Source organism: Natator depressus, chromosome 10 (assembly GCF_965152275.1).
Source record: "Natator depressus isolate rNatDep1 chromosome 10, rNatDep2.hap1, whole genome shotgun sequence".
Classification (NCBI taxonomy): domain Eukaryota; kingdom Metazoa; phylum Chordata; order Testudines; family Cheloniidae; genus Natator; species Natator depressus.
The window spans coordinates 62973671-63045759 of record NC_134243.1 but is presented as its reverse complement, the minus strand read 5'-3'; the positions used below and the strand labels follow the sequence as shown (position 1 = coordinate 63045759).

Here is a 72089-nt window from a genome sequence, read left to right as displayed (position 1 = left end):
GGCTCAGCTCCCGGCACGGCAAACTCCCGGGCCGGCTCCCTCCCAGCCCCGGGTGACTCCACCTCAAACCCCACGCCCACCCCCGCCTCCCGCCACTCCCCGCGCCTAACGCCCCTCCGCGGCCATTGCCTCAGCGCCCCACGCGCGCCTAGTACCGACCTCCCTGCCGTTGAGCGGCCCCCGCACCTCACATGGGTTCCTGCCGCAGCCTCCACTCTGGAGTGAACCCCAGAGCCTCCTACCGCCCCTCCTCTCCTTCTTCCACCCGACGCCATGCTCAGTGTCCCCTTCGCCCAGGGTCACCCCATCCTCCAGCCTGTGCCTCCTCCGACCCCGCGCCCCACCACAGAGCCTTTACTTCCTCCACCCCAGCGCCTCTGCCTGCTTCCATCCTCCTCTCTTCACTGGGTGGCTCAGTAGGGCCTTCTCCCCCTCATCCCAGTATTTCCTGAAGACCTTACAGCCCAGTCCCACACCAGCTTCTCCATGGGCCATGCATCACTTTTACACCCTCTCCCTTATCCCCAAAGCAGCCCCCATCTCACACACCCATACCCACACCCCTGTCTTGCAGCTTCTCATACCAAATGTCTCCTCCACCCATGTAGATCCCACCCCTGTGTTTTGCCTCCTACACACAGACCCCGCCAATACACCTGAGTTGCAGTCTCCCAGGTAGTGCCTCCACAACCGCCCCCCAATTCTATTTCAACCTATTCACTCTTCAGGGTGCTCCACAATGGCAGGCTGTGCCCAGTTTCACCTCTTCCTTAGCTCTTGCTTTTTCTGTACATCAGGGGCCTCCTCTCAGTGCTTGTCCTTCCTTCATCCCACTCTCTTCCTTTTTCTTCTACTTCTCCTTCCTGCATGCCACTCTTTCTTGGTTTTGGCCTCTCCATTTATTCTGCCTCTCCCCTTCCAGTTGTTTATTTTCTGTGCCCTCCCCCGTTCCCGAGTTTCTTCCCCTTCCTTGTCTTTCTTAGTCTCCTGTATCTCTACTGCCCTCCCATAAATGCAATCCAATTCAGGGGGCTTTTTTTTTTTTAATTCTTCTGAGGGTTGGGGACATCCATAATGAAGGTGCATTAACTGCTTGCATTGCCTACATCTCAGGGAATTCAACAGCCTGGCTGACTGAACCAGCTCCCCACCCCCATCCTCTGCTGACACACAAATGCTCTTCAGTAATCAATAAAGCACTGAGTTGGTTTAGCTGTGAGGAAAGATATCAAACAGAGATTTTTCTCTTCAAAATGCACTGTTTTACTTTTCTCACTTTACTTCCTAGCAAAGTTTCCTGTTTAAATTTAAACACAAAGTGCTTCTCTTAGTTTACCCTAAACAGTAAAGAATACTAGATTGGGGCCAAATAATTGATACCAGTTTGTGTGGATGTTTTCTTTTCTATCTATGCAATAGAGGTCAGGGTTTGAGCAAACTGGTGAATGTCATATAGTTGCACATTGAAAATGTATTTTCTCAGGGTTTTCACACGCATATAAGTCATTGAGGCTTCACAAACATAGGCTGAGTTCTGAATTTTTGGCCAGAGAGAAGAGGACAGGTTTTGCACCATTACCAGTTTTGTAGTAATGTTTTGTGTGTAGGCAGTTTTGCACAGTAAATAACTCAAGTTATATTTCAGAGATAGGGTAACTGGCTAAAGCAACACAAAGGTGAGCTTGTTCTTGGACCCTTTTAATTCTTTATAAAAATTATTAAAATATAGTTACATGGCTGCAGTTACTGTGTAATTAATGTCTGGTCTGAATTTCTTTGTTTTAATGTTATTTCAGAATTTTTTTTAGAAAGATATTTATATGTATGGTATGTATTTGAGTTCAGATCAATTGCTTTTGTGAATAAATGGAGGCAGAAGTATATTACTAGATAAATTATTTTGTATAGCAGCATTTATAATTTCTTTAAACAAATTACAGAATGCTTCTTAAGGATAGGTACAATAGAAATTTAGAGGTGGTAGGGACCTTGAGAAGACATCAAGACCAGCCTTCCAATCTGAGGAAGGACTAAGTATACCTAGACCATCTGTGACAGGTGTTTGTCCAGCCTGTTCTTAAAAACCTCTAATGATGGGGAATCCGCAACCTCCGTTGGAAGCCTATTCCAGTGCTTAAATACTTTATAGTTAGGGAAAAATTTCTAATATCTAACCTACATCTCTCTTGCTGCAGGTTAAATCCATTATTTCTTGTCCTACCTCCAGCAGATATGGAGAACAATTGATCGCCATTCTTTTATAAAAGCCCTTAACATCTGAAGACCATTATGGGGTCCAACTTTAGTCTTCTTTTCTCAAAACTAAACATGCCCAGTTATTTTTATCATTATAAAGATAGGAGTGGTTATGCCAAGGAGAAGTAATACTAATGTTGTAATGTCAAAATCATTCTGTGTTAAGCCATTGAGCATGTCCAGTATAAACTAAATGTTTTCCAGAAGCATAAGCAACGTCAGTCTGAGCTGGTTGCTGGTTCACTTAGTAAAAGTCTTTCTTTCTAATCAACTTGTCTCCTGCATGCTCATTATATTGTATCTGGAGTTAATGTCTTATACCTATATATAGATAAGCACCAGAGGATGGCACTCTAAAATACGTAATATAGTTCCTGAATTTTATAATATCGTCTAGCTCTTAGATAGCACTTTTCATCAGTAGATCTCAAAGCGATTTGCAATGGCATGTATCATTTATCCCTGTTTTACAGATGGAGAAACTGAAGCACAGAGAGGCTAAGTAACTTGCTTAAAGTCACTGAGCAGGCAGGGCCAGGAATACAACCTGAGTTCATGTCCAGTGCTCTGTCCTCTAGGCCACAACAATAAAAATTTGTTGTGTACTGCAAATGGTTTCTAATGTGCAGCTCTTTATATCAAATCTTACATCATCTCAAACAAATAATGAACCAGTTACTTCCTTCAAATGTACTGGGTTTGCAAAGGAAGTTGTTAGAAAAATTGCACCTGCTTAAACAACAGTTTGACATTTTTCTATATCTCATTGATGCAGCAGAGACAGACTTTTTCACATTGTATTTGGCAATGTTACAGGTACTTGTGATTTTGACATGGGAGAAGAAAGAAAACAATTACTATTAGTCAGGGATTATAGATATATTTGTTAGGTACTGTAACGCCCTAAAAATGGTACTTATGAGACATTTGTTTTATCCTTGCACTATGAGCCAGTTGATGAATATGTGACTAAAATAAACACTAAAGCTGGAACATGATTTAGGAAATTGTGTGACTCCATTTTAAAAACAAACAAAAAAACCCATTCCTTTGTGGAATACAGAATAACCAAGAGGGGCACAGACCACTGTGGAGAAGTGATTTAACTTCAGCCTGAGACATAGCCATTTGCAGAATCTGTGTCCTAAGTGTCTCAGTTCAGAGCGAACACCAAGTCATCGGGAAACCAGCGTAATCTACAGTTCTGAAATTTGCTGCAGAATTCACCCATCATTGCAGAATCATGCTTCAGAATCTCAACATTCTTTTTTTTTTAAATCAAGTTTCTAGTTCCTATGATTGCAAAGATAACCTTTAACATGTGAAGAAATTGTAAAATGATGCCCAGTTGAGTTTGTAAAAAGCTTTAAAAATTCCTTGCAAAGATACCTGTAGGCTCAATAGGCCTGATTTTTTACTGACCTTCATCTTGTTTTTTCCATTTGCCCCCTGTGCAAAGTAGATGTAAAATGCTACTATTCTGCTTTGGTAGTGTGTACATACACATGGGGTAAATGATTACACAAGCTGCAAGGATCAGGTCCAATGACTGCAGATTGGTAAATACAGCTAAACATCAGTAGCAAAACTGTATCCTTTAACATGGATAATGGCATAAAATGAAATGTCATTCCAAGAATATATACGACTTCAGACAAGAGAGGACAGAGGTGCAAAGCAGAACTTGCTTCATATTCAAGACAGAAAATAGCAGTAAAAGGGCAAGAAACTATTATCTTATTTTAAAATTCAGTACCACTTGATAACTTTCCACATAGTAAATGCTGATGTAGCACTTGTTTTAAGATTAAAAAACTGCCTAGACATGAAGTTAGTTAAAAAAAGATGTTTGCTGCAAATACCACCAGATAGCACAAAAACAGATATAATGTGACATTTTTCAGATGTTTTCCAAAGCTTAGGATGTCTGAAAAAGAGAACACTACAATAAGTTAGGCAAATCAGTAACTCTAGTGAAGCAGACACCAAGAAAAATTCAATTTTCCTTAACAGATAAAGTAAAAAATGAATTTGATAATATGGAAACCTAGGATATATTTAAAAGGTAGAACAGCTTACAGAATACTTTACTCTAGGGTTATAATTGAAAAGCCAAATAAAGTATAGATATGCATTGATCCATGTGATTTAAATAAAGCCATAAAACATTAACATTCTCTTATGAAAACCATTAAAAAAGTGGGAGCTATGATCTCAGAAGCAAAGATATTCTCAATATTAGATGCAGGAGCTGTATTTTGACAAGTAAAGTTAGATGAATCAAGCTCTAAATTAGTGACTCAATAAATGTACCATTTAGGTGTTAAAACTTTAAATTAATGTCTTTAGTTATTATACTCTCAATATATTCCTAAAGAATAATATTACCCTGAGTTTCAGAGATTGGGACATAAGGTTCAGAAATCATAATAAATGATTTAGGCCACAATTCTACAAGTTACTTTAATCAGTGCCCCTGGGCCTGGACAGAGTGCCATTAGAGTCAAGGTTTATATGTTTAACAAAGATGAGGACACAGAGAAAGGGACAGTAAATACACAGAGAACCTAGACTATTTAGAGGGATAATTTTGTACTAAATTCTGAAATGGGCAGAAAGCTACTGAAGATTTCTGAGGATGGAAACGATATATTTATATTTACATGTATGAAGAAGAAGATGAGCAACTACAATGTTGCTAACTCTTATGACTTTATCACAAGTCTCATATTTGGTGTTAAAGCCCTAGCTCCTAGAGTCATGTGATTACGGAGGATCTCAACTGTCATTTAGCCCATATTTGAAAAGAGTTTGACAACATGAACACTCCATGCTCAAAAACCAAAAAACAAATTAAAATCTCATGATTAAGCCTATCTTATGATTCACAATTTTTGAATGAATTGGGATTCACAATGCTGCAACTATATATTTGACAAAACAAAACAAAAATCAGAGTGTAGCCTTAGAGAGAACGTAGAGTAATTGGAGAAAAGAGATGGAAGCAAGAGTAAGACCGCTAAAGATGCTTTAGAAATGTTTTGGAGGAATTGGTAGGCAGTCTTACACACATGGGAGAAGTGGCAGGCAAAATAAAATGTAAGCCCTTCAAATATATAAAAGTTTAATTAGGTCATTTAAAAATCATTCACATTTTTCATTGAGATGACTCAGTTACACCAAAAATGTTTGTGTCACAGATTCACAGGGTCTGGTCTATGCCCCAGCCGTTAACCAGTGTCTTGTGAGTATCCCTCTAGTGTGCTGGACTCTAGGAATCCTCACTGTTTCACAGAGGCAGGCCCATGGCCTCCACAACTCCAAAACTGGGCCTTCAGGTTCCAGCAATCCCTGTCTCTTGCAGTGGCTCACTGCAGTGAGTTCAGCCAAGCTAGACTTTCCCGTCCTCCTCACTTCAGGACTCAATGCTCTGATTAAGTATCTGCAACGACACCAGGCAGCCTTTTCATAACAGAGGTGCCACTAGTACTCCTTTTCTTTTTCTTTTTGCGAATACAGACTAACACGGCTGCTACTCTGAAACCAGTAAAAAAAAGTATTAATCACCAGCACCACAGCATCTGAAAGTCTTTGGGTTAGCATGAAAGATGCAGACTTAGGACAGAGTTAATGTTGGTGGGAGACAGGCATCTCCACTCTGTGTCATTTGTCTTCCAGTCCCAAGAGAGCTGCCACCTCTCTGTGAACCCTACCCTTTTTTAAAACAGGCACCTGCAAACCAGAAACTCTGGAGAGCTTTCATTTCAAAAACACTGTTGCATGGTGTTTCTGAAACAAAGTATGCTCCCGAGGACCTGGCAGCCTGAAATTGACAAGATTTTTGTCATTTTTACAGCTCCTCACCACTGACTAGCCCTTTCACCATTGCTATTCAGTGGTCGGCAGCCATGAAACTGACAAGAATCATGTCAATTTCAGGCAGCAGCTGATGGGTCTTCCAGCATCTACAGCTCTGGGGCATGTGGACTGCCCCAGGGCTTCCAGACTCCCAGGCCAGCTGGCTCACTGTGCTGCCTGACTTTCAAAGTATCTGCCTCACCAGGCTACAGGTATCTGGCAGCCCAGGGAGCTAGGCTGCCTGGGAGTCTGGAAGCCCTGGGATCCTTAGTTGGGGGGAGAGGGGGAACTGCCTTGATACTATGCACCTTAGAAGCCTAGAGTCCACAGCAGCCCACCAGAGGAGCTGACAGGAAACTGGGCAGAATCTTACCTGGCAGGAAGGTTTCTGTTGGAACCCTGCCTGTGGTTCATCAGATGTTCATTGGACTGGATGGGTTTCCAAAAAAACCTTTTGGGTTTCACTAATCAGCATTTCCCATTAAAAAATTCCCTTCCAGCTCTAATTGATACTTGTCCAACCTCCATGCACTTGAAGCAACAAAATGAGACCCACATTCTTCTTCTTCTTATCAGGTGAAGCACCTGCCAAGCCAATTTGCAACAGCCTCAACAGTGAAGTGCAGAGCCTTCAGACCACCATCAAATCTGGCCAGAGGGTAGTTGTGTGACTTTGTCGGTCTTTGGCCACAACCACATGTGGGATCCTCTTGTTGGCCCTAGTTGTGAAGGCAAATTGATCCTGGCCTGTTTGAATTAGTTCAGAAGGGCCCATGAGTACCATAGCAAATCAAAGCTGAGTACTTGCATGATTGGGCCAGTTATAAGAGACTGGTTTATGAGAGACACAGTAGATTATATAGATGTTCATAATATGATCCTCCCTCTTCTCTCTTATATGCTTTGATCAGCAGTGAGTAGTTAGTAACACTGACAAACGTATCATCATTGGGCATCTGAGTTTTCACCTCTTAGATGAATGGCACTGTTCATTCCTTTCTGAGGTACTATTTCAGGCTCTCTGCAAACTCAGGCTAACATCACTACATCAGTTACACTTGCTTCACATTTTCAGAATTTTCTTCACAACCACAATAGTGAGAAACACTTAAAAAATGAAAGTTAGAATCTGGAGCACAGGATAGCACCGTAGGAGCAGTACAGTGTGTCTTATTAACATGTACCACCCCAATTTGAACCCTGTTTCCTTTTGAGTACAGTGTTTAGACTTGTAAAGTTGTTTCTTTTCTAAGAGCTATAACAGCAATATGCCTCATTTCAAGTATAGGATATATCTTTCAAACTGACAGAATCATTCAAAACTTAAGTTTGAGTACTGTATGTGCTTCAACTACTTTTAATATGTGCATCACGAGGATGTGCACTTTCAAAAAGGAGGCAAAGTCAATCAAGGTGGCGCATTCTGATTTCAAACAAAAAATGTGTGTATAATAAGTAAGAATAAAGATGGAAAATAAAGTTTTTGGGAAAAAAAGCATGCAGCCCCACGGATAGCAGTAACCTACTTGCAGGGATTTGAATGTGTGCTAGTTCTCTATGTTCTCTGTTAGAAAAATGTGTGTAAACAATAGCAACAGGCACATTTCATAATACTTATATGTTAATCATTAAGCTAATGATCATTTGCTTCCTCTGAACTGGTGAAGAGCATTTTTCCTGTTCTCTTAAGTGTTAGTTAATAAAATATTAATAAAATAACTCATAAATGGTTAAACATATTGAACCGTGGAACTTTACGTTTCCTTTTTACATTTTCTAATACATGGAGTAGAAAGATTGATTTAAAGTAAAACCTACGACACACTCATTATATCCCTTTTGCTCTTAAGAATGGGATCCACAATAGCAAATGCAATTATGCCAAGAGTTATATTGCTTAGCCTGCTTTATATTCCCACTTCACACCTTTAACCCCACTAAGTGGACAGTAAGGTTTTCACTTTGGTTACATGAATTATTGTGTAATAATAATACTCCATCACTTGTGGACATTTATATTGGCTTATATGTAAGGCTATGTTTTCAAACTCTGAAACAATGTTATGACTTTATTATTTTCTCACCCTTCTTTCCCATTGAAATGTAAAGTGATTAACAGCAGAATTCAAATCATTTACAGATTTTCAAGATGTGAAATTTTGTTAGAGTCAAATTCTGCACCTCTCTGTACATGTAAAGTATAAATATGCATACTTTAATCTTACCTAGAATAACCCCATGTCAAACTCAAAAAACTTGCCAAACCATCGCAGAAATTCAACTCATCCCAAACACCAATTGAGGCTAAGGCTTGAGTGAATAAATAGATCTCGTAACATGTCCTTAAGGTCAGGAACTCAGGGTCTGTCAGACCAGTTATGGAAGCAAATCTCAGAGTCAAAGGACCTCCACTCTCAACTCCCTATCTCCGTCCCTAGAGGTACTAATATAGGGACAGTGTGCAAGAATACCCCAGATGAGCTCAGCTTCTGGAGTAGAGCAAGAAGATAAGGCAGTGTCTAACAATCAGGACTCAAACCCTATAGGACTTTACAGGTTCAAAGCAAAAAATTGAATACGCTCGGATACTAAATGGAAGTAACTGGCATCCATAGAATACTGAGTTTCGATGAGAAACCACAAGCAACACGTTGCAAAACCTTTTGCATATACACAGTAATCACTGTAGGGTTCACTAACACATTAATGGATGACAGTAAGTGATTTATCCTATTAGGTTATTTTTATTCTTGATATGTTAAAAGTAGTAGGTTTTAACTAATTTTACTTACTATATAGAGTTATGTGTAGCCCATTTAAGGGCACAGTTTTGCAGTAGTTCCATTGGGCAAAATCAGCCATCCTTCTTTCTTTGGGTATATCTACATTGCAGCTGGAAGCAAGCTTCCCAGCCTGGGTAGACAGACACACAAACTTTGTTTGAGTTAGTGTGCTAAAAATCACAGCGTAGCACAGGTGGCTGCTTGGGCTACCTACCCCAGCACATACCCAGGGGATCCAGGTGGGTTTCTCATCAGGTGGCTAGCCTGAACTACCACCCATTCTACCTCTGACTATTCTGCTATTTTTAGCATGCTAGCTTAAACAGAGCAGGCATGTTGCGTCTATCTACCCAAGCTGGGAAGCACGCTTCCAGCTGCAGTACAGATGTACCCTTTGTCTATTGTATACTCTTTAAAGGATAGCTCCAGAAGCTATATAATGATTTTCTAGCACCTCATTTACTGTATCCCCCTCTACCGTATCCATACTGGATCTCTATGTTCAGTTTTCTGTTCTTGTTTAAATAGCTCAACTCCAGGCAGGGCCAAGGCCTTCTTGATTATCTTCAGACTCCAGCCTGTCCTTTGAAGAGGTAGTAGTACACTCTTTCACAGTGACCAATCACAGAGCTTGAATACTGAATCAAGAATATTTAAAGGAATAGTTACAGTAGCAGCAAACAATTTATGATCATTCAATAGGCTGAAATTTGTTCACCAAAATATTTGGCGAACAAATGCTAATAGCAAGCAAATAAATGGATCTCACAATCTATTCAACCAATTTGCAAATAGAAAAAAGGCCTAAATTTGCTGAACAAGTTGTTCACTTCAAATACTTTCCCCAGCTGTTCACAGGATTAACAATGGCCTACTTAGTTTTTCCTAACAGTGCGCAGAAATGCTGTATAGATAAAGCCGTTGAACTCAAAGCTAAAACTTTGCAATTGATAAATGAGTATCACTACAGACCATGGATTAGTTACTTACTTGCTTTTGAATTCATTGTACTAGCAATCAACTGTCCACAGGATTGTGTTCGTGTGTGTGTGGAGGGTGATACTTTTGGACTAAAAACAAAAAACAAAAGACATAAAAATGAAGTTTAACAAATTAATATCCAGTTGCTATAATGAGTTGCCATTGGTAAGGATAATAGCAATCAACCCAGCATGAGCCTGGTACAGTAGTTCTAGGCTGCAAACAGGCTGAGACCTGCAAATCAAGATTTAATGTGGAGAGTCTTTTGCTTTTCCCAAGAGAACTGTAGCTGCATTTCAGATCTTAAGGTCTTGCCCTCAGTTATTTTGCCTGAGAAATTATCCTTGGATCATTGATTCTACTAATATATGTGTCGTACATAATATCTGCTGTAGGATATAAGAACTGACTTATCAGTTACAAGTAGGCACCTGTCATGCAAATAGTAGTAAAACAGAAATTCCTTAATGAGCAGCTCGTATTTGTGTTAAGCAGCAGAAATTGATCTTTTTCTTCAAAGATAGACTATTTGTATTTCCTTTCTGAGAGAGAATTTAGAGATACCCCTTTCTTTTTGAAGAGCAGCAGAGGTAAAAGAATGATCTTAATCAGTTGTTCAGTTTTCAAAATATGGGTAAGAAATAATGCCCATAAAAGTTAGGTTTCTTCTTAACATCTTTTGAACTCTAGGGTAAGTTGTTAAAGCACACTCTGAAACTTAAAAAGTGCAAATCCTACCACTTGTTCAGCTTTGACTAGGACTCCACTGTAGCAGAATGAATTAAGAATGATTGCATCATTTACATTCTAAGTTTAGTTTTCAAGTATAGTTGATTTTGCTTAAATGAGAATCCTGTAGCTATTTTGTAATTAAGACTAATAATTCTCTGCAGTTCATAATTGGTCCAAAACAGGTGTTTACTTTTCTCTCTCCTCCCTCCCCTGCAAATTATATACATTTTCAGCCTGTGCTTAAAGTATGAGATTCTAAAGAATTCTGCTAAGCATAACACACAAATGAGGATACAGTATTTATAACAATTTTATGTTATAAAGCCTAAAACTCGCTCAACATGCTGACATGTTGACTTCAAGGTCCATTTAGGCCTGATTTTTAGATATATCCATAATTCCAAGTGAAGTCAGTGAGAAATGGAGGTGCTCAGCACATGTGAAAATCTTCTAACATGGTTTGATAACTTTTGGTGAACCTCAGTAAAGACAATGCAGTGAATTCAAATAACCAGCAGAGCTAAAGTAGGGGAATTGTATTGCTTTTCTATGTAGATTGTGCCCACTGTAGGTAGATAGATTCTGACTATACTGTTGAGACCCATAGCTGAGAACATACCCGGTTTTATCCCTGAAGATGAGGTTCCCTTTTACATTGCCTAATTGCCAGGAATCACACAATACTTCAAGTTAAAGTTTCTGTCTGATTTGTCTTACCTCCATTATTATAGATTTGTGTCTGGGCTTTGAAAGTGGTAGCACCTGGCAATCATTTATCATATCTGATTGTTCTTCAATGATTTGAGCTCAGACAACTTACCTTATCATCCGTGCAGCCAATTTTTATGTAAAGTACTCGTATTGACTATAAGAGATCTGATGGCAGTTTTAAAACCTTTCTGCATTAATAGCCTTTCCGCTGCATTTAAGCATCCTGTCTCTTAGATGCTGTGACAAATGTGACACTGCTATTATATGTCCTAACTACCCACTTTGAATGGTGACAACATCTATTCTTCAAAATGGTAATTGCCTAATGCAATCTATCATTCAAATTTATGTCCACCTAGGGAAAACTACACCTTTACAATTACGTGAGTATTTAGTTAGAAATACATAATTAACCAGTTACCCTATTGGAATTACTTTAGGGGAGTTCCATATCACATAACTCTCAGATAGAATACTTGGCATCCACTTGTTGGGAAATTGGGGCATCAATTGTTCAAGGTCCTTTTCAGTTCCCACTTATCAATTCTAGAAGGGAGACAGTATGGTTTAGTGGTTAGAATACTGGACTGAGACTCAGGAAACTGCAGTTCTTGTGGTGACTCTACTGCTAACCTGCTGTGTGACTTTAGACCAGTCACTTCATTGCTCTGTGCCTTAGTTTCCCCTCCCACCCTTCATTTGGCTTGTTTATTTAGACTGTAAGCTATTTGGGGCAAGGATTTTCTGTGTCTATCAAATAAGGCCCTATTCTTAGCTGGGGCCCATAGGGCTACCATTGCATTAAACAAAAAAAACATTCATTCATTCACTCCCATGGATGCTGAATGCACTTGGCATCTCAGAGGAGATTAGCTGAATCCTCACACAACTGGGCCATTGGGGTTCAAACTGAAAAATTACAAGTCATTTGAATAGGTAAAGATGAATGAAAACAGAAGAAAATTGCCACTGTAAGCAAGCTGTCCTTATTTCCTCCTTGCAAAGCAGCCATTAGACTCAGTAGTTTTCATCTACCCTTCAATCACAACTTAATACCTCAAAACTTGAAATAAAAAGAATCATCAGAATAATTACATTATAGACAGTCACTAGGGCGAATTAATTTTTTTAAATTGAACTCTTTCAACAGAAAATTGTGTTTGACCACACGATAATTTTTGCAGAAGATATCAGCTCTCTTGGAATTTTTAATTTTTTTTGTTGGGGGTGGGGGGTGCGGGGGGACAAAAACAAAAAATCAACCAACCAACAACCACCACCTTGAAACTTTCCAGGTTTTTGCAGTTTTAAATCTGAGAATATTTAAGTGTTTGGCAGGTTTGGGTTAAATAAATAAATAAATAAATTCAGTTCTCTCTTTCTCAACAAAAAGGTCAAAATTTTTTTTCCAGCCAGTTCTAGCAGTCACACAGGGCCTCATCCAAAGTCCATTATAATCAATGGAAAGATTCCCACTGGCTTTGGATAAGGCCTACAGCCAGTACACAGCCAATAATACAAAATAGTGAATAAATGTATGCTTAGCCTTAAAACATAAAAGTGACTTTACATAATCTCCTTCCTCCCATTTTTTCTGTAACATACTAATTGTGGGCCAAATTATGGACATTCCAGTGCAAACGGTCCTAAGGGTTTAGCCCTGGAAGGTGCGGAGCACCTCAGTTTATATGGAAGTCAACAGAAGCTGAAAGCAGTCAGCACTGTTCAGGAGATTCTCAGTACCTTGCAGTATCAGGCCCTAAGCGAGAAAGCAGAGGCGGATTTACCATGAAACAAACAGTGCGGTAGCACGGGGTCCCCAATGACAGGGTGGGCCCCAAAATGTAGGACAAATCTCATCTGACAACCTGCCCCCAAGTCCTGGCCGGCAGCGCAGCAGGGCTCAGGCAGGCAGGCTGCCTGCATTCCGTGGCCGGTGGCCCCACATGGCTCCCGAAAGCGGCCGGCTGCTGGCATGTCTCTGTGTAGGGGGAGGTGGATCTGCGCGCTGCCCCCACCCCAAGGGGTGCACAGAGACATGCCAGCAGCAGCGCAGCAGGGCTAAGCCGGCTCCCTGCCCATGCTGCCACTCTCACTCCGTGCCGTGCCACTCCTGGAAGCAGCTGGCATGTCCCTGCGGCCCCTGCGGGGTGGTGTCTCCGTGCTTTGCCCCCGCCCCGAGTGCCGACTCTGCAGCTCCCATTGATCTGCCTGGCCCTCCCTCCGCCTAGGAGCCACTGCCAGAGGGGTGTGCTAGTCGCTTTGGGAGCCGCACTGCCCAAGGTTAGCACCGCCCCCCTGACTCCTCTGATACCCCAACCCCCTGCCCTACCCCACACCCAAACTTCCACCCAGAGCCTGCACCCCAACCCCCTGCCCCAATCAAAGTACCTCACTTTATTTTCATTTACTTCCTATTACTTATAATATAGGAGGATGAAGAAAAAAAAAGAATGAAAAACGGGGTGGAGGGGGGGAGATAATGTTCTTTTTCTTGGCTGGCTCCCAAGAGGGGGCCCCCAAAAATGAAGCCACGCACAGGGCCTCACTAACTCTAAATCCGCCACTGTGAGAGAGGGTGCAAATGGCTCTCCCCTCTCATCATAATTTTGCTTGCACTGCTGGCAGTATTAGAAACTGCTGAGGTTTTTCTGGGCAATCCATAGCTTTGTGCCTTCTGAACCCAAGCAGGGCTGCTTCTGGGAGATTGTGCCTACAGCTGTACAATAATATCTTGCTTTTCAGGATGTTTCTTCAGTCAATGCTGTTTGGCCAGTATACCTAGTCCACATCCCCAGCATGCTACTCCCTCAGGAGAGGTACAGTTGTGCTCCATGCGCTATACAATAATCATTTATTCTAGCCTTAAATATTCCAGGAGGAACTGCTGTTATCACAAAATGTAAAAAGTATATTCCACATCCAATAAAGATTTTTTTTAAAAGAGAAAGTCACCTCTATTCTACAGTGCCTTTACAATTCTATTATTTTAGCTACAAGTTTTTTCTTCTTGAAATTGAAATGACTGCATTAAATGACAAATATTTAACATGTAACTAAACAGGACGTTAAGAATGATATATTCATCTGAATTCGTAAATGTGCAAGGGTTTATTTAAAACCTCCTCAAGGCAGATTCATGACTGTGCATTTTATTAGCATAAATGACACTATACTGGGCAACATAATGCACCTGATGAAGCACTGAAAGAAAGACTGAAAGGCAAAACCCATCATCTAACATAGATGAGAAAAAGGTCTGAAATTTGTAAATGTCATTGTAATGAACTAAAATAAATATACTGAAGGCTCAATCTTGCAAAGTGCTGGATTGAGTCCTAGAAGCACTACGCAAATTTAGCTGATCTTCCTCTGCATTGAGCATAATAGATTTGTTACAATCCTATCCATCTGATGGAAGGATATAGATCTAAGATTGCTCAAAATGCTAGGGAAGAACCTCAGCTGGTGCAAATTGTCACAGCTCCCTTTACTTCAATGGTCCTATGATAATTTACACCATTTGGAGGATCTGTCTAACTACATTCAAAGCTGACTTTAGAATGTCTGGCAATGTTTTACTGCAGCTCCCTCTGTTCAGCATTCACAAGTCCATCAGATGTCTTACTTAAGGTTCCCACAATCTCAATTTAATTCTTGCACATATTCTTTGCCAACTAATGCAGCCTATGTTCCTTGACATTTTTAGAGCGACTTATGATTTTCTATTGGATTATATATATATATATATATATAATGTTTGATTGTAGGATTTTTTTTAAAACATACTTGGGGCAAAATCCATCCCTCTTGTTGTTCTATTCAACTTAATGGAGCAACACTAGGAATGCATTTATCTTGACACTCATATGGGGAAGAATCAGAGCAGTAAAAATGGTGTCTGTGGCACAGGTCACTTACATATCTGCAGGCTGCTCTCACAACCATAAATCATTCCTTGAAACATTGCACAAAGTGATTGTAACATTTGGGGGCTGGGGGAGGAAGGGAGAGGCAAGTTTCTTCTTTGACATTTTGTGCCCCACTGGGAAGGAGAAGAATAAACACTCCAAGGTTTGAAAAATTATCCACAGGCCTTCAACTACAGTACAAATTATTCCACGGATATCTGCAGAGGCAGAAATAGAGGGCATTCCATGAGTGGTGCTACGGCAGCATATGTCAAGCTCTGAATTCTGTGGAGCACATGTACATAAGACCCTAAGCATTCCTGCCCAGTAGTGCTGCACACATGGACGATAGGAACAGAAACACACTCATCACTTAGCAAACATACCAAAACAACTCAACACATGAGATGGCAAGGAGATATTTCAGAAGTAAGAGACGAATTTAAGGCCACTTGTACATAATGATGAAACAGTAGTATCACTTGAACAGTGATTATATTTGGCAGGACTTCTCCACTGCAGTGTCATATGACCCTCAGAATTAACCACACAATGGGCCAAATAATGAAGGCATTACTAATTTCATACACAGGCAAACGCCTAATGACTTCAGTGAGAGTTTTGACTGAGTGACGGCTTCAGGATTTGTCCCTACAATAACTGATTATATAAACAGTGATATAAGCAAAATTAATACACAGTGAACTGTTTCCATGCATTTTCTTAGAAAGATTTATTTCTTGGGTTTTATGTAATTAAAAGTACAACTAAAGAGAAGAAATGAGAAGCAATTTTATAAAAAGAACTTTTGAAAATGGGAATAAATCTTAAGCCATTTAGGGCCAGATTTTTAAAAGGTATTTAGGGCCCTAAAGATCCACATAGGTGCTTAGTAGGATTTTCAAGAATGCTTAGGTCCCAATATCCCATTGACAGTCAAGGGGACTTGGGCTCCAAAATGTCTAAATTTGTTTTGAAAATGGGACTTAATTTCTGATGTCACTTAGATGCTTTTGAAAATTTTACTCACTCGGACTCACTACTAGAGCTGATTGGAACTTTTTTGACAAAATATGTTTCTGTTGAAATATGCTGTCTTTTGGAAGCTAAACATTTCACAGAATTATCCTGATTTCACCAAAGTACGGGGGGGATGTTTTCTGAGGTCCAAGGCTCTACGGCCATTTGGGTTGAATTAAAAACCATGACCTTTTGGATCCAAAAATGGATGTTTTGATACAATTTTGTTTCACAAAAATATTTGAAAGGCTCTGCTTTTGTTCCAATGCCAAATGAAAACCAATTTCAAACCCATAAAAGTTTTAAGAATGGAATTGCCATCCTCCAGGCAGCTCCATTCACTAGTACTACCAACCTTTTCCTCGAAAGAGAGGGAAATAATAAGTACAAAGGAGGCCATTAGGGAGATTTTGTTGCTTATCACAAGAAAAAGATCTATGACTTGCAGGAATTATCTTTAGGGTTTGTGTGTAATATGCCTACAGTTTAAGACGGTGTACATGAGATTTATGTAAATAATTATTAGGATGAACTTTGAGGACATCTGTACATATAGACCACAAATCCTTTGTGCAAAGTATAAGTCACCAGGTTTCATACTGAACTTACAAATCCTGCCCTCTCCTTCCAACCTGGGACCAGGAAGAAAACAACCCCGTAGCTGCTCCGTGGCTTCTACATACAGTTCAAAGACCTGCAGACTACAATCTTGCTCCTACTTCAACACTGGCCCAACCAGCCTCACGAAAGCGGCTGCACTGCTGTGAAGAAAGCCACTTAACAGCAGTGGTTTGCAGCTTGGAGAGGGTTTACAGTCTCTGCATGGCCTCTGTAATTTCTCTTTCCCCATGCAGCAGAACCATGGCTCTGCTGTTCCATGGTTTTCAATCAGTGCAAGAGAAAGTGAGGTGTAAGGGACTAGGGTTCATATTAGGAACACTGGAATTTGAAACAGATCACCAGGGTGCAAGGTCCCTTCAGTGTTGGAAGCAGGAGTGTCATTTCACAATACGTGTGTGTGTGTGTGTGTGTGAGAGAGAGTGTGTGAGTGAGTGAGAGCGCGCGCGCAAGCGCAGCCACAAGTTCATAGTATACAGCGAATTTTTGACCTTTTTCTGCTCTTCTCCTGTAAACTATGAAAACACCTACTGATCTGCAATAGCCATGGTTTCTATAGAAAGTAATTATGCAAATAATGTAGTCTTTATTAGATTTGTTTGAGTGGCTGTGTGTGTCAAAGACTTCAAAGCCTTGGCAAAAGACTCCATTCTAATACGCTGGTACTTCAATTAATAGAAACACTCGCCCACTATTTTGGACCACATTTGGTCACTTTTAATAATGGTATAATTTGCCCAAGAGTATGCTAGGGTTTTTCTTTTTAAATAATACCTTGATTAGCAAACCTAAAATCAAGGACACACAGTTTGGTTTCAAAGACATCATCTGTAGTATCTTACTGTGTGCAGACCAGTGTGAAGCTAAACCCTTCATTAGGAACAGGAACTGTGTACAGAAATGAGGGATCAAAACTGCCTAATACTCTGTGTAGCTGCAGCCTGCAACTGACTTTCTGCGGGCTTCTTCGTTTCTGCTCCAGCAGAAAGTGTCGTGAGCTACCAAAGTCTACATAAAGACATAAAGGAAGTTTGGCATCTCTGCACTACCTGGATGACTTACCCGATAGCACAGCTTCCCCTTTTTTAAAGATCCCTTTACTGAACTAAAACACTATTAAATTAAACAAACTATACCAGATACAATAGTTGACTTAACAGCCCTTCAGGCTGCCTAAACACAACATATTTCGATCAGCCTATTCAGCAATCTTCCTGATCTGCTGTATGGCAAACCCCCAAGGCAAGTCCTTGTCTGCAACAGACCGTTCTGTCTCATGATCAATAACAGGGTCAGATTGTGACTTGTTTCACCTTGTGTGCCTACTCTCATTTCATTTGTCTCAGCCAATTGCTCAGGTATCTTAAGCAGATGCCTACTGTTGTTTTGTAAGATTTTGCCTTCATCTGTGAACACTGAGTTTGAGCGAGGTGACTTCTCTAATCACTGTAGCTTTCCCTGGGCAGTGCCCACCCTGCCATATTCTTAGTTTTTTCATATTTTTGCCTTATTCATATTTTTTTAACCTGTGGAAGAGGTCTTGCTCCTTCAGTGTAATATTTTGACTGACTTTGCTTTCCTAGACTTTTCCTCACTATTACAGACTCCTTAGTCATCCTGTTATTGTTGTCGTCATCAAGTATTTATAGGTATTTCTTGTAGAGGAATTCAGCAGGTGATATTCCATATTGCAGCAGTGTAGCTCTGTAGTTCAGTAATACTAAATATGGATCTTCTCTTGCATCCATGGCTTTTTTGAGCAAATTTGTCACCGTACGTAGTCCACATTCCACAAATTCATTGGTTTGAGGATATTTGGGACCGAATGTCTCGTGGTAAAAATCATACATTTTAGAAAAAGTCCAGGAATTCCCTATTCTTGAACTATAGTCCCCTGTCAGATATTCCTGTTGGAATTTCATGACATGCAAATACAGATTTAATGTACCTGACAACTGTTGCTGCTGTGGTATCTTCAAGTGTGACTGCTTCTGGGAGAGGGGTAAAGTAGATCATTGTAACCAGGTGGTGATATCTCCCCAGGCTGAATATGTCATTCTAATTCGGTCTCACGGAACTGCACAGTATCATTGGTTCCTTCTGCTGGGAGTTGCTGTACTTCTGATATGTCTTCACCATTTCTTTGATGTCACTGTTCATCTGTGGCCAAAATATAACTCTGAACACTCCTTTTTGCTTTGGTCATTCCCAGGTGCCCTGTGTGTATTCATTCCAATAGTTCCTCTCATCACTGTGGTAATCACAGTCTGTCTCCTTGAAGAGCATGCTTGAGATCACTGACAGCTCATTTTATAGTGGGACTAAGAAGGTGGGAAATCTTGATTTTTTTTCTCCTGCTTTACACATTGCTTGTATCACTGCTTAAAGAATTCCATCTTTAGCTGTTTCTGCTTCCATTATCCCATATATCTGGAGATCAGGACCAGCTCTAGGCACCAGCAAAGCAAACACGTGCTTGGGGTGGCACATTTCCAGGGGTGGCATTCCGGCCATCCTTTTTTTCCCCCGGCCCCGCTCAGTCAACCAATGAACCTGTGTGGGGCGGGGCGGTGGGCTCAGCGTGGAAGTCCCGGCCCTGGCCCCCTGCCACCTCGGGAGTGGGGCGATGCAGCTCCTCCCCACCTGCCCGCCCCTGCCACGTGTGTCACAAGTGGTGGAGGAGCCAGAGCCGAGCCCAGGATCAGGGCAGGACCTGCGGCCAGTAAGGGACCTGCTGCCCTGGGCGGCTTGGCGCTGGGCAGGCGACCCTGGTCTGTCCCCCTCCCCACGGCTGACCCGCCCCCCCAGCTGCTCTGTCGGTTATTGTCCCCTCTGCAGGGGTGGAGCCGGGTCTGAGATTGGGCTGGGGGCCCACGGGCAGGATGTACAGCCCCGAGCACCTCACTACAAACACTGCTATAGCATTATGCATTCTTTTAACATTACCAGTATCAGTGGCTTCTGGTGAGCTCAGTTTCTCAAAACTGAAAATTACTAAAAAATTATTTGAGGTCCATCATGTCTCAAAATCGTTTGTCAGGACTTGCATTAATTTCAATTGAAAGTACCATTGCACAAAATTTAGATTTCACTGAATTATTAAGAGACTACGCAAGTATAAAAACCAGAAACATTCAGTTAATATAAATTCTTTTAATTTATGAGAAACTGGGCGCACCGGAAGACACTAACTTTTTAATTACAGTGTATAGTTGAACCCAAATTGTTTGTAATTGTGATTTTGTTAAAATTAATGAGTACACTAGTAGGAAATTGTTTTATTTCACTAACTACAAATTCTCTGTTTTCATTTTTTAAAAAATTTTAAACAGTCAAAAAAACCCAAAACAACAACAAAAAAAATTGCAAAGTGCAAACATGTGTAAAAGCCAAAAAAACAAAAGGAGGGGTGTATGGGGGGGCAGGCCAACATTTGTTTTTGCTTGGGGTGGCAAAAAACCTAGAGCCGACCCTGCTGGAGATACAGCACATGACACTTACACGTTCATATGTACGTTTACTGCTTGTTCCACATTACCAGGCTGAATACTGTCCGATGGAGCATATGCTTTTGGGAATGTGTCTGTCTTTGCTAAGTGGTGTCCCAGCTGGAACTCTCAGGTCACAACATAATTCTGTATTTTCAAAAGTAGTCACTGCATTCTTGGGTACTCTATCCCTTTGTGTGTCCTGCAGTCAGTGGTTTGTACTCTGTTTTGAAGCTATGACCATATAGAAAGTCATGAAATATTTACATCTGGTGTAATGATGTACATGTCTCTTATTCAGTTCATAGTTACATCTTCTCTGCGTCTACTATAGCCCTAGATTTATGTGAGGCTGGGAACCAATCAGCTCCATGACACTAATAGTATTGCTCCCAACCCTCCTTTCGAGATGTCTGTGGAGAGTTTGGTGTTTTTAAAGAGGTCAAAAAATTGCAGCACTGAAGCGGATGTCAGACTGTGCTTTAAATCACTGAACTCCTTTTCATGCTCTGGTATCCATTCCCCATTGTGACCTTGTGGAGGAGATGTCTTAGGTGAGTTGCATGAGCGGTATAGTTAAGTATGAATTTGCTGATATAATTCAACATGCCTACCAGCCTTTGAATTTGTTTTTTATCTTCAGGTCTTGGCATGTTCATAGAAATGTAGGGCTGGAAGATACCTCCAGAGGGCATCTAGTTCATCCCTCTGCACAGAGGCAGGACCAAGTGCACCTAGACCTTATCAGATAGATATTTGTCTAACCGGTTCTTAAAAACCTCCAGTGACAGGGATTCTACAACCTCCTTTAGAAGCCTGTTCCAGTATTTAAACTATCCTTATTGTTCAAAAGCTTTTTCTATATCCCTTGCTGGAGAGTTAGCCAATTACTTCTTGTTCTACCTTCAATGGACATGCAGAACAGTCAATCACCATCCTCTTTACAAGAGCCCTTAATATATTAGAAGATGTATCAGGTTGCACCACTCTCAATCTTCTTTTTTCAAAAATAAAGATGCCCAGTTGTGGGTTCCCTCTACTGCCTAGTATTCAGTATTGCCTGAATCTTTGATACATCAGGCAAGATACCTTTTGAGGTCAGTCTCTCTCTCTCAAGTGTGTTATTTCCGTGGTTTGAAATTGGCCTTATTCAGTTTACGGTTATTAGCTCTCTCAAATTCCAGTATGCTCCTCAATGGCAGTGCTGCCCCAAATTATATCATCAATGTACAAGGTCATGCCTGCTCATCCCTCTAGCATCTGGATTACTGTACAGTGAAATACTTCTGGAGCCAAACATACTCCTAAATGCTGTCTTATCTGCCAAATGGTGTATTGAGGGTGCTGATCTTGTAGCTCCCAGTGTCTAAGGGGATCTGCCAAAATCCTGCTGCTGCATCTAATTTGCTGAAGAATTTCACTCCTGCCATTTCAGGCAATAGTTCACTTCTTGTGGACAAGTGGGAGTGTTCTCTTCATGTTCCATACACAGCTGCATAACAGCCATAGTGGCTTTTAGATACAGTTCAAATTGCTGTCTGAACCTCTGTCTGAGCCAGGCATAGTCAGAATTTCCCCTGAATCTCAGGGCTAGTGGGAGGATTTACTTGCAGTAGCACAGGGGATGTAGCAGCCATTTCAATTGTTACCCCTCCCACTGGGTCTCTCAGAACACTGTGCCTTCCACTCCGGTACCACAGAGTATCTTACTGATGACGATTAGACCCTTTATTATGAACAGGAGCTATGTACAGAAATGAGGCAACTAAACTCCCCATTACTCTGTGTAGCTGCAGCTGGTGATGGCCCTGTCCTGAACTTCTTTGTTTTCGCTCCAGAAAGGAAGTATAACAGGCTACCAAAAGCTATATCTAGAGTATAGAGGAAGTGTGGCATCTCTACACTTCCTGGAGCACTTTATCTATATCATATCATCCTTGCTATAGGGTGGTGATAATGGACTTAATCCCGTGAGATGGTGAGAACCCTGTGCTTCCATTAGTGAATGGGGGTAGAGAGCAGCCAGCACCTCCCATGGGTGGATTCACTGCTTCTAGGATTACTGCTTATCAGAAAACGGATAGGAAGAATATTGGTCTTTAATCTTAAGAGTGAAGTGGAACTTAACTAGTTACGCCACTGCCCACTTTGGGTGGGAGGTGCTTGAGGATGGACTGCATGGGTGGGCCTTCACCTCAGGGATAGCTCACACAGTACAGGCATCTGTATCATGGTTATAGGGCTAACTACACTTCATTCTCCTTTCTGGGATCACTGAGCACACTTCTTTAGGTGTCAAACCTCATGAATTTACCTCTCTTAGGGTAGAATTTCACAATTCTTCCACTCTGAGATCAGTCCCTGGGCTACAGTACCTTGAGTATCCACCCTGCTTACCCACCTGCTGTTCTTCCCTTTGGGAGTCTGTGACCAGTGGTCTACACTGATCAGGCAGCTTCTTAAGCCACAGCCTTTAGCAGTAGGAATAAACCATAAGAGAAAAAAGTTTTTAAAACAATGGTTTACATGTGTATTTTACCTAAAGTCTTCCAATGGTAATTAAGCAAGCCTAACTTCTTCAGACTCCCCCAAATTCCTGTGTCTCAGTCTTATTCTCCTTAACATCTACTGCCCATCTCTGGAGATGGCCCCCCTCTCTAAACCTGGATCCTGTGCACAGCAAAGGGAAGCTCCTTGCACCTTCTCCCCATGCATAGCCATGCAGCACCAAAGGCTAGTTTGTGAATCTGCCACATGTACTTGTAGCCTCAATTTCAATAATTACCTCAATATAGAAATCAATATAATTTTATTTTAAAAAGTGGTGTAGGAAATAAAGCCAAAAATAAATAAACTAGAAGAAGAGAAAAAGATAGTTACAAATCAAGTCTTCAAACCTAATAGGATTCTTTTTTCTTCCTTAATTGTAATCACATTTGAGAACTGGCGATGGATTTTTTTCTCAGTTGACATGACACATGATGTGGTAGATGCTGCAATGTTTTCTCCTGTGAACTACATGTATCTGAGATCTTTCCAACAGTTATGCTACAAAGCCTGCTTCAGTCTACTTATCCTTTCTTAGTGCTGTCACCATCCTCCTTAGAGAAAGAAGGAGAGATGTAAGGGGACTGTTTCATGTTCACTTTATGAATGAATTTAGTTATGCAATATCTCATAAAATGAGAATACCTTCTTGTGAAGTGTGCTGTGAGCATTTCTGGTGCCGATAAAATGAATGAGACTTTTCTGACAATGACACTATGTTTTCTATTAATTTATTATAAATCACTGTGCTAATCTTTGTAGATTTTAATCAGCAATGAGTTGTGTGAATGAATACGGAGCTTAGCTTCTTTTATATGTGAATACTACTACAAAATCCTATAGATTTTTTTTTTTTAATAAGTGGAAGTAAGAACGGTTTGGGACTTTCATTTTGGTAAGTGTGGCAGATTCTGATCTCAGTTACACCAACATAAACTTGGAGTGATTCCACTGACTGTAATAGACTTACTTCACACTTACATTGGTGTCAATGATTGTCTCTACTTGGCTGAAAGAAATGTTACAAATATGAATATTCAACATTTCAACATCACGGTTGAAAATCAGTCCTTATAAAAACTTCATGCTCTTTTTTACATTATTTTCAAAGACTTCATTTTAGTTTCCTCCATAAATCTTTGTAGACCACTGATTTGTCAGTTTTTTTGGCTCCACTGTATCCCATGGGTATTTAAACAAAGAAAATGGTAAGTAAATGGGATACTAGTTTGTAGTAGGTGGAAGTCAGTACAACTGTTTTTCCTATCAACATATGTACAGATATATAGAGCTTCTTCATATTCCAGATGTTTAAGCATATGGAGAGAAGAGATTCAATGAGTTGGAACCGCTTGATACAATTATTCTGGTGACAAACTCTCTAGCTATATAGTTCATTGAAAATTTTCTAGCATTGCCAAAGTAGCTGCAGTTGCCATTCACAGATGTGCCCACACCTGCATTTCCACCCATACCATTTATTACACTAGAAAAGAATAATAAGTTTAAGAAATGAGCCATGTGCCATATGTGGTCTATCCTCCCACTGATGAGCAAATGATTTATGTGGGTAACTCCCACTAAGAGAACAGATTCATTGGAAAATTACTTGTGAATCAACTGGCTTCCAGACCTTTATGTATGGATAACAGCCACCAGTTTTTATGACACATCCTATTTTGTAAATTCAAAATAATATTTCATCCAAGAGTCATTTTTGTATCCTAGCAAAATTCTAGGATTTTTGGTGTCACATAAAGATATCGGGCACATTATTCACTGCAAAGTTGCTATCAAATATTTGGCCCATCTGTGTATCAGTGTAACTTCAAGACACTACAGGATGTCTATGTACTTATAACAATCTCATAAGCTAAGCAATACCAGTCTTATTATTTGACTAGGAGAAGTCAATGACAATCTAGGTTCGGTAGGTAGAAAGTATATTGTTCCAAATGCAGGAGGTAGCACTGCACTCTTTGAGTAGGTACTGATTGAACCAATACCCTATTATAATGCTAAAGGGTCAATACTATACTTTAAGTTCCAACTTTTAGCAGAGACATCTATTTTTGTGTCTCTGCTAACATGATCATTAAAGCTCCCATGGAATTTTTCATAAGAGTTGTTGTGTCTTAGCCAAATTCCAACATTCTGCCTACCTAAAATGATCCTATATTTTCAGCTAGATAAAGTAAATGCTTTCTATTTACTATTGTGTAGTATTGTTACATGGTATTGAAGAGCTGCCCTGTTTCATTTCAAAGCTGGCTGCATTTCAATAATGGGTTAAAACATAGAACATTACCTTGTCACCATTGTGGCAAAAATAATTATATAAAATATAAGTGGTTATTATTGTCTTTTAGTACTCTGCCTTTTTCCTAATCCGAATTTTGCCTAAATCAAAAATTTGAGACTTATGAACATGCACAATAAATACGGTAATGGTCACTCCTGACAAGTTTTAATAAGCCAATATAGGTGCTAGGCAATCGTAATAATTATCCTTGAGAGGTAATTACTCGTTTAGTGATTTTTTTCTGATAATGGAAGTTCCTCAAGCAGCTCACGATTTCTATTAATTTCTTTGTTAATCAAAATTACTCAATTGTTTTTGCAACTTTTAAAATAAATTACACTGTGCATTGATCACAAACTGTTCCCCAAAAATGTTTTAAACTTCATATTCAAAATTTGAGTGGTGTGTGTTAGGTGTTGTTGATCTGTAAGTCACCTTGTACTGTTTCTGTTCTCTGAGTGTATGAAAATAAATCAGGAGCATGCTTTGAAGAAGCTACTGGGCTCTGTATGTGTTTGGGAAAGGTAGAAAATAAGCAGGATTAGGGAATATTAAAACTTTTTCCATTCTGAGCCACAGTACTGTCTCTAAACCTTATTCCTGGGGGTGGGGGTGGGGTGGAAATGGGCAATTAAACCAAAAAAGGATCTGACCACAAACTTCACAACTATGACCATATTTACACAGACTTAAATTTTGTGACTGTGATATGAGAAAATTAAGTTTAAATTGTACCCCAAGCAAATAAATCTACTATGAGTCTGGCAAGGGGTTTTGCGAACCCCATCCCTTTTGCTCATCTACTATATACTTTTGATTCAAATAGTCAAGCTTATGAGCTAGAAATGAACTTCCCATTATCATTTGTGTAAGGATATCCAATGTAAATTCTTTTTTAAATTCAAGCAACTGCTTATGGAAAATATTTTATGATATTCATCTGGCTCTGCAGTCCAGAAAGGAGGACTACAAAACCTACATATCTATTCTAAAAGTGTAACGTTAGCTAAGAGCTTTTGAGCTTATGATTAATATTGCTGTTTGTTACCTTCTCTGGGAAGACCATGTACAACCACAGTGAAGATTTTGCTGTCTTTCAAGTAGAGAGAGAAGCCAGTTCAGGGAGAAACAGTGAAAAGTTTCAGAGTTAAATTTGCCTACATGCTGTACAGAAGTCTCCTTACCAGTCTTGCATTTTCCCTATAGTCTGTCGAAGGCAGGTAGCCTAACCTACAAATCCATGATGTCCACTAAATCTGATGACAACAGTCCTATTAAATTACCTCAACAATTGTAAAACATCATAGCATTTCACCAGAACTTAGACATGTAAGCAAGTAATGAAATCAGAATCTGCTCCTTTTGGCAGGTTCTCCTCAGCACGTTATTCTACTTATTAAAATGTTGACTGATTTCCTGAGGTTTGAGAGTGGGGATGGGGGGACAGGATAAAAATATGCTGTTCTAGCAGTCTCTTCCCCACTCCCCAAAATACCGGTTCTCTTTCTGGACCCATTTCCACACTTGATTACCTCCTAATTCCAACTGCACAGGAGTTTCACGGCCTTTGCAGCTTCCTAGCTAGTCTCTCCCTGCAACTACATCACAGAACTGCTATAAAGAAAGAACAGGAAATTCTCTCCATCCCTTCTTTGCACACCATTTGACTTCCTCTCCAGAGACAGCAGAAACAAGTAAATAACCCTTCCTCTTTTTCAATGGAGAAGACAGAGGAAAAATAAGGTAATTTTTCCATTTCCTTAGGATCACTATTATGAAATGGCTGATAATAGTGTATGGGAAGCTGCATTTATGAACTGTTATCTATTCAATTTCCTACTGTAATGGTGCATTGTATAAATATTACATTTCTATACTTACTGTAGTTAATTAAACCCTTTAAAATGTGACAGAAAATAAATAGGAGATTATATCAAATAAAAGGCTTTGGAAATCTGAAATGCAGTTTTTGGGTAAGGGGGGAAACATCCTACTGATAACACATTTGACCTTTTTTGTGTTTCATTCTATGCTGTTTGCTCCAACTTAGATCTCTGCCATTGTATGTTGTTGGTTACTAATACTGGATTTTTTCACTGAATAGTTTAAAAGGTCCACACACATTAGAATTTTTGTCTTGTATTACTCAAACTGAATATTAATATATAACATAATAAAAATATTATGGCTTCAAAGTAATACAACAACATTTTCATATCTTTTCTATTACAGACATACCACTCTTCTGTTCTACCCCACTACAAAACATTCTGAGTAGAAAGGGATGGCATACATTTCTGTTTGTAAAAGGAGCTCCATTCACATTTCCATGGTGACATACACAGCTCTTTTCTTTGTTACTCCGGAGTAAAATGTGCAGGATCTCTGCCACATACTAGAAATGCCAGTACTTGCCATTTTAATTGCAAAAAGTCCTTCCCCCCTTCTAATTCTATTATTTTTGTCATGCTTGCTTGCCAACTTCCTTGGAATAACTGGCTCCTTCACAATACCCAAGTTCTAGCTGAGAGGGCAGGAAGCATAGCCTTCTCCAAAGCAACTGCACTGGCTCAAATCCTGCAGCCCTCAGTTTTTACTAAATCCTTACTCACACAAAACTCCCTTGATTGCAATGTTTGCAGTGTTGGTCCCAGACTAGGAGAGAGACAAGGTAGGTTACAGTGGGAATTTTGACGGAGTAAAAACTGTGTCATGACTAAGATCTGGCCCACTACAAAGGCATACAAAGGTTATAAAGGCATCAATGGGACTATTTATGTGAGTAAGTATTATTCCACCTAAATAAGGACTGCAGAATCAGGATTATAGTGTTCAATTAGCATGGTCCTGGAGACCAAATTTTCCATCCCTAATAATATGTTAGTTTACTACTGGCCTATGGAGGGATGTCTTAGGAAGACTTCAGCTTGGGAGTCTGTTGTTGCATCTCAGTTATAATAATCATCATTTTTATCCATATAGGCATTCAGTTGAAAAGGAAACAAACAGTTGTTGGTTTGTCTTTATACTGCTCACTCCCCAGGTTACAGACCGCAGTAAAAATACTGGAACAGATTTTCAGTTGGCATAAATCAGCATCGCTCCAGCTGAGAATCTGGCCCATTTTTTTCTTTTAATGTTTCATTGTGTTCTCCTTTTTAATGGAATGCTAATTCTTCCTGCACTGCAAATGCAGTCAACCTTAAACCTGTTGTGTCAACCTGTTGTGTCAACCTTAAAAAATCAAATCAACCATATGCACATTTCAACAGCACGTTTTGTACACGTTTTGTTTTACATCTTTGTACAAATGCCCTAGGGCAAATGCACAAAGATGTAAAATACAATAAAATAAATATTTAAAAAGCTAAATAAGACAAATGGATTTTTCATTTTGACCTAAAAATAGACAGCATTTTGGAGTTATAAAACATAAAGGAATCACATTTCATTGCTGTGGAGTACAGTGAGTAAATGGATATGATCCATTAGATTGTCTGTACAAGTAGAATAGATAAAAGCTATTTAAGAAGCGGAACAAAGCCCCTTGATTAAGTCTCCAAAAGACAGAACCAAGACATGCAAAGCCTTGTAAGTTGGTATCAGGATTTTAAAATCTAACGTATTATTACTGTAGACCAATTAGGTTCTTTTCAAATAGGGGTAATACAATGGAAAGACTCACCTAGTCTGGGAAGCTATTTTCAGCACCTGATGAATTCTGTACTTAAAAGCAACATTCAAGGGAAGTTGCTAGAATACTCACAAATAAAAAAACAGAAGCAGTCAAGTTAAGATGAAGTGAAGAATATATATAAATTCTCTGTTTTTTTAAAATACAGGGCTTAATTGCCTTTTAGAAGTTTCAAAATAGAAAGCATAGTTGGTAGGGAAATGCATTTCCATCAGATAATCACTTTTTCAACTGACTTGTGTGCATTCTGCAGAGCTCACATTTGCTTGCATAAATTAGGTAGCGAGGCATAGAGCTATCGGACGTTCATGTACTAGTTTGAGTGTGTGCATGAAGAAACATGGGCAAACAAAAATGTTGCAAGCCATCTACTGGAGGCCAGTTGTAGATTTGGCTCTGATTTTGTTCCTATGTTTAAAAGGGAGGTGATATTAAAATGGCTATTTTTTGTTTTCACCTTTGCTTTATGCACCAGTATTACTGATGTAAACCCAACCCAGAGGCTATTGCTAACCTGGTAAGTGATGTTGCAGAATCAGCAGAGAGAGCACAATATAAAAGCAACTGGCTAAAATTTGTTTGAATTTTTTTTTAAAAAAAGGATGGTCTTTTTGTCAGAATGGAAACTTCTGCAGGAAGTGTCAACAAAAATGTTTTGGGAGGGTTGTTAAGAAACTGAACCCCACCCCCTAAAATGATTTTTTTTTATTACAACTATTTTCAATGACTGATCCCCCAGACAGAATTTTTTGGTTTTTTCAATTTTATGACAAAAACCTTAACTTTTGAAGAAAAACATCAATGCAAAATGATCATTTTTGTTTTTGTTGAAGGTTTGCAGGGGAACAAACACACCAAAAACCAAAAAAACCCAAACATTTTTTAACCAGCTCTTCAAGTAATCCTTGTTGTGAGTCTCTAAAAAGGAAGCCAAATTTGTGAGTGTCAAATATTGTTTTAATTTCTTGATGACAAGCAGGTGGATATAAATTTAAACACACATCTGGATGATTTTCCAGTTCAGAACATAATATTTTTGGCCCAGATAACATATGTAGGGAAAGAGAATGGTCTCTTTAAAAGATGGTATTTAATGATTTCTTTTGAGTTGCACCAGACATGATATCCCTTTTAGACTTTTGGCAGCCTTTGATACTGCTGATTACAATGTTATTTTAGTTTACTTCCTGTCTATTATGGTACTGTCTGGAATAAGGACAGGCTCACTTCCTCTTAGTGATCAATAGTGACATCATTAGAGGCCTTTACTTCTGAGTCTCTTTAGGGTGTACCACATGTTTTAATATTAGGATTTTGGGCCAAAAGTAAGTAGTGATTCTTTGGTGCCCTAGTTGAAAGACTTAAAAGGGTCTGATTTTTGTTTTTTTTTTTAAAGTGCTGAAAACCCAGCCTCTAAAATTCAGGTCTCTTTAATGCGTCAAATTGGACCAAACAAACAAAAAAAAGGCACCCACAATTACTAATCACATTTGAAATTTTTGGCCCTTGATCTTTAGCATATACAATAAAGTGCAGGCTGCTGTCTGTGCATTTAAGATTTCAAGTTTATATGGATAATACAAAGATTTCATGCTTCCTTCTACCTTAGATAGAGCTGTTACAGCTATGATTGATCTGTTTGCATGAGGCTTGGACTGAATGGAGTTTTAAGATAACTCTTAGCAATATTGTTTATTGATTGACATGGGAGATTGGTTGGATCTGCATTCGTGCTTCTTTATAAAATGATTACCCCCCCCCCTCAAATTTAAAACCTCTGGATGCTGTATTGTCTTTAGAGGCACATTTGATAAGGATTTTGCATGTTAGAAAAGCCTCTATTTATTGTCCTCATAATGTCAGTTTATTGAGACCCACACTCAAGAAGAATGCTATTGAAATGTTGATCAATATCATTGCTATTTCAAGAAAAGGCTGGTACTCTAATTCACAGTTTTAGGTTTAGCTGTAGAATTTTTTTTTTAATTCTGTCATATGAGAGATAATATTAATGTAACTGGAGGAAAATTGGAATAAGTATTTTTTGTGGTTCACCAAATCTGTTTCTCTCTTTGGTGGTTAATGAACTGCAGAAGACATAGAATGCCACATATGGTTCAGTGCCACAAATATGTTTCTGCAGTAATGTAAATAATGGGATCCTATGCTTTAAATCACCTTTTCTCATGCCTTTTCTCATGCATTGATAGGGCTGGTAGGTCTAGAGTAGAGCTGAAGTAGAACTAGATGGAAGGGGGAAACGATAACAGTTTTCAAGTACATAAAAGGTTGTTAACAAGGAGGAAGGAGAAAAATTGTTTTCTTTAACCTCTGAGGACAGGACAAGAAGCAATGGATATAAATGCAGCATGGGTGGTTTAGGATGGACTTTAGGAAAAAAAATCCTATTTGTCAGGATAGTTAAGCACTGGAATAAATTGCCTATGGAGGTTGTGGAATCCCTGTCACTGGAGATTTTTACCTGTCAGGGATGGTCTAGACCAGTGGTTCCCAAACTTGTTCCACCGCTTGTACAGTGAAAGCCCCTGGCGGGGCAGGACAGGCCGGTTTGTTTACCTGCCGTGTCCGTAGGTTTGGCCGATCGAGGCTCCCAGTGGCCGGGGTTCACTGGTCCAGGCCAATGGGAACTGCTGGAAATGGGGCGGGCCGAGGGATGTATTGGCCGCCACTTCCAGCAGCTCCCATTGGCCTGGAGCAGCAAACCGCAGCCACTGGGAGCCGTGATCGGCCGAACCTGCAGACGCGGCAGGTAAACAAACCGGCGCAGTCCGCCAGGGGCTTTCCCTGCACAAGCGGCGGAACAAGTTTGGGAACCACTGATCTAGAGGATACTTAGCCCTGCTTTGAATGAAGGGGACTGTAGTAGAAGGCCTCTCGAGGTCCCTTCCAGTCCTAAGATTCTATGATTAACCATGCTTTTGTCACTTCTAGGCTGGACCACTGCTGTGCACTGTACTTGGGGCTACCCCGAAGATCTGAGGCTACAAGCCGTGTTGAATGTGGTGGCTGCCCAGCCGTAAAGTGGAACAGGCTGATATAATCATCATTGTATTACCTTCCTATTTTCTCCTGGATGTGGTTCTGGATGCTGATGGTAGAATGTTCCTGAGCATTAGAGGTTGTCTCCAAAATTGCCTCCCAATAATTTGGTTGATTTTATGGCTGCCTTGTTTGTTTTAATTTTTGTGCCCAAACCTAGACATTGCATGATTAGCATTATATACCATTTATTTTATATATATAAAAATACATATGTATGTAATGAGCCAGATTCTTGGCCCTTGTTAAATCTCCTTTGCACTGTACCGCATGGAATTGCTCTGATGTAAGGAAATCACCTGGTGGCTTTTAACTTGATTTATGTCACCTGATTCCTCTGCTCTTTGCTTAGCGGTATACTTGGAAGACTGGGTTGTGGCGAGGGTCAGAGAGTCCTGCCCTCCAGCAGTCTGGGCTACTGGATTATTTCTGTTGCCATAAATTGGAGTAAACACAGAGTTGCTCTAGCTTATGCCAGGGGCTAATTCAGACCCCAGGAAGTCCAGGATCTGGGGAGGCATACAAATTATTTAGAGCCATCTTTCCCGTCATGCTCCATTACACCAACTGTGAACCGAGCACAGATGAGGATCCAATCCCATTAGTTTTTATTTAAAAAAAAAAGCAAAGAAAAAAAAGCCCTGTATGTAGGCGATTAAGTAAAAGACTGCAACATTTTCATTCTTGAAATTGTGCAATTTCATATATTTTTGTTAGCACCCCCAACAAAGTTTCCAAGGCCAATTTCCAGCACTTGTTTGATGGCTGCACTTGGTATCAGAAAATGAGAAAATGTGATGCCACTTTTAGCAAACTAGTAGCAGTGATTGTTCAAACAGTTTAACACTCACAGCTAGTTTAAATTAGATTACAAACATTATTTAAACAACAATGCCTGAGAGGGAGCACCTAGCACCACGTAATGGAAGGTATCAAAGTGAACAGAAGGCAAGATCTGAAAGGCATAACTGCTATTGTAAACTTCAGTTTTCAACAGGAATTATACAGGACTAAAGATTCTATTTTCTTGTGGACGTTTACTATAGTGTAATTCCTGCTAGATAATGATTCAGTCTTTCCAAGGGAAAAGTCAATATTTAATATCCAATGTGTTGTGGTTTATAGGACATATTTCAGTCAAATAATAGCAACTTAGACCAAATTAGGGCATTTCTCCCCCTCCCCCGCAAAAAAGACTGGATACGTGCCATGAATACAAAAAAATCCCCACAGTTTACTGTAATAGATTCATAGCAGCACTCGAAACTGCAGACTTAATATCAATAAATTCATGGTCCTTATAGATTCAATAAAATGTTTGTTTCTGTTATAAATGCAAGCATAAGACTCTACAGTTTTATCCCACAAAGGCCTGTGTTTTCGTAACTGACAAACATTCTGAAGTTTATCTTCTAAGGTTTCTAGATCATTCAAATGTTTTGTTATTATTAAGGAAAGTTTCCACTTGTAAGTTGACAATGGCTCAGTAACTGCACAGTTTTACATTTCTGCACTCCTACATATTTGCATATTTGTAGTTTCATGCCCTCTGAGACTATCTCACAGAAATCTCAATTTTTGTAAATTAAAACCTATACATTAAACTGATTTATGATTATTATGGCTAATAATAAATAATAATAATACTTGGTATGTAGAGAGCCTGCTCTCCTTTCCAAAAGTAAGTCCCTGATTCTGGATTTACACCAGTGGAACAACACCAAATTTGGTTCATCCAGCCCTTTACATTTGAGGCCATCAAAGCATATTAAATAAGACTTGCAGTACACTGAGTGGAAGTGAAATATTATCCCCATTTCACGGATGAGGAAACTGAGGCACATAAAGAACCTATGTCAGAAATAAAATCCAGATCTCCTAGCTCCCAGTTATGTCTCAGTATTTTTAAAATCAGGAACACCAAGCAGGGGTACTTTCAGATAATAAGTTTGGTTTTGGCCAATATCACAGCTTTCTGATGTACATTTATTTTGTTCGTTCTTCCTTCTGTTCTCATTAGATGTATTTTATTGAAGGTTAAGCCCATGCCATTTTTAACTCCATCCTTCCCTCCCCCAGCTGCTCAGTTCCAACTCGGAGATGACAATTTATAGAGAAAATCGTTTTGTAAAGCAAAATGAAGTAATTGTTCAGTACTTGACCAAAACAGAGATTGCGCCTTTGGATATAACATGAACAATAGAAGCAAGCAGCAGATAGGATGGTGATAAGGTTAACAATGGTGGGTTGTTACACAAGGTTTTTAACAACACTCATATTAATATTAAATGAAATATATAAAATAAGGACCTGGGTGTAGCATCAAATAACTGGGGGGAGGAGGGAAGAAACAGACATTATGGAGAGGGGCTGGTGAGATAGGCAGCAGATTTTCTTTAAAAAAAGATTTAAAATAAGTAGTAAATTAACTATGGCATCATACATTATCCTTGCTAATGTTTCAGTGCTATTACTCTGACCAATGTAAATCATTCACTGTCCTTACACATACTTCAACCATGAATGCAATTATCTAGCAGCTTTCTAAAAATAATTAAAATGTAAGGGCTTGGCTAATTTGAGATACTCCCATATGGCTCCCTGCATAGCCTGAAAAACCTCTTACAATGTATGAGCACACACGCACAAAAGCAGATTTTACAAGATACCTGGCAGTGTACCTATAGATTTTGGATTAAGAGGTACCTCCTTACATGTAATTACAGTATTTGGAGCTGTTAGGAAGAATCTTTGCTTCTGAAAGTGTTAAAGTCAGTTACATATTTTACTGAGCACACATTTCATACTTGCATTACAAGAGTCATATTCCAGCTCTGCATTAGTTTACCCCAAAACTATTGGGAGATCAGATCCCAGCTGTGAAGGTCCCCACAAAAAGACCAGCAAGGAGGTGACTACTAAGATAGGTCAGTTAATATGCGTGCTAAAATATATTGGCAATGACCCTTGACACCAGATCATTCTCATTCTGTGCATCTGGCTCCGGGTGATCAATGGAGAGTGGAGTGTTTGAGAAGGGCTAGAAATGGGGTGCAACAGGAACAGGGGAAAGTAGTTGAATCTCCGAGGATCTTCCCCCCCCCCATCTCCACCACCCCAACTTTGCTGCTTATAACAATATAAATGAGGCTGTCTTCATCCTTATAAAGTTAGGGACATATAGGGCTTGATTCTCCTCTTACACTAGTGTAACTGGAGTAACCCTGATTAGTCAGTGGAATCCTGGTATACAAGCAGTTCAAGTGGGACGAGAATCATGCATTAACAAAAATTGAGATGATTTGCACATAACCTGCAACAGGCCTTTGCCATGAGGCAAACTTGAGGTGGCCGCTTCAGGTGCCAGATTGTGGGGGTGTGCCACTAGGACCCAAAGTGTAGAAAATTGTGTCTACTGCTGATGCATACGTATTCTCTCTGTTCTAGGTGCACAGAGATGGTGGAGTGCTGTGCTGGAGGAAGGAGGGCACAAGAGACATAACAAGCAGGCAGGAGAAAAGGTGAGAAGGAATAACAGAAAGCAACAGGAGCTGCAGGGAGAGAGAGGAGGAGGAGCCTCTTATGTACCTCTCTAGCACCCCCAGGAACCTGGATTGATTAACACCAGCTTCTCAGGGAGCTTCCTGTTTTCTGCTGCTTTCCTGAACCCACTTGAGGAGAACAGGCAGTCAACTGAAGTAGTTGGAGCCAGTTAGGCCTTTAAGACGCTGATATCTTCCCTCACTCAGGCCCAGCTACCAGCCTGCTTATTTGTTCCCTTCAACTGAGTGTTGAGAATCACTACAGCTGGCACAGAACAGCAGTCATGAGTGAAAGAAGAAAATGCCCCTCTGGGGCAGCATTCAGAAAAAGAAAGAAAGCAAAGGAAGCGTTTCTATCTAAGCAGGAAGGAGCTCTCGAGAGATACATAGACACAAATGTTCATAGTGAGCCTTCCGGCCCCAGCGAGGATGTGAGTGGTGAGGAGATGCCTGATCTTCCAGTTAGTCAGAGTGCAGGTGACCTGGCAGCTACTGCAGCATCCATATCTCCATCTCAAACGGATGTAATCATGCACATTCCTGAAGAAAAAAGTGTAGATCAGAGAAGAGTGTGGTGGAGGCACAAGAAACAGCTGCTGCTGACCTCAGTTCCTTAAATCTAGATGATCCAGGACTGTGGACCCACTTGAGCAGTAGCCTGAGGGACTTCCGTGTACTGCATGGGCCACAGCAAGTGAAAAACTTCATGTTCCCCAAAGACAATGAAAACAGAAGTTTCCATCCAACACATTACTGGCGTGAAATTCCCAATGGTGACAGAGTGGAGACGCCATGGCTTATGTACTCAAAAATCCAGAATGGTGCATATTGTTTTTGTTGCAAACTCTTCCAGTCGAACGTTCCAGCCACATTGGGTTCCACAGAAACAAAGGACTGGAAAAATCTGGCTAGAAATCTGGCATGCCATGAGAAGGCAGCAAATCACCAGAGAGCATTCCACAGGCAGAAAGAGCTTGAGATAAGACTAAGGTTAACAGCCACCATAGATGATCAGCATCAAGAGAAGATTGCATCAGAGTCCCTTTACTGGAAAAATGTTCTGAAAAGGCTCATTGCCATTGCGAGAATGCTTACTACCCAAAACCTAGCACTGCGTGGCACTTCAGATCAGCTGTATGTTCCAAACAATGGAAACTTCCTTAAAATTGTGTACCTGATGGCCGAGTTTGATGCTGTACTCCAGGAGCATCTAAAAAGAGTCGCCACCCAAGAAATGTACACACACCACTACCTTGGAAAAACAATTCAAAATGAGACCATACAGTTACTGGCAACAAAAGTCAAAACAGAAGATTGCGGCAGATCTGAAGTCAGCGAGATATTACTCTGTTATTCTGGATTGCCGACATCAGCCATACGGAACAAATTACTTTAATGGTGCATTTTGTAACAACAACAGAACCTAGTGAAAATGTCCCTGCAGTGGTGACTGTCAGAGAGCATCTTCTAGAATTTATTGACATTGATGATACTACGGGAGCTGGTATGACAAATGTGCTTCTTAAAAAGCTGGAAGATACGGGAATTGCGATAGTTGACACAAGAGGTCAGGGCTACGATAATGGTGCCAACATGAGAGGAAAGAACAGAGGAGTGCAGACACGGATCCGAGAGGTAAACCCTTGAGCTTTTTTTGTCCCATGCAGCTCTCATTCATTGAACTTGGTGGTCAGTGATGCAGTATCAGCTTCTAGTAAGGCTGCTGAATTTTTTTTAAATGTAATTCAAAGCATCTATGTATTTTTCTCTGCATCAACTCATCGATGGCAAATTTTGAAGCAACATTTGGGAACATCCTCTCTGACACTGAAACCACTGAGTGCCACACGATGGGAAAGTCAAATGGAGGCGATAAAGCCTATGAAACACAAGACTGGGAAGATAGATGATGCCATAGTTGCCATTATGGAGGATAATGCTATGACAGGAACTGTTCGTGAGAGAACAGTGGCAGAGGGAAATGGAATCACCAGAAACATACATAATTTCACATTTCTGTGTGGCTTAGTGTTGTGGCATGACATACTGTTTGAAATAAATGTTGTAAGCAAGAGACTCCAAGGTGTTGACCTTGATATATCTGGAGCAATGGAACAACTGGACAAAACAAAGTCATATCTACAGCCTTGCCAGTCAGATGAGGGATTTCAAAACGTTCTGAAGAGTGCACAGAAGTTGGCAGAGAAACTTCACACTGAAGCTGTTTTCCCACCCACTCAAGAATACAAGAGTCACCGAAGAAGACGACATTTTGATTACAAGGCACGGGATAATCCCATAAGAGACCCCAAACAACAATTCAAAGTTGAATTCTTTAACCAGGTGCTAGATTGTGCAATACAGTCAGTTGAAGGACATTTCATGCCGCTCAAGGAACACAGCAGTATATTTGGGATGTTGTATGATATTCCAAAACTCCTCACTACACCTGAAGAAGACCTACACCAGCAATGCAGGGCACTAGAGACAGTGTTGACACTTGATGACATGCGCAATATTGATGCGAGTGATTTAGGTGATGAACTGAAAGCTTTTCAAGATACATTTCAGCAGGGTCAACTCCAACGGCTGTCTGGAATATATGTGCTCAAATAAGATGACCGCCCTCTTTCCAAATGCTTTTGTTGCTCTGCGCATACTTCTAACAATCCTTGTCACAGTTGCCAGTGGAGAATGCAGCTTCTCCAAGCTGAAGTTAATAAAAACACATCTACGCTCCACAATGACCCAGGAGAGGCTGGTTGGCCTTGCAACCATCTCAACAGAGCATGAGCTGGCCCAGACTGTGGACCTCAGGAAGCAGTTCAAATCTTTGCAACCAAGAAGGCAGGGAAAGCACCACTTTGATTATTCAAAGAGATAAAAATACCAGTGTTTACTATGCAGACAAGAAAAGTTAACTTTCAAACGCCTGAACAGCAAATGTAAGTGTTACTTAAAATTTTTGAACAAGGCATTTTAAGTTGTTAGTTCTCCTTTATTGGGGTAGGTAGCAGAGCAGTATCATGAGAGGAGTAAAACAGGAAGAAGGGAGAATTGAGACCTTTTAAAGTTTTGGCCTAAGCAAGGGGAAATGGGGGTGTCATTTGAGCTCCCCGCCTCAGGTGCCAAAATGTTGTGGGCCGGCCCTGACGTGCAAACTGTACACAGCTAAACCTGGGTGGTACAGAAGAGACTGCACTGATCATACAAGAAGGCCATTTTCCTTGTTGATGAAGGTTAAAACCATGAGCTTTTTTTGGCAAAAAGATCAGACAATTTAAAAAAAAAAAAAAAAAAAGATTCTTTCATGGTCAAACGTAAGGCTAAAAAGCCAAAATAAACCAAAGATAACCACAGTGCCAAAACAGTTAAGCAAAATCTTTAACAACAAAAAAGCAAAAAGCTGATATTTCTTTCCTGGATGGTCCGCTTCCAAGGTGCAACACTAGAAATCTTTGAATAGAAACCTAGGCATTCAATAAGAGCCTGATTATATTTTACCTACTAGGTTTAAGGGAATTTGAAGACATCTATGATTGAATATCACACAGAAAATTATGCAAAACATCAACTGCTTCACAAGATCTGTAAGGATTGGAAAGTATATTTGAGTATTTTCTGCATACCAATGACACCGCAAACAATGATTTTACTCAAGGGAAGACTGTAAATGAAAAATAAAAAGGGACCACAAATGTCAGTCGGTAGTTTGCAATAATAATTCCCCAGATAAATGGCATGAGACAAACAACAACAGAAAACAGATAGACGAAGCTTGATGAACCAGACCAAAATCCCAGGTGAAAAAGAAAGGACTGATTAGTAGCATTATAAGCTACAAAAAGTTTATGAACAGGTAAATGGCATCATAACTCTGTGGTAACCAGAGGCAGGAAGGGCATGTCTGCATATTTGCAACTGAGTAGTTTCAACTCTACGAGCTGGTGCAAAGCCAGACTAAAGGCCTAATTCACCTCCCATTGCAGACTTACACCATTGCAACACCCATGACTTCAATGGAATTATCCAAAATTTACACCTGTGTATGTGAGGTCATAACTAAATCAGCCCACCCAGCCGCTGCACGGCCCCTCCCGGGACAGGAATGTATGCACAGCTGGACAGAGAGACAGGTACAGCCCGCTCCTCACGACATGTTACTCTTATTTAATGTCCTCTCCCTTGGATACAGCCGCTCGCCTGCTAGGCCTGGAAAAAGACTCTGGGAAGGGGGGTGGCTGCTGTCTGCACGTACCCGCTGGGGGGCCAGAAATAAACCTTCAATCTTCAAAACACACTGGCTTTACATCAGTATAAATTTGTGCTGGCTTTAGTGATATGGTGGAACCATCAAGCTGGCTCTTTCCACCAACACAGGGGACATCCCTGTCTGTTGTAGAGCCAGTTTAGCTGACTCTATGACTTCCTCCACAGGAGACCCTGGTGCAGGAGGTCTATCCAGATTGCTGTTGCATACTAGCTCTTCCTGGCTGCTGCAATAGTTTCTATGAGCCGTTGGCAGCCACATAAAAGTTAGAGTGGTGCTCATCTGCATCAGGCCTCCAAGCCCTGCACTGAACTCACTTATGACACAGGGATAAATTGGCCCCACTACTTGATTGGAGTTACTCCTGAGTTTCACCAATATGAGATGAGATCTGAAAACTAAGACTTAATGATAAAATCAAATATATGCCACTGCTGCAAAAGCTGTTTCACTACCCCCTTCTTACCTGCCACTGAAATAAACAGGAGGTTTATTTCCAAGAGACTGGATGAAAACTAACTGAATCTAGTTCAATTAATTGAGCTCTTTAATTATAATAGTAATTGCAGCCATGTTCTAATGAGGTGAAAGCTGACCCTGAGTAAGCAGGAATATAAACTAGACTGGTGAAGAGCCCTAGGAATGGATATGACTTATTTAAAGCAAGGCAAACAAGGATCAATTAATCAGCTGATTTGAGGTATTTTTCTGAATAATAAGTGTAGTCTCATCATTAATGAAGTGGATAAATTTAGGGAAACAAGTTGATAATGGCAACAAAGAAAAACTAAACATCAAAACTATGGCGTGTCATAAGGCAACCCCCACCTGGGGTGACCTGTGGCAGGCTGTATCTGCCTCAGTTTCCCTTTATCTGCCCATGAAAGGAACATAGTCACTCAGTGTGTGATACAAAGTCCACCTCTGGTCATAATTTATTCATAGTTCCCCAGAAATCTTGTAATAAAACCACTCTCCAATTCCCACAGTAAACATATAAAGATATTAGGGGTTTTCCATTACCCTCTCTGGGAACATCACTTCCAAGTCACCCACCAAAAAAGTCAATCGCAGCACTATGTTTTCAGTTCCTTTATAGCTCCTGATCCAGGTCTCCACCTTTCAGGTCCCCCAACTTGAGAGTGACCAGTCTTCGTACAACACTTCACTTTTACCCCAAGTGCTCCCCATCCTGCAGTGCTCCACTTCTCCAAGCTTCCCTATCTGGAGTTCTATCCCTACATAGGGGACCTACCCTCCTGCAACAACCTTCTGGCTTCTGAGCTTGGCTTCCTTGACCAAGTTGGATCTTCCCCTTTTCCTTGGGCCACTGCCCAAGCCTCCCACTTATCAGGGGTCCACAGATTTAGTCAGTGCTCACCAACAGCTTCCTCCAAGCTCCTCACTGGCGGTTCATAGTTACTGCTCTCCTTCAGCCCTTTGCTTCAGGCAACATTCATCTGCCCTCCCTGACTCTCCAAGGCTCTGTCTCACCAGGTCTGCTTCATTCTAGGGCTCAGGTGCCCTCTCTTAAACCTAATTGGGCATCAAATGACCAGTCACAGATGCACAAGCCTCTTTCCTCTTCAGGTAAATCTACACAGTCAGCGGCAATGAGCTACTAAGCCTGGGCCTCACACTACTGTACTAAAATAGCTGTGAAGACAGCATTTTAAGTTGCAGCAAGGCCAGCTCCCCTCCCTAGGCTTCAAAGCCCAAGTTCCAGCCTGAACTTCAATGTCTACACAGCAATTTTTAGCTAGGTAACATGAGCCTGTGAGCCCAAGTCTGTTGACCTCTGCTGAGAGGCTCACTGCCATGGGCTGGATAGATGTACCCTTAAAAGGCCAGTGCCACCCTGTGACAGGGAGTTTGTCTGATCTTACTTATTTTCTTCACAAAAAACCCAGAGTTTTGTGAAAATGGGATGTTCATCAACACTGGTGCTAGGGACTAGGAAGTGTATTGAACCAGATGAATTAGGGGATGTGAATTATAACCAGGAAGGAGACAGTTAGGGAAGGGGAGAGAGCAGAGATAGAAAGTAAGCGGCTGAAAGGAGAGGAGGGTGGGGAAGAGGAACATTAAGATGGGAGGGGAAAGCAATAGAGGAAGGGTAGTAGGTGAAAGGAAAAAAGAGTAAGATAAAATGAATAGCAGGAAGAGGAGAGGTTGCAGGGGAGGAAGAGGATACGGATGTTGAGAAGTGTGTGTATATATACATAATCAGAGGTACGTAGCTGGAGACTGGTAGCTTCCCACCTGTACAGCTATGTGAAATTTTTCACACAAGACCTTTTTTGGGGGGCCAAAAAATGCAGATTTGGGTTGATCAAACCTATTTGTGACTTCAGCTTGAATCTGCCAATTGTTTCAGCCAGGGGAAGGAAAAATAAAAAGAAGAAAGTTTCAAAAAAATTGAAAGGTTTATCAGGACAAACTGTTTTGATTTTACAGTTCAAAACATCTTTTTGCTTTGAATTTTACTGCAATTTATATTATATATAAAAAGGTTAAAAAACCCAAAAACGAAACAAAAAGTTTCATTTCCGATTGAATGAAATGTTTTGTTTGACTCAAAACTATTTTTTTCTAATTTTTTGTTTCACTGGATAATTTGAAATCCCTCCCCCAACAGTCCATTTTTCGGTTTAGCCACCGAATAAAAAACACAAACAAACTTCTGTTCTCACAGCTCTACTCACAGGGCAGGAATGGGAAGCAAACTAATGCATAAGGATTGGGCGGTCTGTATCAGACATGAAGTTTTTTGAATTTTGGAGGCTCATTGCCCTGAATTTCTAAAGCTTATTGTGTTTAGAAATAGGAAATTTGGCAAAAATGTGCTTTTTGGGTTGCCAAAAGGAGGAAGGATGATCTTGTGGTCAAAATATTGGTCTGGAATTCAGGAGAGCTGGGTTCAGTTCCTGGTTCTGCCACAGACTTTCAGCGTGACCTTTGGCAAGTCACCCTCTCTTAAATGTGGGCACAGCAACACTTCCATGCCTCAGTGGGGTGTTGCCAAGGTACATTCATTGGTACTGGTATGTGAAGCTCACATGCTATGGTGGAATTAGGGTAGGGCATAAGAAATCTAAATAGATATAACTTTGAAAATTACTGACACTTTTCAGAAAAAAAATCAGTAAAAACCACCAAACTGTGGATTTCTTAAATATTATATCACTTTTGAGACTTGGGGATTCTCTATAGCCTCAGTCATGCCAGCATCTCTCCACGTGCTTAATATGAGTGCTCCCAGTTAAGTCAAAAGCTAAGTACACATTTACATGTTGGCAGGATCAGGAACCATAGACCAAATTTTCAAAAGAGCTCAGGACCAAATTTGCACTGGAGCTGGCTGAAACCCCTCTCCCCCCAATAGTTTCCTTTAATTTCCCACAAAACAAAATTTTCTTTGAAAAAATTCATTTTGGGTTAATCAAAACATTTTTCTTCATACAAATTGCAGTTATAATTTTGACTTTTCTTATATTACAAATTATGATGTAACAAAATAAAAAATGAAATGAAAAGTCATTTCAAAGAGAAAAATTAAAATCTTTTACTTGTATAAGGTCAAAATTGAAGATTTTTCTGTGGTTTTTTTTTTAATTATTATTAAATTTCACGCCAAGTGACATGTTCCTGCAGAAACTTTTAATGTGGCAAAACAACATTTTCTTACAGAGAGGCTTTCCGTCAGAATGGGGTGCTATGAGTGGACAGCTGAGATCCCTCCTGCCACCTCTGCCTTTCTTTTGCAGGGTCTTTGAACTCTTCACCAGCTGCAAATCTACCTGTGAGTATTTCCTACCCCAGCCTCTGGTCTTTTGGGCTTGGGTGTGAATGCTAAATCCCCTCCACTAGAAGAGACCAGAGATGGTCAGTCATACTCCCCTTTCCCTCCTAGGCCAGCTTTCTACTTATCAGAAGTGGACCCGTCTCTCTGTACCCCATTGGTTACCAGATTTCTAGGAGGGGACTTTTCTCTGGCTGTCAGATTCCTTGCAGAGGGCATGCTAGGGGGTTCTCACAACAAGTTTTTTGGTGGCCACTCTGATAATTTTTCCTAAAATACTTAATTAACTTTCGGAAAAACAAAAATATGCACAGATACATGTCCAAATCATAGTAATTTATTTGTGTAGGTTTTTTTTGCAGACTCAATAATAAAAATAGTGTACAGTTGTCTCTATTCTTCACTGGACCTATATAGAATAGAAACATAAATAAGGTGCTTTGCATGTTATCTTTTGTTGTTGTTTCTTTTGTTTTTTTGATTGCTTTTTTCTTTAGACTTGCTAGCTAGTAAGTCTGCTTCTGTGAAAAGTGATATTTGTATATTTGTTAATATCACTTTTCACAGCAGCAGACTTGCTAGCTAGCTGGGAGGCAGTGAAAAGTGATATTAGCAAGCATACAAATATCACTTTTCACAGCAGATTTATTCAGCCCTGGCAAGCCAGGGGACAAATTAAGCTGTAGATGGGGAGGTAAGTAGGGAGGCAGCAGGGGCCAGGGGTGATGAGGGAGGTGCAGAACCCGCAGCCGGGGGACAGAGCCTGCTGCCATGCAGCTGGAGCCTGCTGCCCACCACCCCAGGGCTGAAGCCAGAGCCCCTGCCCCCAGGAAGGTGGGGAACTGACAGCTGCTGCCTGCTCCTCCGACATTTCTGGCTCCAGAGAGGGACAGGGCCCAACCCCTGCTGGCAGCCCCAGGGGAGGGGCTGCTGCTTGTTTCCTCCCCTGCCCCCCCCCCCCCATTACTGCCCAGGAGGCTGTGACCACAAGAAAAGCCACTGGTAGCCGCACTTGAGAAACGCTCCCACCATAGGCAGCCAGGCCCATGTGGTGTCCTGTCTTCAGGCAGCCTGTGCTGCCCTCACTGGTGCTCATCATGGCTGTTGCCAGTGATACAAACAGACTAAGAAGAGGTGGGGCCTTGTGGAATCCCCAAAAATTTAGACACACTCTGATTCAGATCTAAAAATGAGAATCCCACACAAATAAATTTATCCTACCATACGATATAGACAAGTATTGTATTTATTTTATCTGTGACTTGCCCAAGGCTAAACAGCGAATCAATAGCAGAGCTGAGAATCTAATATACAAGTCTCTGATCTTGCCCTGTGCTCCCACAAGCAGATCAATATCCACCCTTGTTTTCATTGTGGGCAGCCCTAATCATCCGACATAAGTAACACACACTCAACAATCAGTGACAGGTATCACTTGTTGGCCTTCAAAGAGCAATGCCATCAGCTAAACTGGCACAGGATAAACTATAATAGCTCATCAGTTATGCAAAATAAAGAGGAAGAAAAATGATGAAGCCATATAAGCCCATAAAGAGTTTTGCCTGTGTGGCGGTACATTGACTTCAACAGGACTGTGCTTGGGTATAAGGAACCACTTGTCTGGTCCCAAGACAGGATTGGACGCAGAATGGCTAGCAAATATCACAGGAGAAGAAAGGAAAGGGAAAGAAACCTTTAGTCAGTCAATGGGAAAATGAATGAGAAGGATAAAGTGTGTTATATGGCTGAGATAAAGATTAAGTAACATATCCAAATCTAATATATGGCCCATTTTACAAGAAAGAAAATTAACATAATTTGATAAACTAAGGAGATTCGACAAATCATTAATCCTTTGTAAAAGTGGATGTTCTGAAGCATCAGTATAAATTTCAAAATCACCCAAAATAAAAAGTCTGAGAGAGTGAACAATCAAACCAGAAGCAAGCTTAGACAATTAGTTAACAAATCAAAATGAATGTTTGGTTGGTGATAGAGACCCAAAATTGTACCAAATAAACAATAAGCAGAATTACGGACCATTTAAAAGTAAATAGATCAGGTAAAGGAAAAGGAACTAAATACACACAGACACACACAGATTTCCACAAATGGCACAAATAACCTTTAGCAACATTCTTAATATTTGGAGAAGGGAGAGCTGGCTGAAGTTTGGACATTACTTTAGTGGCTCTTTTAGCATGTCAGTGTTACCTTGTGCCTCTTAGCCCCCTGCTGATAACAATACAGACATGGTCAGAAAAAAGCCTCTTTTCAAAATAGTCCCTGCTTACATAGGGGTTTGGACTTATTTTAAAATCAAGTGATTCACCCAGGGTCTGTGCCAGCTAAAGCTGGCCAGAAAACAATTTTCTGTTGGAAAATGCCTCATCAAAAACAGATTTTTTTCATGAAAATGTCTCAATTTCAATGAAATGGCCCATGGAAAAATATTTTTGAAGTGAAATTTTTTGGAATTTCAGTTTCACAGGAAATTTAAAATATCTGGTTTTGTTCCGATTCGTAACAAAAACAAACTTCAAAATGTTGATGTTTCCCATGCAATGGAAATTCCAAGTTTCATGCAGCTCTAGTGCCCCCTTCTAGCAACAGAGGACCCTCTGTGGCAGAAAGCCTATCTGGTGAGGGACTGCAGTACTGCATAGCACATGCAATTTCCCCTATGCTGAAGGACCCAACCTAGTCAGTGCAGACCCAAAAATGGGCTGTGATGTCTGGTTAATGAGTGTCACCAGGACAGATGAAATCTTGCCCTCAGAGGATTTAGCAGTCATTATTCTGGAGGAACCCACTGGGAAGGGGATCAGTGGAAACAGGCTACCTACTGTCCCAGTCAGGTGAGAAGATGAACACCCCTCTAAGCCAGGCACTGTGCCTCTCCCTGCATCAGCAGAGACTAATCTGGTCCGAAAACTGTGACAGATGCATTATTTAATTGCAATGCAACCCTCTACATTATTTTATTAGTTATTCCAAATCCAAAAACCTCTGTTGCAGAGGTTGGCAAGAACGGATCTTTTGTTTCTGGGATTCCTCAGGGTTTTGGGGGTTTTTTTTGTACTTTCTCCCCCTTTTGCTTTTCCATAGCTAAATGAAGACAATATTTAAAAAATTAAATAATTGGGATGGGGCATACCACCAGTTTACTACCCTGGGGTGGTAACACCAGTATAGAGTAAGGTTGAGTCACATTAAAGAGGTGAGGGATGCTGGCCAACCTGGTAATAACTGCTACAGAGCCTGCCTACCCCAAAGAGCACCAGAAAAGATATGCTTATTCTCTACATAGTTATTTTAGCCAGGCACAGCCAAATGTTGGGAAAAAGGTCCTAGAAATTCTTAGCAAAGTGTCATACCCCAAACTAGAACTCACATTGCTGGGTTCCACAACAGATGATACACTCTCATAAACCATAGTGTGTCTCAGCCAGGGTTAGTTACCTCATCTAAATTATGGCTAATAGTATGCTTTGCACATAGCTACTGCTTTTCATCTGTTCATCTCAAAGCAAAAATCCAGTTGCAACTTATAGTCCTGATCTTACAAAGACTTATGCAGGTGCAAACTTTACTCATATAAATAATTCCATTTAATTGAATGGGACGTGCTTTAGGATCATGGCTTTAGTATGGGGAAGCCCATGCCCTACTATAGTGAGTTCATGAGGATCTCTCTCCATTAACAAGGGCTCTGTACAATGACTGATTTGTTGAACGCCACAACTATAGGAGTTTGGGCATAATGAACAGTTTTGTCTAGGACAGCGTTTTGTGGTTTGCCAATGGAAGATGAAGAAAACTTGGATTCTGCAGTACAGATGATCAGTTAACAGTCATTTACATTTATGCAAGTGTATCTAAGTTATTGCTTCTGTACAATGCAGTTCTTGTTGTAACTGCATGTTTCGGGTTCAAATACATTGATGAATATACCTTCAGATATGTTCAAATACGCCAATCAATGGTATAGATGACAACATTTTATAGATTAGAAACAAAATATTTTCATCTGTTCATGGAATAGACTGCAGAAAAGTACACTAGAAATGTGGCTGAGCCACTAAATCCTCTAGTGTCAATGTTTCTCCAGTTTTTAATGTGATCTATCTGAAAAAAAAAATAGCTTTTTACAGCATGATCTAAATATCTTATCCAACTGAACCTAGAAGGGAAATATGAGCAGAAGCGGCAAGAAAAGACTATAGACCCTATCAGAAGTAGTTTCAAAAGCCAAGTGCAGCTGGAAACAGTCATTTCTTGTAATAACTGTTGGTCTTTGGTAACAAAGCTTTGCTCCAGTGATAAAAGGCTTGCTAATAGTACTTTAATTGAAACTTTTTATCCGAATGTTGGCTGATCCTCTGTTAAATGTTACTTTCTTGCTTCAGTTCAAATTTTCTTAATCTTCATTTTCACGTTGAATATTGGTACACTGTCTGCCTCATTATGCTAAAGAAAGATGAAGTGAGCTATTAACATGCTGAACAGCCTACGAGATGTTATGATATAGAATGTCATTCATTTTTATGAGTTGGCTGTCAGTGTGTGCTGCAATAAAGTTATAATTTCTCACTGACAGTATGTGATGTCTGGAGTCGCTGCACAATCCTTATTAAAATTTCAATAATTGTAAATCAAAGGAAAGCAAATATGACTTTTATGAAATGGTTGCTTCTGAAAGTCAAGGAGTACAAAGAGATGAAATACAAAATCAGAGTATTAGTCTTGTGCTGTTCCAGGTCATCACTCTATAGTTATTCCTATGCTCTGCATGAGACCTGGTCTTCGTACTGTATATTGTAATATTCTGAGGAATGTCGCACACAGTTTGCTGTTGATATAACAGTGCATTAACAAAACACAGATGATACTTTACTGACGCTATCTTCAAATTGCTCAGATAAATGGAATCTATCAGAAAACTTTTTTTGTGACCATTTAATATCGCAGCCCTACATCTGCAAAGCCAGGTACCTTTGTAACCAGATATGAGTCTTGGACAGAGAGGAAAGTTAGACAAGATTATTTAAAATAGCATCTCCTTATACCAGTGAGTCATGATTTCAAAGTCTGACTTATCACAACCTGCCACATGTGCGTAAAGAAAGGCACATGTTTGTGGCACACTCTTTAAAACTCTTTCAAAGCAGCTTTAGAGGTTTGGGGTCTTAGTGGACAGAGTGCAGGGGAGCAAGTCACAAGTTCAAAGTAAATACAGCTCATGTGGGTATTTATTATTAATTATTATTATATGGTAGCAAAAAAAGGGTTTTACCACATGGATATTACCATTTCATATGGTATAAATAAATGTCAATATATTCATCCAGCAGCTCTTAAATAGAGAGATATAATCAAACACCTACCATTTGATATCACATTCAGTTAAGTTACAAAACAGAACATCCTCCATTCCCTGCCTCACACAAGCCTCCCAGTTTGGAGAAACTCATTGTTAGAGCAGAATTAATACCCATAATTGTTCTCCCTATGGGTGAGAAGAATTATCCCTCCTCCCCCAAACTTTCCAGGTTCAGCAGTGTCTGTCCCTAACCCCAGGGCAGCCATCCAGCAAGCTCTGAAACTCTGTATATCAATCACTACTTCCATGGCAGGCAAGGTGGTTCAGGATGGGTTGGCAGAGTGAAGGGGACATGCCAATGGATTCATCAGTTGCCTGAGTTCACTGGTCTCAAACCCCATTTACAATAGGGACAGTAGACTGGAGCCAGTACACAACTGATGGATTATGTTACTCTGGGCCCTGTCCTAAAATTGGGGTGATAAATTCCATCCCCCTCATCCCAAAATGCCCTTTACTCCAGCTTTGCACAGGTGTTAGGAATTTCACACTAAAAGAATGGACTACTGTGATTCAGAATCAGAGCTGTGAAGCTTATTACCACCTGCGTCCAACTTCTGAATTCAATAGTGGCACTACAGGTACATTTTAGCAATAGTTCATATGCAGAACCACATGGTATGATTTATATCCCTCAGAGTCAAATTTCCAAGCATGTAGGCAACCCAAGCGTATAATTGCATCAAGGTACAAAAACAAATTGGCATTTGTATATTCACAGACACAAACACACACAATTGCTCAGCATAAATGCAATATTCAACTTATGTACATGCATCAGTGTACTTGTATGTATAATTTAAGCACATGTATTTGAAAAGCTGGCCCTCAGCATCAGAAACACACAGAAATACTAGAAACAATATGTGCAAGACCTCCAGAGACCTCCAGACCTGATTGAGACATCACAAGTCAGTTATCATTACTGGAAAATATCTACAGCCAGTGGCCTAACTTGAAAGATGCTACAGTTTATTAGATATCAACATTTTCCCAAAGGGAAAAATGTCATGGCTGAACAACTGTCTGAAGGAAATACTTTCTGGGTATATTTTCTTAAAACAATGTCTCCTTTATAGACTCAAACCGTCATACACCATGGTGAAGTGTACGGGAGTTGGATTCCATACCTCTTCAGCTCCTTTGAAAAATCTCAGCTGAAGATGAGAATTGCATGGAAATATAAAACAACACTACAGCAAATGGAACTCTTTGCATGTAACACAGAACACCATGTAATTTCCACTCTAGGGATATATGGGGTTTCATATGTTGTGAATGGCTAAGGTTAGAAACACATGTTTTGCTGGTGTTAGTCAGGATATCAGATCTAAAAACGGTCACAATTCTAGGATTGAAAAAATATGTCAGTCTTGGATTTGAGACCAGTATAAGTTGGTGGGGAAATTCCCTATTTGTGGAAGGAAGAAAACAAAGTTTTGGTAGATTCTACTTCATAACTATTTCACCAGTTCAGAAGTTTGGAATATTAGCAGTAGTTCCAGCTTAGAGTAGAAGGCAGAGTGCAGTTGAGAGGGTGAAGGGTACAGAATAAATGTTGTTTACTCCATGAGTCCATAGTTTATTCCATGTCACGGCTGTAGAAAAAGAAAGGAAAATTATACTATGGATACCCTAACTTGATAAAGACAATTCTCCTGCTGCTATTCAATTGAATGACAAAACTGCTACTGACTTCAGTGGGTGCAAGACTACCCTTTAGTGACTATGCTACTTTTGAGTAATGCTGTCATTTTACATTCATGTCAATAAAACTTTTATACTATGACAGATGTACTCAGATGTGCACATGCCTAAACCATGTAACCTCAGATTCACATATCTGTAACACTCATCCTTCCTCATCTCTTTGCCACCCTCACTTGCTGTGTTTCAGCTATAATTGTAGATCTTTGGGACAGAAAGCATGTCTTTCCATGTCTTCTGAGAAGTGCCTGGCACACATCTGGGCTCTATAAAATAATTCTAAACAACAACAAAAAGCACTCTATTGTGCAAACTCTCTCTCCCCCCCCACATATACCCACACCTTTCTAAGCATTTATTTGGCTGCAAATTTCTCATGTTATAAGGCTTAATTTTTAATGAAGTTCTGCTATGAATGGAATACATTCTGATTAATCTAATATATTACGACTTATAAGGATATATGTCTTTTATGGCTCCCCAGTTCAACAACAACGAGTTTTTAATGGGATACACTAGCCTCATTAAGTTTGGTCTCTTAACAGAGAACACCAAATTCTTGTGTTGTCCTCAGCATTTAAACTATCAAAGAGAATTTGTGTGAGCAGCCAAATTATCTAAGATTGAAGTACTTAGTGTTCTTCAATTTAGCAACAAGTTATGAAACTTCCTTTAAAAAGGGTGATTCTACTAATTAGCTCATTCTCCTCAAATGAACTTACTGCTTGGAAGTCTAAAATATGGTTTATTAAATCAAAAGATATGACTGCACTTTAGCACACACATGGACATTAGAAATCAAATAGTCCCCATAGATTAATCCTCATGGCATCAGAGACTGATTTGGCTTGCCTACATCACATTAGTAAACCATCTAATTCAATTTAGGTCAGGCCAGGAACGCTCCATCCATTACAGTATTTCTAGTGTCATTAGAAGCAGCTTGATTGAATCAGCATCCTCAATCAGTCTAGTAAACCATTGTGGCTGTGCACACTGAGATTTTTTTTTGAATAAACAGTTTAATTTTTTTTTTTTTTTTAAGAAAGGAAGGTAATAATGCTGGTAGCTTTCCACGGGCAAGGCTTCTGTTTCTGGACCCATGTGGTCAGCGAAGATCTCTTTGTATTCTCACATGCAAAAGAGTTTCTATACATGAGGTGGCTATTACTGATATTAAAGTTTCTTTAGTTTTAGGCAGGTGTGTTTTTAAGGAACTCATTGGGAAAAAAAGAAAAGAATAAAGGGTAATAAACAAAGTAGATTGAATGATGGGACAGCCTAATTCTTTTATGACTAATGAAGTAAATGGTGTGAAACCAGGGAGCGTATGTAATAAAATCTATCAAACACAATAAAGTTTACAATAGAAAAGAGAAAAAGGAAGCTCAGTTACAGTACATACACTAAATGAAAACCACTCAAGTGCATTACAAAAACCCCTCATATTTCCATTCCAAATAGGTATACCTGGAAAGAAGACAATAAAAGGTGTAAGTAATTGAATGAAACGTTGGAAATAAATTGGTGGAGACCACTGTGTGATTGACAGCACAGATTTCAGAAGGGTTTTGGGAAGGGATTAAGTTTCAACTTGAACACTTCAGCTAGAGATCGCATACAGAATGAAGTAATCCAAATGGCACATGGCTTTTGCTGTTCCTGTGAGACCTACCATGTTCCGCCACCAGGCCCCACAACTCTCAGCTGCATGCACCATTTAAGCAATCATCCATAAAAAAAACCCATTGTGCTAATGCACAGCCAACGAATAGCTCTCCTCTTCAAGAGGGTTCGCTACACTTGTCCCATGGTACTGCCGCTGTACTACTAGTCAGACAGTTCATACCAGTATCTGAAACCCCTGGATCTGGGTTACAGAGGAAGCCCCATTGCTTCTCATTATAGCAGGTGCAGAAACAGTAAGGATTACTTGTAATGACAAATCTAGACCTGGTTGGAAAATTATTTTTTTTCCCCACAACATTTTAGTTTTTAATTGAAAACCTGAAAACCCCCAAACAGGTCTTTTTTTTGTTTGTTTGTTTGGCAACCAAAACCCAAACACATTTTTCAGCCAAAAACTGATTTTTCTGAAACAAAACAAAAAACGTATTTTGACAAAAGCTGATACTTCTGTGAAAGTTGTTTCACTGAACCCACAATTTTCCACTGGAAAAAAATTTCAATGGGAAACTTTCCACCAGGCCTAGACAGAATCCTGCTCATATTGCTCCTTCTCCCACCTCAAAAATTAAATCCCTCCACACAATTGTGTTAAATGGCTCAAAGTCTTATATAATGAATCCCACTTGAGTGAAGTAAAGTAGGAGAAATCCAGTCATGACCAGTATTCCATTCTTAAACATAAATTACAAGCTTGGATACAACAGTGCCAAACATTATTATTGTTATTGATAGGACACCCCTAGACTGCTGCAGTAAATCATTTTCCTTCCAGAGATGGATTACTTGTCAAATGTTTAGCATAATAGTAAATGAGGAATGTACTCTGACTAACAAAGCCTAAAGGTTTACCGGGGCAGGAGGGGCGGGAGACACAGGGGGCAGGAGAGACGCTATCCTTGTATATTCTTAGATATGAAGAAAAATGCAAATACTCCCTACAGCTAATGACTGAGGGCTAGATTGTAACATTATGAGGGGACTACAGGAACAGAGCAGGACTTTGAGAACCACATTCTGGTTTCTGATTTCCCCCTTTGCTCAAGAGAAGAAATATTCTGCCACTTACTTTCCCTAGATTGAGTACTTCCCCTCTGCACATGTTTAGCTTTGATGGAACCATGTTGGGTGAGGAGTATAGAATAAAGCTGCTACCCATGTCTGTTCTCCTCCCCCCAAGCTGTGATCCACGTAGTCCAGAAGATCAAAGGGTTGCCTTATGCCTCCGTACTCCCTTGGGTGGCCATGTTGCACTCATAACTGTCTTACTATGAATGAATTCTCTGTGCCAGAATTTGGCACTGACCGCTCAAGTTTTAAATTCTTAAAGTATTAGAATAATACAGGACACTAGAGGCTAGCTACCAGTTTGACCATCTCAAGGACATGTTAAGGTCCAAATTTTCTTGGCCACTGATATTTTTGGTTCCTTCATTTTTGTATGCTTAACGTGAGTCCTGTATTCAGAAGTGTCGAGTACTCCCACCTCTAATCCAAGTCAGTAGGAGCTGCTGGTGCTCATTGCTCAGTCATTTTAAAAATCAGGTGCAAGGTGGTTCAGGTTGGGAACCCAAAAATGAAGACACTCAAAATCATCAATTGCTTTGGAAACTGTTGGGCTTACTGCTTAAAAGCAAACACTGCTCCAGCCAACCATGCATAAATTGATGCTGACATTCTGTTTTAGCAAAGGAGAGAGTATGGAGAAAAAACTGTGGGTTAAATTCTCTGCTGGTTTAATCCCACTGAAGTCAATGGAGTTATGCCAGCAAAGAATTTTGTCTTAAGACTGCAGTACCAATAAAGTTGTCCATAAAGTTGTCCCCATACTCAGGATTTATATATAGCAATATTTTTAAATAGATCTATTAAAAAGGTACCTCCAATATCCAAGTCCTTATGCCCGATTTTCCAAATGCATGTGTTTACTCAGGGATGATGTTATGCAGAGGAACTGGTATGCATCCTTAGAGACATCCTCAATGTAATACTTTACCTCTAACTAGGGGAGTCACCACATAGAATAATTACAGTCTCTCTTCTGAGGAAAGATTGGTATTTTGAAACTGCTCTTCTATTGCATCTACTGGCTTCTATTAGTGCCAAGCTAATAATTGCCATGGAAAGGGTGCGCTAGGTATGAACCAGAGGAGTGCACAGTTGCTTCGCTGATCAGCAAGGCAATTCCCTGGGGCAATGTGCTGATCAGCACACTGAGCTGAAACATCTGCAGAATGAAGGATTGTGAAAACCCTTTGTCTGATGTCCATAATTGTGACAAAGTCATTGCATACTCTATACAGAGAAGCTCTTACATGGAGTGGGTAACTCTAAGTACATTTGGGAAATCTGCCAGAGAGAAGCACGTCTGCATTTTCTGTTGTCTTTTCTATGATGTGTCAGAAGAAATAAAGATACATATTTGCAAGGTTTCCGCATTAAAAAAGAAATCATTCAGCCACAAATTATAGTTTTTTAGCATGCGTATTATTTATACTTGAGAGATCTGTGTGGCTTATCGGTACCTCATAAAGCCTGTCAAATATCTATCTATGCAGGCAGTTTTTACCTATTAAACAAATAGCAATTTAAGGTAGTTACATTCTATTGTATCATGAAAATTCACCATGAAGAGCTGTCAACAATGCCTTTTCAGTATACTAAACATGTTCTTGAAAAAAAAAATTTACCAAGCCAAAGTATTTTTTGCTTATAAAGTCCCAGCACTGGGCTAGATATTTTGCACACAGTAAAGTCCTGCCCAAGGAAGCTTACAATCCAAACTGATGATGTATAGTCAACAGGTGGCTCCATGGGTGGAGAGATTCTACTCACCTGGCAAGGTCACTTAGCATAGGAATCTTGCTGGTTCCCCAAGTTCTGATAGGATTTTGCCAATTTTAATTTTTTAATATAGATATTGACTTTTTACTGTCTAGTTAACACATTTCAAAATGGAAAAAGCTGAACTGTTAGACACAGCACTGTCCTGAACATTGTGTCTGACCTATGGGAGCTTAGGGAAAAATGCCTCCCTGAACTCATCACTGTGCAGTGCGCAGTACCCAAAATAGTGTAGCATACTACCCCAGCACACTGCACCACGTCTGCTGGTTGCTTTGGAGGAACTGGCAGGAAAATGGCCCAATTATCCCTCCCTACCCCACACTTCTCAGCTACCAGATGAAGAAATCCCCATGCAACCCTGAATGCAACAACTTGTGTCTATCATTGGCCTTTACATCAGGAGTCAGAGGTAAAATCTCATTGTGCCAAGCTCCATTTATTTGTGCAAGGGCCAGGGACCCTAAACATCCTGTCAAGTTTCATTTTGAAAACAGCCATTTTAAAATGTAAATGATGGGAGCCCAAATATCTGTAAAATCATCACTTCTGCTGACCATCTGAGGCTTTACTCATGTATGATTTCTTTATACATGGCTACAGGATTTTAAACAGCAAAATAAGATAAAACTTTTGGGGCCTCATCCAGAGCCTATGAAATTCATTAAAAAGACTCATCGACCTCAACAGGCATCGACCTCAACAGACTCCATAGGAGAAGATGCTGCCTAGAACAAGTTGTTCAGCTAAGTTAGAAAACGCTGAAGCACAAGATTTTATTATGGAAACTTGGACAGGTACTTCATAAGGGGAGAGCTAAAGATCTGCTGCTATAAACACATTGATCTCTTTATCTTTCCAAGCAACAGGTGTTAACGGTAGGGAAAATTGCAAGGGTGCCATGCCAGTGCCAACAGCATGCAGATTTCCCTTGTGCGGGGGCTTGTGTCATAGGCCTGTTTGTCTTGGTTGCAGCTGTAGAAGAATTCTTCTGAAACAAGGCACTCTAGGGATTTATCAAGCACCTTTCAATCCTCAACAAGATTTAGCAAGCAAAGCAGTTTCAAAGACTGTAGATTAATACTACACAATCAATCTCACATAAATGAGCATGACAAGGCACAGCATCAGGGAACTCATGGGTAGGATCCGCTGGGGGAATAACATGAGGGGGAAAGGAGTCCAGGAGAGCTGGCTGTATTTCAAAGAATCCCTATTGAGGTTACAGGGACAAACCATCCCGATGTGTCGAAAGAATAGTAAATATGGCAGGCGACCAGCTTGGCTTAACAGTGAAATCCTTGCGGATCTTAAACATAAAAAAGAAGCTTACAAGAAGTGGAAGATTGGACAAATGACCAGGGAAGAGTATAAAAATGTTGCTCGGGCATGTAGGAATGAAATCAGGAGGGCCAAATCGCACCTGGAGCTGCAGCTAGCAAGAGATGTTAAGATTAACAAGAAGGGTTTCTTCAGGTATGTTGGCAACAAGAAGAAAGCCAGGGAAAGCGTAGGCCCCTTACTGAATGAGGGAGGCAACCTAGTGACAGAGGATGTGGAAAAAGCTAATGGACTCAATGCTTTTTTTGCCTCTGTCTTCACAAACAAGGTCAGCTCCCAGACTGCTGCGCTGGGCAACACAGCATGGGGAGTAGGTGGCCAGCCCTCTGTGGAGAAAGAAGTGGTTAGGGACTATTTAGAAAAGCTGGACGTGCACAAGTCCACGGGGCCGGATGCGTTGCATCCGAGAGTGCTAAAGGAGTTGACGGATGTGATTGCAGAGCCATTGGCCATTATCTTTGAAAACTCGTGGCGAATGGGGGAAGTCCCGGACGACTGGAAAAAGGCTAATGTAGTGCCCATCTTTAAAAAAGGGAAGAAGGAGGATCCTGGGAACTACAGGCCAGTCAGCCTCACCTCAGTCCCCAGAAAAATCATGGAGCAGGTCCTCAAGGAATCAATCCTGAAGCACTTACACAAGAGGAAAGTGATCAGGAACAGTAAGGATGGATTCACCAAGGGAAGGTCATGCCTGACTAATCTAATCGCCTTCTATGATGAAATTACTGGTTCTGTGGATGAAGGGAAAGCAGTGGATGTATTGTTTCTTGACTTTAGCAAAGCTTTTGACACGGTCTCCCACAGTATTCTTGTCAGCAAGTTAAAGAAGTATGGGCTGGATGAATGCACTATAAGGTGGGTAGAAAGTTGGCTAGATTGTCAGGCTCAATGGGTAGTGATCAATGGCTCCATGTCTAGATGGCAGCCGGTATCAAGTGGAGTGCCCCAAGGGTCAGTCCTGGGGCCGGTTTTGTTCAATATCTTCATAAATGATCTGGAGGATGGTGTGGATTGCACTCTCAGCAAATTTGCAGATGATACTAAACTAGGAGGAGTGGTAGATACGGTGGCAGGTAGGGATAGGATACAGAGAGACCTAGACAAATTGGAGGATTGGGCCAAAAGAAATCTGATGAGGTTCAACAAGGATAAGTGCAGCATCCTGCATTTAGGACGGAAGAATCCAATGCACTGCTACAGACTAGGGACCGAATGGCTAGGCAGCAGTTCTGCGGAAAAGGACCTACGGGTGACAGTGGATGAGAAGCTGGATATGAGTCAGCAGTGTGCCCTTGTTGCCAAGAAGGCCAATGGCATTTTGGGATGTGTAAGTAGGGGCATAGCCAGCAGTTCGAGGGACGTGATCGTTCCCCTCTATTCGACATTGGTGAGGCCTCATCTGGAGTACTGTGTCCAGTTTTGGGCCCCACACTACAAGAAGGATGTGGAAAAATTGGAGAGAGTAACAAAGGGCAACAAAAATGATTAGGGGTCTGGAACACATGACTTATGAGCAGAGGCTGAGGGAACTGGGATTGTTTAGTCTGCAGAAGAGAAGAATGAGGGGGGATTTGATAGCTGCTTTCAACTACGTGAGAGGTGGTTCCAAAGTGGATGGTTCTAGACTATTCTCAGTGGTAGAAGATGACAGGTCAAGGAGTAATGGTCTCAAGTTGCAGTGGGGGAGGTTTAGGTTGGATATTAGGAAAAACTTTTTCACTAGGAGGGTGGTGAAACACTGGAATGCGTTACCTAGGGAGGTGGTAGGGAGGGGGGAGGGATAGCTCAGTGGTTTGAGCATTGGCCTGCTAAAGCCAGGGTTGTGAGTTCAATCCTTGAGGGGGCCATTTAGGGATCTGGGCCAAAAATTGGGGATTGGTCCTGCTTTGAGCAGGGGGTTGGACTAGATGACCTCCTGAGGTCCCTTCCAACCCTGATATTCTATGATTCTATGATTCCTTCCTTAGAGGTTTTTAAGGTGAGGCTTAATTTAATTTAATTGGGGATTGGTCCTGCTTTGAGCAGGGGGTTGGACTAGATGACCTCCTGAGGTCCCTTCCAACCCTGATATTCTATGATTCTATGATTCCTTCCTTAGAGGTTTTTAAGGTGAGGCTTAATTTAATTTAATTGGGGATTGGTCCTGCTTTGAGCAGGGGGTTGGACTAGATGACCTCCTGAGGTCCCTTCCAACCCTGATATTCTATGATTCTGTGTCATCTAGCAAGTGACATTTTACATGTTTTTGAAGAGAAAGGGTTTCGTTGCACTTGAAAAGCAAGAACGAGGAGACTGTTCTACATTTTTGTGGGTAGAATTACTTATGAAAACCAGTGCGTTCCTCTCCCTATCAGCTGATTCTGACACTTCTAGTGTTCATCAGATCAACTTTAGCAGGATTGATAATGTTGTCAATAGTTTCTTTAACACAGACACCATGATGATGGATAGATTAAATTAGAACCCCGCTAAAAAAAATAAAACCACAAAGACATAATGGTAGGGCATATATAGGCTAAAAACAGTGGGGTGAAATCCTGTTAATAGGAGTTTTGCCATTTACTTAATTGGGGCCAGGATTTCACTTTGTATATTTCAGTATGGTTTTTGAATTCCAAAGATTTGCCTTAGTAGGGAGCTGAAAGCGGCTGCTGAATCCAGGAGAACCGACATTATAGTCTGCAAACACTTACTACGGAGCCTTGCATTCTTGTGCCTGGGACAATGAGAATAAATAAGGGTAGCAAGCACAAAGTTCAATTTTAGAGTTTGGAGAGAAAAACCAAAACCAAACCAAAACAAAAACCAGGGAGCGGGAAAACTGTGAAATGATGTTTTCCTGTTTTCTTCTTTCAAGTTTTCAAATTGAAAAATTTCAGTGCCAGCTCTGTAACTGGTAGAACTATGCCGGGAAAATATTAACAAAAATATTTTAATTTTTCTTCTCTTTTTTCTGTTAAATTTGGAAAAAAGAAAGCATTTCATCCAGCTTTGCTGCTTCTGTATTAAGTGTTAACAGGGTTGAACCCTTAGTCTGAAGGAAGAATATTGACTTCTGTGGCCTTGTGACAGGTTTTGAACAGCAGACCACAACACTATCTTTCAATGAACCAGAATCTTGAATGGGGGATGTTTGGAACTTCTGGATCAAATTTTGCCCTTAGTTATACAAATCTAAATGTGGAGTAAGTCTATTGACTTCAATGGAGTTACTCTGGAATAAAATTGGTATACAAGAGAGTAGAATTTCACTATCCAAACAAAAAACAAAGTTAGTTTTTAAAGGGTCTCTTTAAAATGTTCCCTTTAACTTAGTGAGTGATTAATCATCTTCCAGCGATACCCAGCACAGAACAGTGAAGCATAATGTTGCTGAGTATTATGATTATTAGCAGTATTTATTATTTGTATTGCATTAGTGCCTACTACCCCCATTGTGGTAGGTGCTGTAAAAACACAGAACAAAAACTGGCCTCCTCCCCAAAGAACTTAAAATCTAACTCTTTTGACTTTACATTACCATTTCTATCTAGGAGCAAAATATTTTAGTGTTAGAACAGAGCATGGTTTATTAGCCATCACAGTTCTCTGGCTCGAAATCTATCTAGCTTTTGTGGTGAATTTCCATAAGGAAATGCCCACATTTGATCTATGCTTCAATTTTAGTACTTACAATAGCAATGACGGTGAGGCAGGCCATATGACTAAAGGTATAGTGGCACCATACAGTAGTTACTAATTCAGTTCATTAGTAATATTAGGACATATCAATTATTTAACTGGAAAGTTAAGAAATTGTCAGAACTTTCAATTGGTCAGGAAGATTTGGCATTCATGGGAAGGAAATTAGCTGAAACAGACACTGAATTAATAAATTATTAGCACCCCAGAAACTTTACATTTTTAAAACTGCTAAAATATTCCCTGTTAATTACAAATGTAAAGGCTTGTTACAGTTCAAACTGTGTGAAACTTGGCAGCTTAGGTTCATATGGGATTTGTAGAAACCTTTCTTTTGTTTTGGGTCACAATGGTTTGTACCCTCAATTTCTGTTCAAGTTTCAGGATCAAATGAACGAAGTGAGCTGTAGCTCACGAAAGCTTATGCTCAAATAAATTGGTTAGTCTCTAAGGTGCCACAAGTACTCCTTTTCTTTTTGCGAATACAGACTAACACGGCTGCTACTCTGAAACCTTAAAAAAAATCAGTGAAACTTGTAAAATTCAGCCAAAATTCATCCATAGTTCCCACTGTTGCTATGGAACAATCAAAGCCTAGGCTCATCCAGCCCTCAGTAAAGTTTTTGGCAACTCTGGCATGAATTTGGGTTTTGTAATGAGACACAAAGCTAAGAAGGTTGAGTTCGGGTTTAGAATGTGATGAGAGCTATGAAACCTCCATTACAACTGTGCAACCCAGTGGGCCAAATTTGGCCACCTTGTAAATAAAGCAGACTACTATTATTAATCCATACTCACAGCTTTATCAATCAGAATGCAAATTCTACTCTCGGTTACACTCATGCAATCATATAAACTTCAGTGGGGTTGCATAGGTGTAATTGAGGACAGAATTTTGCACATTACATATAGTTCCTGCAGAGATGGTTTTGAACAATGGTGGACACTGGATAGTTACAATTAGTGCAGCCTGTTTATATTTACTCACAATACCACTGCAAGTCCTTGAAGTGGGAAGATTACTCCAGCTGTTCCAGTTAGCTGAAGGCTCAGTAACAACAGCAGTATATAGTTAAACAGAACACAACATATTTGCCATAAAGGCATTTTACATGTGATCAGAGACATTTGGATATCCCTCTTTCATTTGAATGAAAGGCATGACGTGCAACCACTTTTGCCAGCAATTTCAGATTCAGGCTATGGTTTCAGGTAACATGATAAACTTGCAGTGAACTAGGATAACATAATATGGAGTGTCAAATTTATTTGTAGCTGCAGGCAAAGAAAAGAGAAGGAAGAAGAGCTTCACTGTAGCATTGCAACATAATAAAAATTTTCCCATTAAGTTTAATAAATTCCATTATGAAGTTTAAGGCATATGTTTACATCCCTAATACAGACTAAAGCCTGTGTTGCTAGGCATTTAGCAGGAAATTGCTTCACTTCACTAATTTTCATCTAAAACCCTTTAAACCATTATTCTGAAATAAAGGCACTGAATATAAGCATTTCCATCATCCTCACATCTTCACAGACATGTCTGTATTATTAGGACTATACTTGGTGAAGCAGCATCAGAAATCAGGTTGCCATAGAGAGATAAAGGCCGGGATTTGCAACAGAACCTAAGGGAATTAGGCACTCACCTATTGAATTTCAATGAGATTTAGGCATATAATTCCCTTAGGCTTTTTGAAAATCCCAGCCACTCTCTCTCTGACAACTTGTCATATCTAATTTTTAACACCTATTTGGTCAAAGGCTTCAATTACCACATTTGTGGCCATTGGCTACAATCTTTTCCCACAGGAGCCATCCAACCCCATGCAACTTTGTTGCGGCTGCTTGTGTGTGTAAAATATGAAGGATTTATGAATTTATCTAACCCTTGAGAACCAGGAGGAATTTACAGATGTTAGTCAATGCTAAGATCTCAAACGCAATCTTCTGTATTTCTCTGATATTCTGGATTACAAAATGCAGATTCAGACCAAAAACCAAACACAAGTCACAGTATAGTCTGGTAAACATTAGTCAGATAACTAGACAAACATGGTAAATAAAAGTCACCTTACAGAAAAAAACAGAAATATAAATATTTCTAATTGGTTTGCCACAGCATATTTGTTCTTTGTAAAGTTTAATGTTGCCCCTGACAAAAACATTTAAATGATTTCCAGTTTAATTTTAATTAGTCGTGGAGCTGCAGCTTCTGATACCTCACATTTTTAATTGCTGTATTACTGCTAAGCCTTAACATCTTGAAATGCATTGGATTCCACACAGTGTAGTATACTGAAACTTACCGACTTTTATTAAAAGCCTTCACAGCTGATGTGCCAGGCTAATAACTTGTAAGAAACTCTGTGTGCATGTGTGTATGCATGTGCAAAGATGTATCCAGGTTGGCACGCTGTTATGGCATATTAAGCATAATAGAAATTACAGTCACTTTTTTATTTATATGCCTGCCTAACAACATTTGTAAAGTTGCCTCAATCCCCCTTCTATATGCAAAGGATCATTAAAGCCTCGTTACGTAACAAGCAAGGCCCTTTGTGGATAGGTCTACAGAGCTGGAGGTGTAATTTACAGCACATATCACGTTAGCTTGATCAGAGCTAGTGCAGTAAACAGAATGTAGCCTTGGCAGTATGAGGGGCTAGCTGCCTCAAGTATAATCTCATATAAGACCGTAAGTGTATATTTGGGTGCCTAGCCCCTCTTGGTGTTCACACCACCATCACTACACTGCTATTTTTAGTGCACTAGCTTGATCAGAGCTAGAGCAAGTATGTTTCCTCGATCTTGGAATTATACCTTCCAGCGCCGGCATACACATACCCTGTGTGCAGTCAGCTCCATAGGCTGGTATGAAGACACTGGCACCCAGAACACGAGAGCTGTATCATAAAGTGCAGTATCAGGCCCCTACTGAGTAAGGGGTAATTCTGACTTTACTTCCCTCTTATTTGTTGGTTGCAAGGATTTGCTCCAGCTAAAGTCTACCTTTACTGATTGATGCTGCCTTTTTGGTACCTAGTCACCCTCCAGGGTATAGACTAACAGAAATGTAGGGCTAAAGGGACTTTGAAAATTTGTCAAGTTCAGCACCTCTGCTAAGGCAGGACCAAGTAAACCTAGACCATTCACTTGACAGGTGTTTGTCCAACCTGTTCTTAAAAACCTCCAGTGATGGGAATTCCATGACCTTCCTTGGAAGCCTGTTCCAGTGCTGAACTACCCCTTATACTTGGAATTTTTTCTAATATCTTACCTAAATCTCCCTTGGTGCAGCTTATTCCCTTTAGTTCTTGTTTTGTTCAGTGGACATGGAGAACAATTAATCACAGTCCTCTTTATAACAGGCCTTAACATATTTGAAGACCGTTATTAGGTTCCTTCTCAGTCTTCTTTTCTCAAGGTTAGACATACCCATTTTTATTTCAATCTTTCCTCATAGGTCAGGTTTTCTAAACCTTTTATCGTTTCTATTGCTGTCCTCTGGACTCCTCAGTTTGTCCACATCTTTCCTAAAGTGTGGTGCCCAGAATGGGACACAGTACTCCAGTTGAGGCCTCACCAGATCGAAGTAGAGTGGGACAATTACCTCCTGTGTCTTACATACAACACTCTGGATAATACACCAGATATTACTTTTTTCCCCCAACTGCATCACAGTGATGACACATTCAATCTGTGATCCACTATAGCCCCCACATCTTTTTAAGCAGTACTACCACCTAGACAGTTATTTCCTATTTTGTAGTTGTGCATTTGATTTTTCCATCCTAAGTGAAGTACTCTGTGCTTTCTTTTATTGCATTTCATCTTGTTGAGTTCAGACACATTCGTCAAGGTTGTTTTGAATTCTAATCCTTCCCTCCAAGGTGCTTACAACCCCTCCCAGCTTGGTGTCATCTGCAGATTTTATAAACATGTTCTCCACTCCATTATCCAAGTCATTAATGAAAATAAAGACTAAGAACAGATCCAGGACTGACCTGTGTGGGACCCCACTAGATACATCCTCCCATTTTGAAAATGAACTGTAGAGAATTCTCCGAGTATCGTTTTCCAATTAATTGTGCTCCCACCTTATAGTAATTTCATCTATATCACATTTCCCTAGTTTCCTTATGAGACTGTCATGGGGGACTATGCAAAAGCTTTATTAAAAATCAAGATTTATCACACCTACTGCCCTCCCCTGCCCTCATCCACTAGGCAAGTAACCCTGTAAAAGAAGGAAATTGGGTTGGTTTGTTCTTTACATATCCATGCTGGCTATTCCTTCTAACTCTATTATTCTCTAGGTGCTTTGAACTGAACATTTAATAATTTGTTTTAGTATCTTTCCAAGTATTGAAGTTAGAATGACTGGGCTATAATTATAGAGTTTACTGATGGAGTTTATGCTTTGGAAGGTGGTGGAGGCATCTTGTACCCTCCTTACTCCTTCTGCCCCTGGACATACTGGCCCTACATATGCAGCAGTACTTAAACACATCTTGTTGAGCTTAACATTTTTGCTCATCCACTTTCTGGAGAATCCTGCTATGCTGATACCCTACACATTGGCTTAATGGTGGAGTTTATTTCCTTTGTTTTGTAAACTGAAGTCAGACACCTAATCACTCTTCCCTAGCCTCTGCTGGTTTAATTTCCTTTGTTATGATTAACCATGGAACCATATATATCTTGACACACTTTATATTTCACGGAGTATTACTGACACAACAGATTTGTATCTGCTGCACATGTACAATAATTCATATTACAGTGAAAAATATGAGCTAATGCAGCCCCAGTATAAGTTGGCATATCTCCATTGAAGTCAATGGAGTTGCATCTGCTTACACTAGAGAAATAGTCCGCTTGGTAGCTACTCTGTATGAATCAAATATTTGCTTGGATATTTGTTTCTTCTGTGGAAGCTATTTTTTAAATGTCCTGTTTAAACACATAACAGAGAAAATGTACAGCTGGAGTAATGTACATGGAAAAATGTACATTTTTCAGAGTAGCAGCCATGTTAGTCTGTATCCACAAAAAGAAAAGGAGGACTTGTGGCACCTTAGAGACTAACAAATTTATTTGAGCATAAGCTTTCGTGAGCTACAGCTCACATTAACATTTTTGATCAAATATTTTTGGTCAATAACTCAATAAATTAACTAATATTTTTCCTCATTCAATCAATTCTAAAACTGAACAAACTACCCTAATCAGCAATACGTTGGAATGGAAATATCTGTATGAACTCTGCCTATGCATGTCTAATGAGGCCATCACATATCAGTAGGTGTGATGCATGTAGAAACTCCACCAACATCCAGTGCTCTCTACGCTAAAATTTTCATCCATTATAAAAGAGGCCATGGAAGACCTCAAAGCAGCAGAACTGCCATAGTTGCATTTCATGTGAGAGTGAAGCAGGCAGACAGGGGGATCTGCAGCCTCTGTATCATGTGGAACTGGGCTCTCTGCAGCCCAATATATTGAGAGTTGGGAATACTGAGTTGGGCCAGAAAATATGACAGAAATAGGACAGAAAATATGGCCAGTAGGTCTGGCACAGATCCACTGGGTTTGAAACATGATGGTGCTGGAGGTCATGGGACCTATTCCAGTCCAAGGGCTGGACTAATGACCAGAATGTCTAGTAAGGACTCTGGAGTCAGATAATTGGCGAGAAGGCATGCATTTGCATTAACGAATGATCAGTCATCTCAGATTGAAACTGATCAAGTTTCTGAAAATCTTCTAGTTCACAATGGGCATGCTTAGAGACATAACAGGTATTAGCATAGCCTTTTGAATACTAGTGATATGATAATATCTTTAATGTAGCTGTAGAGCTACCCCAACGCTCTGTCCTTCAGTTGGAGGTGGATTGTGTTCACCCAGCCCAAGAATAATACCCTACAGAGCTGGTTAGCATGTACGGAGTACACAGGCTCTATGCTAGTGAGTTCCAAGAAAGAGTTCCTCTTTCCAATTCTGCAGAACATCAGGGGAGCGTGTGCACGGCTACTATGGCAGTCTCAAGGCTGAAGCAGTATCTACTTGTATGCTGTGCCTGCCACTCCATGGCCTGGTAGACCTTCAAAATTGTGGATCCATCAGCTGTGGCCTGCCTTTCTTTTGCCCTGCCAATGCCTCTCCACATTGCAGTTCAGGGAGCCCCCATGGAGCTATGCTCTGAGGTACACAGAGGTGACATGGCCTCCCCGAATTCTATGTAGTAGAACTGCACCCGTTCATCCGCATTTGGGAACTTCCTGGGGAAATGCAGGATTTGCACCATAGTAAACTAATAGAAGGAATAATTCCAGCAACTCTTGTAACTGGTACAGTTATTTTAAAACAAAATATTAGTTCTCCAATAGTTCCAAGCCTTCTTAAGGAAATCCCCTACTTCCATTTATTGCATATTTCTGACTATCAGAAAAAAATATCTGCCACTTATCAGGCGATAAGCAAGTTCTATGCTGAAAATTTAACAGAGGTGTTGGTTTTCTGTTGGTTTTGTTTATATTAATAAAAATCATCCCAACCTGTTCACAAATTGAATTATACTTGTCCTTGGAATAAGCCAAGTGTAAAGCCTCATTCCATTTCTCACTGGACTTTATGGAAACCCCTGCATCATTCAATAGTAAAACATTATACATATTAGAATTTAAAATAAAAATATGGTGAATGGAAGGAGATAACATCTTACTTACTAAAATGTTAATTCCAGTCCTTTGATTCCTTGTATTTGTAATGAGCTCAGTTAATAACTTAATAGTAAACATTGGCAAAAAAATAATTGAATAAAAGCAAAAGCACAGTTTCTTTTACCACACTAATTTACATGAAGTGTTAGATTATGGGAGTGATTTTCAAAGGCACAAATAGCAGGTGAGTGCCTAATTTCCATATGTGAGGATTTAATATATGCCTGTATATATGTATATCAAACCACAAATTCCACTTTGTTTTGTGAGCACCCTTTTGATTGTAAAGCTGTCTGGTACGGTGACGGGGTGCTCCACTCACTGTTAGGATGGTGCCTCCTCCTAGTCACTCTGGGGAATAGCTTGTGAGTTGCACATCATCTCTCCACTTCTCTCTCTGGGTCTGCAGCCCCTCTCTTGCTCCATGAGTTTCAGCCTCCTCTTCATGATTTGGCCCTGCAGGCCACCCTACATCTTTTCCCCTTCTGGGGTACCAATGTCTTCTTTCAGCAATCCTAGACAGTCTTCCCATTCACTGCCTCAATGCGACTTCCTTAGTGGCTGGTAAGGGAACCTGGGCCCAACCCTCTATTCCAGGTTCTGCTTCAGGGACCCTCTAGCCAGAAGTCAAGGTCTGTTCCCTTTTAGGCCTTACTGCCTTTCCCTGAGCCCTCTACCACCATCTGGTACTCCCCCTTCTCTGGGGTTTACCAGCCTCCTAAACCCCCCCCACACTCTGGGAGTAACTGTGGGCTCCCTGTCCCTGTAGCCTCCAAGAACTTCTTTCTGCTGCTAGGGAGTGACTGCAGACTTTCCCAGCCACTCCTTCTGCTTCCAATTTCCTGTCTTTATAGTCCCAGCTCATTCCTCCTCAGCTGGCTCCCTCACTCAGCCAGGGAAGGAGATTATTTGGCTACCTGATTCCGCTCAGCTGTGGCTTGTTGAGTTAATTAGCCCTCTTCTCACTCTGCATTAACCCCTTTCCAGAGTAAGTGTGAGGGTAAACACCCCATCACAGGCACCTTCCCTGTGGTCTTTTTACCTCCATCTTCAGCTGAAATTCTGTGGGGTGTTGACACAAGGCAAACAAGGGCGAGCAATGAAGAGACTTAAAGTGTCCTTGTAGCTAAGTGATAAGACATTGAAGTTGTACTGCCCAATAACAATATCTAGATGCTGGTGTACTATAGCTATTCCTGCTTTATAAAAGGGCCAAATCCTGCTCTCCTTACTTAGACGTGTAAATATACTGAAGTTAATTTCATTATTCATGTGAGTAAGGAGAGAAGTAGGCCTTTAAAGGGATTAACAATACTTCTCCCCCCCCATTAATTTAAAAACAGGAGTATTCAATATGAAAATTAATCCTACAGCGCACTTTGGATAACACAGCATTAGGTTTTTACTGAATGAATGAAATCAGTTGTAGTTCCACATATCAAGGACTTGTGAGATGGGGTAAATAGAAGTCAAATACCTAATCATCCTCTAGTGGACACCTTCCAACTGAATATCCATTATCAACACAACATGAGCCAAAGATTCTATGGATAAAGCAAAAAGCAAGGTTGATAATACACTTGCCAGCATGCAAGGGGAAAGAAAGGAGAAATCAACCAAAATATAAAATGTATCCAATCCAGTATCAAATCCCACTGCTTAGAGAACCCCTCACTGCTATTGCCACCCAACACCAGTTATTAACAGCGTTTCTAGAGAACCTTTCCTCAAAAATAAAATAAAGTATCATAAAAAAAAATCTATTCTATCCTTTTCTATTGAAAAGATAACCTTCAGAATGTAAATCAGTGCATTTCTGTCTTGCAGAAAGCTGTCTCCAGTTAAACAATAGAATCAGAAAAAAGAAAAATCTTTCCAGCACCTTATTCACCTCTGTGAAGTGTTCACTTCAAGTCCTAGCTGTGATCATTTAAATGCCAACCCTAGTAATACTGCTCAGACAATCTAAGAAGAACTCTTAACTGGGAACAAGGTCTCATTCTGCTCTTGTGTACGTGAAGAGTGAGATCATTGGTGTCAATGGAGTTGTACCAGCATGACAGATGAGAATCAAGCTCAATGTATTTGAAAACATTGGGCCAAATTCAGCCCTTGTGTAAGCAGACAACTCCACTGTCATACAATCTTCCTTAGCCAGCCACCCCTCTCCAGAAAGGAGAGTGTTAGGGACGGTGGTGTTGGCTATATGGAAAATATAAAGTATTTATATAACAAAGTGATCAGGTGTGTATATGTAACAACCACAGACTGACTAGTGCATGACAGACTAGAGATTACTGTAGAGCAGACTCATTAATCTTTCTCTACGTGGTTTTGTTGCCACTAGATGGGACAGAACACCACACCCAGAAGGTGTACGGGTTACATATATGCTGGGGAGGATAGCAGAGGACTGCTCCCCCTCCCCCATTTATTAAAAATGAATTCTCTTAGTGAACGTGACATTTCTCATATTATACATGGTATTTAGCAAGCATAAGGGAGCCTCTTCAATGTGCTGGAGTATGTTTGTCTTGCTAAGCCAAGAACTTGCTCAGGGCACCAGGGATCTCAGCTCTAATAATCTACATTGAACCTTTTCTCTACTAGGAAATCTACTAACTTTACAGGTGTGGCCGTTAGTTGCATTTAAAAAAAAAGATACTATAAGCCTGTAATATAACTATAAGACAGGAAGCCTGTCAAACTCCCTGTCATACGAGTGCCTGACACAGGAGCCACAGAAGAAGTCAGCTCCTGAAGCAGAATAGGATGTTTCCTGTGGGAGACAGAATCAGTGAGGTGTTCTTACAGCAGTTCCTCCACCGATAGCATTTTGATAGCATGTGCCAGCCAGAATCTGCTGGTGGTCCTATGAGCTAGAAACAGGAACAGCCACTGTAAATATGAGACAAGACTGATTTCACATCACAAAGTGAGAAAGGGGTTGTATTCCCCAACTAAATGAAAACATACTGAAAAACCCTTTGGAGTTGTAAGCACCTTTACCCCTGAATCCCACTTCTTTGGAGAAGGCAACACAGCTTCACTTTGAAAACTCAGCTCCTGTTCAAGACAATAAATTCACCTCTATGACATGTGGACACACAATCTCTAGGATTTGTTAATTGGACACTTCGCAACTAGCTATAAACAAACCTGTTCTGCAGCTGTTCTTCTTTATTCTGATTCCATGAAATTTACAGTTTGGTGCCCAACACAGATAACATCACTACAGCTGGCATGCTTCAACATCCCACAAAGATAAAGCTGTGATGATCCTGATATGCTTTCTTTGAAAGGAAACAGGAACAGAGTCTATCTACATTGTAAAAACGTCATGTAAAGTAGTGAACTTTCCAAAATGGCATTATTTTAAGAGAGCAGTGAATCTTGATACAGAGAGACAGCCATTCCTGAGGTCAGAAACATCAGCGTTACAAAAAAGTCCTAAGGGATGCTTGAATGTATTATCTTGAGGTCTTTCACCTCTCACTTAGGCCCTACTGCCCATCACTGTACTATAAATCCATTTCTAGCATTTTACTTGGCTATGAACTTCTTGGAATGACAAGAGGATGATTCATAATATATAGTAAGGCTTCCAGGAAGCTTTTTCACTTGAAGCTACAGGGTAAGTGAATCAGCCTTTTGCTTTCTCCCAGGAACTACTTATCTTCAATCTTTCAATTAAAGGTCAAACAATGAAAGGAGACAGTCCAGTCATCTATTCTGTTTTCCCCTCCTGTTCCTATGGTAAAAAGGTCCGCTTTTTACATGGTTATGTCTCAACCAGCTTAAGATTGTTTTTGATGGTAAAAATGTGAAAAATAATCTTCCAAGACCTTGCAATTTTCTAAAATTAATGTACGGAAAAGTGGTGGTTCCTCCCATGTTTGACTTAGTCTTTTGGCAGCCTAAATCCCTCTGATGGAGACAAATCCAAAGCATTTATCACAAAGGTAGCAAACAATGCTTTCTGGGTACCAAACTGAAAAAGTCTTTTGCGGAAAACATTTCTCCCACCCCTCCTCAGCCAAGGATTTGAAAGAAGAGTAGATGAATACAATAAGGCTGGTGTTTTTAACTGGAATGCACACAGTGAGGATTAATTGATGACTTGAATTAACATACTGGGCCAAATTCATCATTGCTCTAAGGTGCTGTTGTGCCAGCTCAGCTAGCATACAGAGATGTCATGGGGCAGGCATAAGTCTCACTAGAGAATACCTCTAGCACAGAATGTCTCTATAGCAGGCAAAGAACTAACTCTGCCTGCTCTATGCCAACTCTAGATGCGGGCACAGGCATAGTTTAGGAAATGCTAGGGGGTGTTGTCCCCCTAAACTGCCCCCAAAATGTGCCATTCCAGAGAATGAGTGGAGAATGAATGTAGAGGAGTGTGGCTCTCCTCAGCCCTAAGAATATTTTCTGTCATTTATAGAGGCACTTCCCTTATATCGATGCCAAGAAACATTTGCTGATTTAAAACAGCCATTTCTCTTTTTGGAAGGTAATAATGCAACAGGTCTCCTGGATCTGAGTCAGTGGACGTGTCTGTGTGACGAGGAAAATTGGGAGACTGTGCCTAAGCATGCCTATTTTTAGGTGCACATGCTCAGTTGCATGTGCTTTGGTAGTTACACGAAGCAAATTGTTGTTGTATGATCTCAGTTAATTCCTCCATCAATAAACAGCAGCATTTCTATCAGTAAAGCAGGCATAGGCTGTAGACAACAGTGGTCATGGGGTGATACTCTGTTACTGGACTTTTTGGATACAGCCACAAAAATGACCAAAGGTCAAATCCATCACTGGCTGGGGTTGGACATGGTTGTACCAGCAGTTATCTGGTTCCTAGCGTATTTCAAATCCAGACCCACCAAGTTGTGACATGTCATGTGACATTAATTTTTAAATAGCTCGGTAAAACATTTTCACAGTTTGAAAAGAACAGCAACAATAACAGCAGCAGCTTAAAAGTGTATTTTCAGTTCTCATATAGTAAGAGCACAAACAGACAGTGTAGGCTCCTGGTCAACCTCCAACCTTTTGAGAATTATAGAGACAGGGTGTAGCCAGTCAGAAAGAGTCAATCTCCTTTCACTGGCAATGAACTTACAGTATATTAGAACAAAGGTTTG

At 40.3% G+C, this 72089-nt stretch overlaps 1 protein-coding gene and 1 long non-coding RNA gene across 11 annotated transcripts in view; one reads left to right on the top strand and one right to left on the bottom strand.

Moving 5' to 3' along the window:
• Positions 1–42, bottom strand: part of SEMA6D (semaphorin 6D) — a 271918-nt gene extending 271876 nt beyond the window's left edge. For 4 of the 10 annotated variants that reach the window (XM_074966351.1, XM_074966358.1, XM_074966361.1 and 1 more), the window contains exon 1: positions 1–5. This exon is cut by the window's left edge. The gene's annotated coding sequence lies outside the window, so the exon portion shown is untranslated. The other 6 variants (XM_074966357.1, XM_074966359.1, XM_074966360.1 and 3 more) reach the window with 4 other exon arrangements.
• A 26790-nt stretch (positions 43–26832) lies between these two features.
• LOC141994539 (uncharacterized) lies at positions 26833–35520 on the top strand. Its single transcript, XR_012641159.1, has 3 exons — positions 26833–26950; positions 31854–32040; positions 35409–35520. It is a non-coding gene; the product is annotated as an uncharacterized LOC141994539 (long non-coding RNA).
• Positions 35521–72089: the final 36569 nt, after the last annotated feature.